The following is a 71,200-nucleotide window of genomic DNA, read 5'->3' on the forward strand; positions in this document are numbered from 1 at the left end:
AAATCTGTTTTTTTAAACATACCATTAAGTGCGCTTTTCTTTATTTGGTGCAGCAGTAAGAAGTTTATTTATATTCATTAGCACTGATGGCACACACAGTATGGTAGACCATATAAAAATGAATTCACTTTAGAGAGCCTTCAGTTTAACTCTCACGATGTCATAACAAAAAAAAGCCATAATGACCCTCGGACTGGACGTTTAGGCCCAGTGGTCTGAGTCTGTAATTCTTAACTAACACTTACCATAACATGTCAACACGCCATTCTCTAAGTCCGGGGAGTATAGGGCTACAAGATATGTAGTTATGTGGGAATAGAATCATAATTCCTCATGTTTATCTGTCAGTTATGATGTGAATTACACTTACCATAACATGTCAACATGCCATTCTCTAAGTCCGGGGAGTGTAGGGCTACAAGATATGTAGTTATGTGGGTATGAATCATAATTCCTCATGTTTATCTGTCAGTTATGATGTGAATTACACTGAAAACATGCTGGCATCCCTGCACATTGTGCACTTGCATCTGCTTCACTGTAAAAAAAAAAAAAAAAAAACTTTCCACAAAGCAATGCATTACTTAAGGAGGCACCACTTGGAGACTTTTACAGTGGAGCCGTGAAAATGACAAACGGTACACACATGGGCGCATTAGTGAGGGCAATAGTGGAGTCAAGTACCCAAGACTCCAACATGGGAAGGGCCCTCAAAAAGCCTTATATTAAAACTTTGTTTTTTAAAAGTTGACATCATTACATTATAATCTGTTACTGATAATTGCATACATACGGTGACTACACATTACCCCCATAACTTGGGCTGTTGCATGTGTTTACTTATTGGTCATTTAACTGTACAGGCATGGATGACAATGGATGAAGTAGAAGAAGAAGGGGGGGAACTGCGGCTGCATATATACAGAGCACAAAGTATATCCCAGTGAGTACATGAAAGTTAACTAGGTAATCTTGCTGTTCTGTAAAAGTTAGTTTAATCTGATTGTTCAACATTTATTTTATTATTAGCAGTGCAGCAGCGGCAGCACAGCGTTAAATATTAAATGTAATAATAAATGTATTTTGATCTGATAATACTGTACATAGTCCATTCATAGGGGTTGGTGTGAAATCAGCTGAAGCCCAGAAAATAGGCTTTATAAGTGATCACAGTATTCAAATTAACAATAATCATAATACAAAATATGCAATATAGATTTAAAACACTGCATGCCGCATGCTTCTGGGGAAGCTCAAAATGTCCATGTTAAACTGAACCTCTATATATTAACGCGTGAGGGCTGATAAGGGAGGCGAACGCGTTGCCTGCGACGCTAAACTCAGGGCAGGGAAGACCCACGAGCTGGACTGCCCTTTCCTTCGCACGTCACTTCCTTCCTCCTCTCGCGCTTCCATCTTGCTCCCCGCATGTGTCTGCTGTTAGTTTACAGGTCAGTGAGGAGCTTTAAATACCTTCTTCCCTGCACTGTTTCCCCCCGAACCGACGGTAAAAGGTAAACGAAAGCCCTTTCTGACTAGATGGCGGAGGGTCTGCCGGGGTTTTTTGAAGCTAATCCCGCTGGCCGCTGTGTGTGGCCGCGGGTGACAGGCCGTCCGCTCCACTGTCTGCCAGTTAGCTTAGATGCTATCTCCAGTTAGCCCGCAAGTTCGAGCACACAAAAGCTAATAACCACACCTTGTTTCGGCGCAGTGGCTGGTTCAGTTAGTCAGCCAACATTAGCCTAAGCCAGCCCCCACCCCCGACGTTAGCTGCGGTGCGTTTGCTCTGCTAAGTTTGGCCTGCCGCTGCTCTTTGTTGTCCAGCTGCCTTCGCCTGTTGTCCACAACACAAGACGTATGCGTGAAACCGTTAGCTTTGAGCTAATTCAACTTGCTGTGGCGCTGACAGCTACTTGCTTGCTCCTCCTGAAATCCTCTTACAACTTTTCAATATGCTCTAGTGGCACACCCACACTGAAGCCTTTGCTTTTCTGCGCGTGTTTACATGTGTGCATCGTTCGACTTGGATTTACCCAAATTTGGTTGCACCGTGCATGTCAGTAGGACATGTTGCATGTCTGTAGGATATGTTGCATGTCAGTATGTCAGTAGGACATGTTGCATGTCTGTAGGATATGTTGCATGTCAGTATGTCAGTAGGACATGTTGCATGTCTGTAGGATATGTTGCATGTCAGTAGGATATGTTGCATGTCAGTAGGACATGTTGCATGTCTGTAGGATATTTTGCATGTCTGTAGGATATTTTGCATGTCTGTAGGACATGTTGCATGTCTGTAGGATATTTTGCATGTCTGTAGGATATTTTGCATGTCAGTAGGACATGTTGCATGTCTGTAGGATATTTTGCATGTCAGTAGGACATGTTGCATGTCATTAGGATATGTTGCATGTCAGTAGGATATGCTGCATGTCATGTTGCATGTCATTAAGATATGTTGCACGTCATGTTGCATGTCAGTAGGATATGTTGCATGTCAGTAGGATATGTTGCATGTCATGTCAGTAGGATATGTTGCATCTCATTAGGATATGTTGCATGTCAGTAGGATATGTTGCATGTCAATTCCCCACGGTGACATTAAGCCCTTGTGTGGTGAGAGCCGAGTTACACAATGACAACGTGGTCTAAATGTCCATATTTGTGAGCTGGTAGTTATATCTTAACGATGAAGTCACGTAGTTCCCAGGATTCAAAGTTTTTCTTCAACTTCCTGTATTAATCCGGCGTAAAAATAGTTATGACCTGAGACTTAAGTCTTTAGCCTGGCAAGTTAATACATAACTCAATAATATGGTCTTGTTACTTATATGTCAGACCATGTTCAAACTACATCAAATAGAGAGGAAAATGTATCCAATTGAGCCATTAGAACTTCCAAGGAAGGCAGACATAAACACAAATAGTGCATTTGATACAAGTACACGGGGGAAAAAAACTGTAAATCCTAAATTCCTTCATGGATCCAAACAGAAATACAAATTTCATGAATTACTCTTAACTATGCAATATAACGGTTAAAAAAAACGGTGATTAAATGGTTATTGGTAAAGTGTGCAAATCTTATATTTTCCACGGCTTCATGGCTTGACTGAGCCAAAAGTTCATAGATTGTGTGGAAATCTCAGAAACTGTGTCTGTGTGACATTAAGGTTTTTCCAAGAATCTTTTTGCATCACAAAAAACAAAACGGTACATAAATCCATACGTGTCAGGGCGCGTGTTGCTGTCCTGCAATACTAGAGTGGTTGCTGAGGGATGTCACATGTCTGTGACACTGTGTGTGCTTGTTCCCTTCATTCATGTTGTCAGAAGGGTGGGAACACGCTCTTCAGTCACGTTCACCTTCTGTCTGTCTTTTTCTATAATCCTTCACATACTTTACATGTCTTCTTGCTGTTTTGTCTTTTTGGAACCGCACAGTTGGTGCTCATTGAGATCAGAGCCCTCATGAATGAATGGGTGCAGGTCACAGAGGTGCAAAGGTCGTGTGGAAACCTTGGGATTTTCAGTATGAATATCATCTTTGCTTGTGATGCTAACATAATCATATATAAAGTTTTTATTTTTTATTTTTTCAGATGAAAGAAGCAATTATGAATCAAGAAAAACTTGCTAAACTACAGGCACAAGTCCGCATCGGCGGAAAGGTAATAAAAAAACAACACCATTATTAGAGGTGACGAGAAAATCTTCAATGGTCCACAAAGCTCTCATTCTCTATTATTTCTTTATACTTTAAGACCCTAACATGGGAGCCGAAATGAGTTTATACCGATTGAACTTAAATAAAAAGCTGGAGAAATTAAATGTTCTAACTGACAACAGATATTTTACCACTGTGTGAATCAGACTTTAAGATGCTGCGCAGGACTATGAGAACGTCTAAAAGTATTAATCTTCTGGCATAAGAGTTTGAGCTCATGCAGTGCAGCTATGTACAACTTAAGCCTTGAAGAAGTTTCTAGCTTGTTTCTATGACGACCAGAAATTTCATCTATAGTTTTGCTTCATAGCATTGCAACACATTTTGTCCACAGCGTACTGTGGGCCAAAGAGCAAACTGTAATAAATAGATTACAAACAGAACAAACAGCTGACTTCTGGCCAAAAAAGTATCTTATCCAGAACACGTGTTTTATTAGAAACAAAATATGGTGCATTAATAGATCATTAAGATCTAGGGATTTAAACAAACTTGTTTTTATGAATGTCTCTATAGGGTAGCGCTCGCAGAAAGAAGAAGGTTGTGCACAGAACAGCAACCGCAGATGACAAGAAGCTCCAGTTCTCCCTAAAGAAACTTGGTGTCAACAACATCTCCGGTATTGAAGAGGTAGTCATAAACCTTCTTCTCAAGTCTTGTCCCACTCTGACTGTGAATGTGTTTCACTGACGTGTTTATGTTTTTGATCTGTTAACAGGTTAACATGTTCACAAATCAAGGGACAGTCATCCATTTCAACAATCCCAAAGTGCAGGCGTCCCTCGCGGCCAACACCTTCACCATCACCGGCCACGCTGAGACCAAGCAGCTGACCGAGATGCTGCCGGGCATCCTGAACCAGCTGGGAGCAGACAGCCTGACGAGCCTCAGGAGACTTGCAGAGGCCCTGCCCAAACAGGGTCAGTCACCGATAATACTAAATCATTTAATATGTTGAATTTTGTGTAGCATCCATCCAGTGTTGAAAAGGCTCAGAGAATCCCTGATATGGACACGCTGGCCTCCGCCGGTCCTACTCTAAATTTATGTTTTTCTGTTAGGTCAGACTTGATCAGAGATTTGAGTCTTGCCCTCGGGACTTGAGCCTGATTGTTTCTGGCAGCGAGACCCATGTAACACACTGAACTTTTCTGCTCCCACAGCTGCAGATGGAAAAGCGCCAATTGCAACAGTAGAGGAAGAAGACGATGATGTTCCAGGTAAGTGTGAACATGTCTCACTTTGTGTTACGTTCAGATGTCCATGCACTGAAGTCTGTCCCGCCATTCCAAATTAAATTACTTCCATGTTTCTCCAGTAAAATCAGGTTTTCTTACTCTGATTTGGTAATAATCTTTCACACGTTATTGCAGCATATTTTTTTTCTCTTAGTCTAAAAACTGTGGCAGGATACATACTAAGGGTATTCATCAGTTACCGGAGACAATAGTGCAATGCAGTGTTTTGTGTTTGAAAGTTGTGCTCATTGTTTATAATATCTTAAGATTCAGTTTGTTTTTCTACCAAACACATGAGGTTTCAATTAAAATAATCTTAGCTTTTCCCAGGACTTCTCTCTCTTTGACCACAGATCTCACTAATGTAACAAACGATTACACATGTATTCAGCAATAGGAGCATTCGAAGCCTGATGTGCGAAGGGGTTAAAAGCCATTGTGCTGTTTTTGAGTTAGGTTTCCTTTTTGTTCTCCCACTGAAGGTGCGTGTTTATTCAGACCAGTTGAATTGTTTCCATTTTAACCCTCGACCCTTTGAGACCAAACTTGGAGAAGAAGATTTCTTACATTTCATGGAGTAATTTAAGCCAACGTTTTTGATGCGTTTCACCATAATTGTTACAGCTGCTTTTGGCAGGTTTGAGGGCCTCACATGCTGAGCACATTGCAGTCTACATAGTAGTGGGAAAGATATGCAAAGCAGTGGGAATACATTGCACCCAGTGTCACGTTTCAGATAAACGCACTTTTCCTGAATTGGTCTCCGGCACCTCTGAGAGTCATTTGTGCAGATGGAATATGCCTTCAGTCAATTTACAGCCATATCTTCTGTTGTTTCAGATCTGGTGGAGAATTTTGATGAAGCATCCAAGGATGAGGCTAACTAGAGGAAATGGGACTCCCCGGAGTGTCAAAACTTGACGGGACCATGTGGGCACAAGATGTTTTAATGTCTATTTTGAGAGGTGGAAAGTGAATAAAGTACCTAAGAAGATGTTTAATCTGTCAACGTTTGGCTGTGAGCATTCTGTAATACGTGCACCTGAACAAATAACTTAGATGCTGTTTAAGTAAATCATTTTTTGAGTGATTATCTGGAATCATACTCTGAAGTATTAAAAACTGGGGTAGCAGTATTTAAGTGTGAGGTATTTTAGTGCTCATTCCACCTACTCATTGCCACCAGACTCTCCACATGCTTGTTGTGCTCTGTGGTCCAGTTAGAGTGAGAGATTGTGTATAAAATGTGGTGTTTCAGGCTCCTGCTGTACATCTGTTTCCTCCATGTTACTGAACCTTAATTTCTTTGTGGCCTCACTAAAACCACCGTATGTGGAATAAACCTTTGCTACTGTCAATAAATAGCAACAGTTGCAGTTCTTTCCCCCCTCGAGTACAACTTTCACAGCCAAAGCGCTGGAGTTGCGTCGCTGTAGATTGGTCGGCACACTGCAAGTGTGCAGGTTCATCTTTGGTACATTTGTTTACCTCAATTCACGGTTTTGTCAAAGGAGCATTTAAAGAAAAAGTAGTGGAATAGAATAGAAAAAATGGCAACTATTTTTCCTTCTCACTGCTTCTGTCACAACTGCATCATCAGATGTAATATAATGATTAGACCCAACCTGTTTATATTTTTATATCTACCTACATTCACTGTCCCATGAGAATGAATCCTGACCTTAGTGGCACTCTCCTGTCCCTCTGGTTCCACCGTAATGTTGCCATTTGATGGATTGCCACATCATTTTGTACACACATTCATGTACCTCTCAGGATGACCTGTAATAATGAACTGGGCTCATGCATTTTATGGGCACACCAAAACTGCAAAACCTAAAACCCCCTCAGCAGTCTATCAAACAGATGTATGTTGTGTTTTGTGTTAACTAGCCAGCGTAAGCATACTAACATGTTGAATTAAGATAAGGAACACGGGGAATGTACCTGGCTACCATCAGCATTGAGTTTATCTTAGAACAGTGCTATACTTTAAGCTTAGTCAATGGTAAGTCACTAAATCTTTTGAGGGTGATTTCTGTTTAATTTCAGCAGCTTTTCCTTTCAGGCTTCATTCATAAGGCCACTCTTCAACAATGACCAACTGACCAGAGCTGCTGCTTCAATTTCTAGAGACTTTAGGAAAAAAATATGATAAATAATATATTATTTCAAATAATATTTGAAATGAACTGCTAGAATTACATGTTTCAGAAATACATATTATTGTGAAAAGCGGGGAAAAAACATTTCCCAATGATTCTAAAGATTAATGTAAGCTCTCAAGTAGACACTTTATTCCACTGTTGTTTAAGGATAGTGATTAGATCCCTGCTATCTACATTATTCCACAGCTAGTAAATAAGTGTTTTCACCGTGAGTTTGTCGTATGTTGATTTAAAAGGGCATTTTAATTAAATAACTGCTTCAATTCAGTGATCCAAACTTTGACCATTTTTCCATAAATATCTGCAACAGAGCGATGGCTGATTCTGAGGTGAGTACAAGTCATGGTATAAAACAAAAGCACCGTCATAAGGTGGCAAACAGCACCACAACAACCACGCGACCATGAGGTGTGAGAGTTATACAGACAAAGACATTTACATCATTATGATGATCTTATCACAGCACAACACAATGTTTCAATTATTGAAATAAATAAACCAAGTACAAATGACACAAAGACATTCAGAGTTAATTTAACAGCGCGGCAGCAGCATAAAAGCACAGTCTGCCCTGTGCGTTATAGTAAACGGCGTTGCAGTCCACTCCATTCTTCAGGAAGGACAAGTGAGTCTGAAATATTCACCATATGAAAAGCAGACAGAATCAACATGGGCCAAATCAACAGTAAAATTATGTTACTATTGAAAACTGTTCATTATTATGGTTAGTAAGTTAATGTAATATCCATTATCATGAGGTCAAAACAGTGCCACCATGCTTAGTTGGAGAGCAAAAAATAACTGCACTGCTAATTAAGCAGCAAATTACAGAAGTGCAGTGCATGCTGGGTTGTGAACTTTACATTTTTGTTTTCTGACATGTCAGTGTACCCTGATAAAAATGTGCTACTCCACATTCTTTGTGAAAAATGTAAGTAAAACAGTACACAGAGAAAAAATTTAAATTCACACAGCACAAACCGTTATGCGCACCATGCCCGAAAAAAATAATGCTGTTGAAACATCTTTTAATGGAACAAAGTATTCCTGTTGGCTACATGATTGTCCGGAGACAAGTAATGTCCCTTGAGTGTTGTTTTCCTCGAGTTTCACAGTTCATTCTCTGATTCCCATCAGTAACTTCAGTAAGTGCGCCTCCATCACCTGTTGAACTAAACAGAAACATACAGTCATTTATTGTGTGTTATTTCTAAGTGAAGAATACCTTTTGCTTTCTGAGGTGGCTGTCCTTCACTCCCAGAGGAGGAAGAAAAGGGAATGTTGTCTTGTGTTTATGTTAGCTGCAACTTTTACTCTTTTTGAAGTCGTAGCATTGTCAATAACCTACTTCTCTGCTAAGATCTAAGAAAAGTACGACGAGAGAAACCCTGAAACTCCATTTACTTCCTTTAAAAGATCACACTGTTGTTTGTTGAGCAGAAGAGGAGAATTTTTGAGTCCACATGAAACAAGCATGAGTTTCTCAGCCAGTGTTACTTCATGTATTTCATGCTAAGACCATTGTTTAATTTCTTTATTTTTTTTTAACATACCATTCCGGTGTCCCATAGCCACGGCCATGTCCATTGCATTGAATCCAGAATCTGACTCTATGGTAGGATCAGCACCGCTTTCTGGAACACATAAAAATATATCATCAACATAATTATTGTTCTTGGTCATGTTTGACACAAAACGTCCTAAACAAAACGCTGTTATATATATTCCATGAGAAATATTAGTACGGACAGATATTTCTGTCGAGAGGTGTTTCTTCCAGGAAAAAGATTTGTCCTCACCTAACAAGATTTCAACACAGCGCACATGGTTCCCGTGGACAGCGTACAGCAGAGGGGCTCCTCCATTCTGAAACCCACAGAGGCAACGTCACAACAAGCCACACAGACTGAACACAGGCCTTCATTTGACACCCATATTAAATGTCCACATACATAATGTTTCATTGTCATATTATTCTTAACCAGGTCCAGTGATGATTAAATAAAAGGATTCGTACCCAGTCATATTCGTTGACATCAACACCACAGTCGATGAGCATCTTCACAATATCAGTGTATCCCTTACTGCAGGCCAAGGACAATGCGCTTTCCCTCCCTTTGGCCAAGAGGTTGGGGTCAGCAGCCTACAGTGAAGAATGACAACCAGCTTAAAATACAGAAGGCACACTAAGATGTAATAAAATCATGCAATCTGAATAACACAAGAAGTTTATTTTTCCATACATTCTGGAGCAGAAACTCAACAACAGCGATTTGTCCATGTGCAGCTGCCCACATCAGGGGCGTAAAGCCTTCCTCGTCTTGGAGATTGATCACAGTCTCTATTGATAAGACGCATGGATTACACAAAAACTTGGTCACTACATACCTCACCATCTACTAATCTATTATCTATAACCACTTATCCTTTGCATGTTGGGGGGGGGGTATGTTAAGTTTTACATACTTAAACAACAATTTAAGTATGTAAAATTAAATAGAGATTGTTGTCTAGCTGAAGATTAATCTACATGTAGTACTAGAACCATAGAAAAGCAATGATTCTAAGATCAACATGGCATCAAAAGTTATTGTTCATATAACTACATTATTACTTTTATTATTAATATTATCATATTACTCTCAAAATACATTCCAGTTCCCGCTTCTTAAATGTCAGGATTGTCATTTGGTTTTGGGATTGTTGGTCTGACAAAACAAGATATGTAAATACCCATCACAAAATGTTCATCATTTCCCAACATTTTATAGACAAATTGGTTTATTTATTGTTGAGGAGATAATTGATAAGGTGTCATGAGCATTGTTTTAGATTACTTCACCACTGTATGACCATGACAAGTTAAACTTGAGGGGACTCCCTACCTTGTTCAATCCTGCTGGCCAGAAACACCATTTCTCCTTGGGCTGCCAGCTGATGAATGGACAAAGCTAAGAGGAAATACGCACAAGTATTTATTAACACCGACGTCAACTAGATTCACGTCAGAAAAAACAAAAAGGAAAATTTGATACAACAATGATACTCACAATGCACCAGAAGAGGTGTGGATGAAACCTCGTTGCCGCGGTGCTTGTTGGTGAGTGTGGTGGACTGTTTGATGGGGGAGAAATGTTTGGTGGTGGACGGTGTGTAAACGTGGCGCACTTGTATCCCTGGGGAGGGCGAGGTCTGGATATTGCACTCAGCTGAAAGGCAGGGAAACATTGTGTGGGAAGTGGGCTCTCAGTGGCTTCAGCCACCTACATCCGACATTCTCACGTGATGACCCAGTTTGTAGACAGATTAACAGACATCTACCTCTTCCTTACCCTTGAATAAAACAGAGGCCACCTCCAGATCAGAGTTCACCTGGTCCTGGATGTTCTTGCTGTCTTCCTCGTTCAGCGACTTGACAAATCTGGAGCAAACGTTCATGTCAAAGCGATTGGGCAAGATGAACTTAATGCCCATGGCCACATTTTGGGTGCCAGCGTCATCCGGGACTGCACCCTCGGTCTTGATGGCACTTAAGTCTGGCATGACGCAGATCCCCTCCATTTCCTCAGACACCAGGGAACACTCTCCCGTCCCATCCGAGGCGGACACGGTGGCGTTGTCCATCCTCTGATCACTCGCCGAGCTGTCAAACTGAGATTAAACTGAGGCCACAGCGCGCCTGAAATGTAGAGAGTTTATTTGAAAAAAATATATAAATAAACCAGCCAATCGGCCACTTGTCTCATTTCACACTAACATCTCCTTACATTACTGAACTCTGGCTGAACACAAGAAGACATACTGGTAAAATACCCAACGCTCGCCTGTTAGCTATCAGTTAGCATGCTAGCTATCGCTATCGTAACCTTCCGTAAGTGACAGTTACTAACCGAAGAAGAAATTTCACCAGAAAACCCATAACGCGTAAACGTCTTCAAAAGCCATTTTTTTCTGAAATGAAAACATATCTCACTCGGCAAGACATTGCTTTTCTCTCATATCTTCATGCACTTGTGCCTTTCCCTTCGGTTGTTGACGTTTGTCTAAATTTGCGCATGCGCACGTGGTCACGTCTACAAAGGAGTGCATCCTCTATTAACCTCCCCATTGTTTTTAGTTTTAAGTTCCGGAGCCTGGCTGTATTTAAAAAATATATATATATATGTATATATATATATATATATATATATATATATATATATATATATATATATATATATATATATATATACACAGATTCTCTTTTTTATTTATTTACAAATAATTAATCTTAAAATTTATTGTAATGCCGCCGTAGGTATGAACACCATTCATCTATCTTTGTAGTTTTAAAACACACTTTATACACCACTGACTATCAAACATACTGTAAGGTTTTTCTACAGTATCAAGAACTAAATATTTCCATTTATAGTGGTAGAGTGAATGTGATGAGACTTTACAGGACAAACAGTGTTGAAGTCCCTTTAGTATTTATCTAATTCCCCTTTATTAAATAAAATGTTAAAAAAAATGTTTTACTTTTGGCTGTCTGTATGATTATATTAGAAATATAATTTTAATAAGCCTGTGAACTCTTTTCTGTGTGATGCTCCAGTTATGTTTACAATACGTTGATACCTTTTTCCTCACATCATGTGGTGTATAAAACAAGTGTGGTTGAGTAACTTTCATGACTTATCAATTATTTCATAAAATTGGGCAATTTTGTGAAGAGAAAAACAAAGAAAGCAAAGACAATAATTCACACCATTTGTTAGTGTGAGGGTTGTGTCGCAATAATCAACCCTTTCAAATTCAATTCAAAGAGTGAGGGTAAATATACCCCGGTAAAACTGACCACAGCAATTCATAACCTGTTATTCTTGGACTGTGTATGGAGTATATGTTTGATGATGGCTGTGCTGAGATTAAGAAACTTCTGTTTTCTTGGCAGCAGGCTTTTGTGCATCCTGTAGGACTTGCGTCTTTGTTCCCTGCTGTTTGGCTCTTCATCACACTGCCAGACACTATGGAAAAGACACAGGGATTTTTGTCCCTGTGCCTCTTTTTAGGCAGGTTGTAGTTTTGTTTTTGTTTTCTGAGTCTCTAATAAAGAGGTGAAAGGTCATTGCCCTTCCATCACGCTGTTCTGATGACACCAGTGGGTTTTGGGATTAAAAAGCTTCCGTGTCAGTCGCCTTGAGTTGCAAACATCACATGCAACTCCGATCTTGGCTGTCTTCTTTTGACAGTATTAAGTCTGTACTGTACTGTACTGTGACAGTATGTAACCCTGACCCTAGTCCACAGTGTGCTGCTCTCGCCTTCTACAGGACGCCCGGTTCACATGCACTGAGAACAAAATTAGAAAATACACCCGATTCCTTATATCTTACCTTTTATCACATTGGCATATAATTTAAAGAATACTAAAACAAACAAATATGAGAGTAAAAATTAACCATGGGGTATGTTGTATGGAAAACCTCCACAAGATGGCAGGACTGTGAATTCACTCACTTTGTACTTACTCCTATACTTGTGCCAACAGATGGCACCACACTCTCATAGGTGCCAAATTGCAGTTCTGGCAGGATTTGCGGATTTTTTTCCGTCACCCAAATGACCCATAAACCTCTCATCTCCCCAATCAAGCAAGACAACACTGTCCGGGTGCAAACTGTTGAATTAACCCAGATTGCTGACTGTGTTAAATTCCAGTAGTATTGTAGCCTGTCAGCGCTGACATAATTTAAGACTTTTAATCTGTTGTTCATTATCAGTCAGTGGCATAAGACTGGCGGCAGGAAGGGTGGGAAAGTCGTCCTCCCGCTTCCTGTTAATGTCACATGTCTGTGTCTTCTGTGTCTGATTATAGTTACAATCCAACTGAGAGATGGAAGATTTTCATCCAGCAAGGGAACATTGGGAAAGTCCTAAACTTAACACTGCTATAAAACAACACTGCCCCCGCCCCCCCTCCCCCTGAATGCGCAAGTCAGTTAAACTTGACTGTTTACACACTATTGTGAAAAACAACAACTATGGTAACACTGCAGTAAACTGTAAGTGTATATAGGCTAAGTTGAGAAGAGTCATGAAGGAGCGTTCCAAAGTTTGATAAATTAAGCATCAGGACTATCTCCAGTGTTACAAAAGAAATGGGAAGGAAATGTAGGATTCAGCATTTACTAAAAGTCAATGTTTTGTTCTCAGGCTATTTTCTGTGGCAAGACCTCAAACAGGGGGAAAAAAGACAGTGGCATAAAAGTACCTAATACACACAGTACAGCACAGTGAGGGATGTATTAGCTATGTTTATACTGTCTCTGTATAGTATCTCTCTAAATACAGTGATGGAAGTAGTTACAGTGTGCAAAATACTCTATTACAAATTGAAGTAGTACATGCAATCTGTTTTACTCGAGCAGGCTACCAAAGTCGTATCAGCACAATGTACTTGAAGCATCACAACATAAGGCAGATCATTATTATACACATATGTCTACTGTTGATGCTTGACACTGTTTAATTCATAATCCACTATGATTAGTCGTTGAACAGATCTCAACTGAAGCTGCAAAGTAAAAGTAGTGGAGTAGAAATGAAAGGACTGAAATTGAAGTATTAGGTAACAGGCTACACATTTATTCACACACACGCGAGCGCGCGCGCGCGCGCGGAAATAAAGTCAAACGACCTCTGACATGATCGAAAGTGACATCACTCCCTCTGATTGGACGAAACAGACAATCAGACAACTGGCCAGTTTATTGCCGACCATGGCCTGCGTGGCAAATTCATAACATAACCGTAACATGTGCCTTCATGAACTCGCACGGATGAGATCACACACGCTGTGACGAGGCGGGCCGGCGTGTGCATGTGTGCGAGGGGGGCTGGACGAGAGGCGGGGGGGGGGGCACGACTCCGGCGACACCTGCGAACACTCTCCCGGCGGCCGACTCCCTCCCTGGCCCGGCGCGGAGAGCGCGGAAGCGGAGACGCGGTGGCAGTGCGGAAGAAAGGGCCGCCGCAAGTGTCGGGTGGCACGAGTAGAAGAAGACGACGCGAGGGGAGGTCGTGACAATCGGCTCTCTCTCTCTCTAGAGTGAGGGAGTGAGGGAGTGAGTTCCCGGGCGCATCGCATCGAGTGCGGAGAGGCGAGCCGAGAGGAGGAGGGAGCGGCGACGCCAGGTAATGGCCGGTGGCTGGAAAAACGACCCGCGGCTGGAAGTTTCTGCAGAGCCGGCGGGAGAGCGACGCGGTTCATTTAAGCCCGCTGCGCGTCCGCCGCCGCATCGGTCGAGTCATGGGCGCTGGACAAAAAAAAAAAAAAAAAAAAAAAAAAATGCTGATGCGTTCACAGGTAAACCGTAAAAAAAAAAGCGTTGCACGCGCCCGTGAGACGGACTCCGGCGATCGGTTCAGAACTTCGGTCGTTTGTTTCCTTCTTTGAATATGATGCGTTCACTGGTCGGATTTGAGTTGTCTTTCTCCAAGGAGGGCAGCAGGGGTCGGTTGGGGGGGGGGGGGTGTTTGAGTGCTGATAACGTGAATAACACAATATCCAAAGCCTGTTTTCACCCATGTGCGTGACGTTATATCCCAGTCCATCCAGTGGCACAGCAGCGAATTTTTTTTAAATTATTATTATTATTATTATTATTAATAAAAAAAAAAAAAAGTATAGAAAAAGGAGTTTCTTTACCCTGCGCTGCCTGACAATAGCTGATACCACACTGACGGGTCTTCCCTGTGCTACTGTAACGATATGGGGTCACAGTGGCACTGTGATGCTGCTCATTGTGACATCTGTGTTAGTTTTCATCGTTGCATTGAGCACATTCTTATGAGAAGTGTCGCTGAACATGAATCTATCTCCATGCACCTCATATGAGCGCGTGTAGCAAGTAATGTGTTATTAGCTGAAAACTGAAGGGGGGAAAAACAAGAAAACGAAAAATGCTGCTTATCATACACCCCCAACCCCAATAACTAATTGCGGCATGTCATGTGAGAGGAATTAGATTATTCAATCATGCATCACCTGGAGGAAATAAAGAGCTAAGGACAACAGGATCAACTTGCTCAAGTCTGAAAATATTTGCTTCACATGTATGGAGGTCAAAATGAGTTTCGCAAATGCTTTTTGACAGCACACGTTCTCCTGTTATGTGTAATCTCTTTTCTCACGCTCTGTCCTGGAGTGCGTGGCCACCAGCCAGGTCAGGTTTATTATTCACATTGAACATGTCAGGCTGAGGACAACGGCCGACGAAGTCGTGGCAGACTTGAAAAACTCGATGCTTAAACTCCAGATGTAAAGACACGTCTCTACACGCTCCGTGCCCATCATGTTACAGTATGTTTCATTTTTGCTCGTGGACAATTCAATAGTTGTCTCTGAGCTCGGGAAGCTCCGGCCTAGATGGAGCCTGTGTATTTCTTTCAGTGTGTGATTTCAGATCATTTCTTTGAACCTTACATAAACAAAAAGCATGCCCGAATATTCATGTTTTGTTGATCTAATGGGTCGCAACCTGCAAACATAGGACAATGTTTATTCAATATGACATGTTCCTCCTCTAGTTCCACGAAAAGGGAAAAAAGCAGAGCAGGACGCCCAGGCCTGTGGCACTGCACTCCTCTATTGATAAGATTTCCTTTGGACACAGTATTACTGTACACAAACGCAATAGTGATATTATTGTTAGATAAACCCCAAGGATGTCAGACAGTGTATTACAGTATAATGTGACTGGAGCTGCTGTTGAGACACTGGATCCTGTTGTTGATCTGCTCTATCACTTCTTCATAAAATAACATCATATAACCTTGGGTTTGACCCAGATTCAGAGGATAGAGCCTCTAACCATTACATCTGTAATTTCATATTTTTGTTGAGCAAATTTCAAAATATGAAGAGTTGTTTTCATTTAGTAGTTAGTTGTTTTACTTTTTAAATTTACTTACCTTTGCGTTATTTGTGCTCGAATATTAGGTCATATAGTCAATAAGGGGATTAAATCTGAAATGATTATTTGTCTGATTTATTTTTTAAGAAGAAACATGCAGCTAAACTGGATGAGTTGTAAAGACCAATGCGTTAGGATAAAGTTAATGCTCTTCGGCAGAGTTTGAGTCCCCAACAAGCTGCTTTCACCAGACCACATTCTGGCAGAGACGATGCTAGACAGGCACAGGCGGAAGGCTCAAGATATTGAAAACCCTTGAAGGACATAAGAACAGACAGACATGACAAGTCTTCCCAACCAGCCATTTTTGAGTGTGGGATTACTTCTGAGGTTAACAGGTGGAAGGAATAACTGTCTTTGTCAGCCATGCATGGCACTACCAAAGGTGAAGATTTGTTTGAGAAAGCTGTTTTGGCTAAAAACAGCTGTGAGTAGCATCATCATTACCATCTGACATCAGTTCCTTTGCTAAAGAGAAGCAGTTCCATTGCAGAAGTGCATGTCATGTAAGTGTAGTAGTAATTTGGCGAAAGATGACATAAAACTTAAATGTCCATTGATCGGGAAAATGTTCCCAGCGCTGGTGTAGACAAAGTGATGCAGAGCTGTGTAGCTTTTGAAGTCATGCACTATTCACAGCTGAGAGTCATAAAGGATCAGGTGTGTGCAGAAGATACAGTTACTCTTTCCTCCCTTGCTGTAATCTGCCTGAAGACTGTTGACTGTTGTACCTGCTGTACAGCTGTTGTACTTTCATCCACACTGGTTGCTGATCCTAGGGACCTAAAAGCTGTCGGCAGAGCATCGTAGGAGTGTATACATCTTTCGTTCAGCATAAAATCTTGACTTCAGTCGTTGTGGTTACCTTCGTCAAACAATTATAATTTTTCCCTTGCGCAGCTTAGACCACTGGCTCCATCATATGTTTCTCCTCCTGTTTCTGGCTATGTAATGGAAACACATATTAGACATTGGACAAAAAATGAATGGTTTTAGGGTAAAACATTTGACGCTTTACTATTTCCAAATGTAAGGTGGACATGGATCAGACTGTATGAATGGAGACAACTGTTGACATTTTGGTTTTATCTTATATATTATATTATATTATATTATATTATATTATAGTAACATGATTATTTCCTCCCTAGGCATCCGGTGGATGGGGAGAAAATGGAGGTTAACAGAAGAGAGGTGCCTCTATATGTAAGTGCCCACATCTTTTTGCATGTCTGTGATTCCCTCGTCTACTTGACGGGTCTGTTTTGGTATTTTTGGGAGTGGTTGGGCAAATGCGTGAACCTTGAATGCTCCCTTGGATCAGTCTCCCACATTTAGACCCAATTCTGTTTTTTGTTCTCTCCAGAATTAGAGCACTCTAGTCTTTCCCTCCAGCCAACCCCCCAACACCCCCCTATCTCACTCTCTCTCCCTCTCTCTCTCTCAATCCTGTTTTTATCCCTCTGTGCAGTGGTTGACTGGCAAGCCTTCTGTTGCAGGTGAAACCCAAGCCAGGAGGGTTTCAGTCCCTTGGGATGCCAGGCCTTTCACAGCCTGTTCACCAACTAACAAGGCCCCCTGAAAGCATTGCTTCCACAGTGAACAAGGGAGCCAAACTAGGAGAAAATGCCCATTTATTTCAGATTTATTGTCATTTTTTTTGACATTGTAGAACTCCACTTACTTCCGTTTCTTCCATTTGGCCTCCCCTTCAGTCCTCCATATCCCACAAGTTTCTCCCTCTTTCTCACCCCTATTCTCCTGTCTGCGTGGAAGCGTGGGTGGGCCAGTTACTGAAGCGTTGCCAGATTTCTGGTGTGTCGGCTTGTTTTGCTGTGTCACCAGTTTCAGACAGGGGGGCGGGAGGCTGGCTCCCAAACCTTTGCTTGTACTCGCTCGTAGAGGCTGATTGAGGAGCACGCTGAAACCCTGGCATGTGAGTCATTGTGGGCTCTACAGCCCCATACACATGCACCTCTCCATTAAGAGGAAGTGGCGTCTCCACCCTCTAAGGTCACAGCTCAACAGGAGGAACTCTCACTGCCGAATGAGATCCAGATTTCAATGCCGGCCTTTGTGTAGGCAAGCCCCGGCACACTGCTGTGATATAAAGGCTGTTATTGTAACATGCCTTGTAAAGTTTTATGGTACACCTCCACATGTTAAAAATAGTGTCAGACCCACAGGAGATATTGTTAGGCCTGATCAATGGATAAATGGTTGCATTCAATTGCAGGCAGAAAGTGTTGGGGTTCCTGTATTTAATGAGGGTTTTTAATTATTGCACTTCAGTGCAGGACTTCATGACAAAGTGATTTTGTTGTCCAGGTGTGCACACGGCTGGTCAAACGTTTTAGAACACCTTTCCTGCTGTTATTCTATTTTACACGATTCAATGTCTCACTAAAGCATATTTCTTAGAAAGATTTCCCAAAAAACAAGGAATCATGGGATCATCCTGTTGAATTCAATTTAATAACCTTTTTTTTTTTTTGTTGACTCAGCAGCCACACACCCTGCTGTGGCGTTCTTTTTACGACGGGAAATGGAAATCAAATATTGCTCAGCAAGTCCGTCCCACAAATGTGCAGTTTGCAGTTCGCTTCGCCTTCACGCTCTGTTCAGTTCAAGCCACACCAGCCCCATGAGCTGTAAGGCCTTAAGAGCCTGTGCTGCTCTTCCATCAGGTGAAGCCAGCACCCTGAAAGCAATATGTACAGTATGTACATTTTGAAGATGTCTCAGGTGGACATTTTGGATTCAGAGAGCATTGCCCCCCCCCCCCCCCCCCCCCCCCCACACACACACACACACACTACTACTTCTATGCCTACATTTTCATTTAGTGTCATCATCAAACACTAAATCCCAAGAGAAGTGACATTCCCAAATCTGCACGTTGTACGAATTAACACATTAGCGTAACTAGCATGCTACATGTGGAAACGGTAAACAGACTGCACATGCTGAACGTCGTCACGAATTGTCAGCGTGAGCGTGTTAGCACAGTGTTGCACAACGCCACTGGGCCTTCGTGAAGTCCCGCAGAGCCGCTGGCATGGCCCTGTCTGGTTTCTGTGCAAGCAGCGGTTATCTCAGTATAGCGCAATGGATTAGCTCCATCCCTTTTTCGACCATGTAAATTCAGCGTCCAGTGCGGTTTGAGGGCGATAGTTATCGAACTCTCTTTAAGTTAGCTATGTATTCTTTTCTGGTTTATGATTTGTAGTGCTGTACTGATTGTGTTTACCATGCTTTTCACATGTTGAACCAACAGACAACCTTGCGTTGTCAGACATTTTATTGATAATCCAGTCATTAAAAAAAAACCCCACAAAAAACCTCCTTGAGGCTCCGTGCTCTTATTTAATTGACTATCTCAAGTATAGCAAACCTAAAATATCACTGTTAATCTTCGTGATTATTTATTTCAGCAAACATTTTGCATGAAATCAAACTACTTCTTGTCTTCATTAGATAACATTAACTCTATACTCCGCAGCCCCTTTCATTGATGTGAAATGTTGGTGACACCACCCTAGTTTTACCGACTGCCTTTCCTGACATGTACACTGGGTATTAGTATCTCATTTGCACAGCAGATTAAATGGGAGGTATGTGTTTGCGCTGAGTATGAGAACAGGCCTACAGTACAGTGCTAGTTGTCACCCTCAAGACTCCAATGGGATTCTGGTCCACTGACTTTCTTTTAAGTCACATATGAATGTGTCTATGTGTCACTGTGGTATGGCGTCACTTCGAATTGCTCGTTTGAAAAATGCTTTGCTTGATGTATTAACTGGTTTGGACGTGTATAAGACGAACTGAGCACGTGGGTGTTGGGAGAATGGTCCAAGCGTGTGCTTTTCTCAGTGCCATCTGAGGGGTTTTTGATCAAAGGCAAACCATTATGTTATAATGATTTATAGTGATTCCAACAGGAGTCTGTTTTGTTTTACGAGCATTGCAGGCCTTTTATTTATGAGACAATGAAAAATCTCACTTGTGTCAAAACTACACTGAAATAAAAGTGTTAACAAAAATACTCTGTCCCTGCTGACGTCAAGCCTGTCTTCCTACTAAGACAACTGACTGTTATTGGAGCTGTTTTTGTTGTTGCACTGGCAGTGATCTTGCTCCCCTGACGTCACCTACGTGTTGCACTCAAGAGATCATGGCAGAGAGCTGGAGAGCTGATCACTGCTGGTTTCCTGGAGACCACAGGCAGCAGATCCGATGTTGTTTTTGCCTGCTGATCGGACAACAACACATGGAGATTACAAAATCCTGTCACTGGTGCATCTTTGGATTGTGTTTTGATAAAAAACAGTATTACATAAAAATAACAATTATTAAATATGACTATACTAAACAGCACAGTTTGCTTTTACATTTGTATCAAGCTTATCCATATTTGAAAAACCTCCTCATGTTTATGTTCCATCACATTACGTTTGACCTTAAAACTGCCCATATGGGAGGCATGAGGTAAAACCACAAGGTGTTGAATATTTCATTGTCACTGGATAAGGCTGTGTGATGATAACGCCAATGAGAAAAGGCCATAGATCACATCAGTCTGACATCTTATCACCAGCCAACCTCCCTCCTTCCTTTTCCCTGAGGCAAAGGAGATACAATTAGGATCAAGCACGTTCACTCTGATCAAATTGTCTCTGGTGTAAAGCAATATTATCTGAGGCTGTTGCAGATTGTTGGGGCAATTAAATGAGAACTACAACATCCTTGGGGGACTGAAAACAAAATCAAAGGATATTAGAAAGAAGTGTTCACATATGTTCCTGTGTCCTTCATAGACATTTAGATCTAGTAGCTGGAAGACAATATGAATAAAATGCCATAGACAGATAATGAATAAATGCTTCTTGATGTTAAGGATTTATTAGAATATGACTTGTCTGGTGACAGATAAAGGATAATGGACCCTATCTGTGGACAAATGTATGCAAAAAGTGGCAGAAGGAAGTCCCTACAGTGCTTAGGATGAATTCGTTTGTTAATTTTGAAAGCATTAATAAATCCTGTCAAATGAAAAAAATTATATATATTAACAATTAATAATAATACTGTAGTATATAATAATGATTGTTCTCCTTTTCTAAATGAAGATTCATACCCTGTGTCTAGCTAGTCTTGCAAGAAAAATCAGTCTCGCAGCACAAACCACACACGGACATCTTATCTTTCTGTTATGTGGAAAAACAATTGGCGATAACATTAGCAGTGCTAAGTGTGCACAAAGTGGTCCTGCAGCTCACCACTTAGTGTGCAATACAAGCTGAGAAGCTGCAGCTTGAGTCAGACCTCTATTATCAGCCTCAAACATATGAGATCAGTTGCATTGCACCACTCTGGCCGGGACACAACAGGCAACTCTGGGAAGCGCCAGAGAGTTTAGGGACAGAGTGAGTGCAAAGGGAGACGGATGTCAGTTGGAAAATTCTGTCAGAATTGTAGACTTTAAATTAACCACTTCATTGATTGGTTAGCCAGGAGCATTTCGACTTTCCTTATGAGGTTGTTTTGAGAAGTCATTGACCTGTAATTACATTTTGAAAATAACATCATGTACTCTCCCACCATACCCCTTAGTATGTCCAGAAGAGTTAACCTAATGTAGTAGCATGCAGGACATCTCTCATTTTATTTTAAACCATGCCAGAAAACAAATACCAGAAGAAAAGTCAAAGGACATTCCGGTCAACCTCTTTCTGTACTTAGAACTCGACTTTCCAGTTCATACTTGGTCAAATCTAAAAGAATGAACCCATTCTCTTAAATCCAGCTTAAAAAGAAATATGACCTTTCCTGCCAAATTCTAGCAAAAATAAGACCGTAGTCACTATATGGTGAACGGCACAACTAAACATCAAAATGAAAGCATCGCCATTGTAAGTATTATTATGCTTTTAGCCCAAAGCACTGCTGTGCCTAAGTACAGCCTCACTGAGCAGCTAGCGTGGATATAGACTCTATGTCTTGTTTAAATGTAATAATGTCGATTATATTTAATCCATACACACCCTAAACTGTAATTGTCAACTGTGTATGTTTCGGTCCCTTGTATTTAGCGAGATCCTGCAAAACTGTTACAGGAATTAAGACTCTGGACCACAGCAATGCACAGAGAAGCCACAAACTGCAGTACCGGCTGGCCTAAGAAGAAATGGTTGTTGTCCTTTAAATGTTAAGATGATGCAGGCACTAAAAATACATTTAAACATGATTGATGTTTTAGCCCAGAGTGCTAACAATAAGAGTTGAATTAAGGATGGCCCATAAATCACAAGATAAAGCTGAGCACAAGAAAACAGAAGATAAGATTGCAAAAGCGTGGGACTACAAGTATGTGATCCTTCTTGAAAGATACACTCTGAGCTAACCCTCCTGCAAAGTTCAGTCTCTGGAGGACATGGACTTAATCGTTTGGGTTCTATTGTTGGGTCATCTATATTAATATGCAGGTCGAAAACCTTTACTTTGATTTTTTTAAGTACAAATATGATACCCAGACATTTTCTATGCTGCAGAAACCTGCAAGATGCACTGAATAATGTGAGTAGTAGAGGTAGCCCCGAGAGAAAATCTTGATCTTTGTCTGTTGTACACACAACATATGCTCCTGTGTAATCTAATCTTTCTGCTTCTCTTCTCGCCCAGTAAGACATCTAAATCCAAATAAATCCAAATACTTATATATAAATGGAACACAAATGTTAACCCATAGTCTAAAAGCTACAATCATGAACAGTAAATGTCAATAGAACTTACACAGAGCCCAACAGAAAACAACCTTCAGAAATGTCATTAAACTGCAAAGTTTAGTCGTATGAAGCAAACCATATACTATAATCAAATCCTTGTTATTCACAGTTGATTTACATGAGGTCAATAAAAAAACAATGATGTGACAGAAATAATGAATTTCATTATGAAGGTGGATCATGAAGTACACGCACAGTATGGTGTAGCTCTCCCCCATTGTGAGAAAATGTCTGGTGTCTTTCTTCTTCTTTTTTCCCCTGCTGCCCCATTTTCCTCCTTCCATCCACTGCAAAAACTTTGTGAATTTGACTGATTTGTCACGCCCTGTTTCTTATTTTCCACTTAGAATTGGAACCATTCGAATGTGATAATTGAGTGAATTGATGATATACTGTAGATAACTTCACCAATGAAAGACGCCTCATTTGCTTTGGTTGTGTTGTAAAGGCAACTGCACCTGGGTTCTCTTTTTCTCATCTCAGGGACAAGTGGAGGCCAATGTAAAGTTGCAAGCCATCGCTCCTGAAGACACAGAGTTTTATGTTGTTCTACAAGGTTCAAGACTAACACATACGACAGCAGCAAAACGAGGAGATGATGGGATGAACCTTTGCTTCACAGTTCCCGGTGGGTCCTTCAGTCAACTTCACACAGTTAATAACAGGTTTCATTCTTCATTGCCTCACTTGACTCTTGAGATCTGTCATGATTTTCTCTATATTCCATAGGCCATGACCTTGCCGAAGTTGTCTCTGTCACATCCTACATTTACGCAGAGAACCGAGTCAAGCCATGTGAGGGCGAGGCGTCTCTTGAATACCTCAGGGACGTTGCCCAGGAAGCAGCAGAGTATCTGAGTGCACACAGGGACCATCTTGGCACCCAGAGCTACCTTGAGGTCCTGGAGAGGTTTCCCGTGTGGGTGCAGGCGGCTGACGAGGAGTACTCTGCTGGAGTGTTGGACCAGGATGAGGGTGATGAAGATGATTTGCAAGTCAGAGAAAGTAGGAGTGAAGATGCTGGTCTCCTGCAGCTGGATGAGAAGATCACACAGGCTATGGCCAACATGGATTACCCTCCGCAGTGGAAAAACACTGACAGTCAGCAAAGGGAAGGTAATGAGACAGGAAGTGAGAGTTTAAGTCACGAGCTGCAGTCATGTAGGTTTTTACTTGTCAGAGGTAAATTTGTAGACTCTTTAGTAAGACCTGCCCTTTCATTGATGCTTTCTGACACTTTCATGTTGCGCTCAATAAATGATTATGACTTCAAAAACCAAACCAGTCTAAATCAAACAAAGCACACTCAGGAAGTCTGTGGATTCATTTTAGTCTCCCATCTACTGCTGCTTTGTGGATCATCCTCAGGGGTCAAATGTCAGGGATTCCACTCTGCAATGAATGCTAATGTGTACTTCGCCGCTTGTCCAATGTTAGCTGGGATCGGCCCCAGCCCCCCCGCAACCCCCAAAGGTTAAGCGGTATAGCAGATGGATGATGGAAGTAACTGATGAAGATTAAAGATCTCTATAAATATCTCCTGGGCAAATTAGAGCCAAATCCAATTGATCATTAGAGGGAAGTTAAGGAATGATAAGTTATGAGAAGGGATTTTTTCTTTTTTGTTATTGTGATGAACCCACCATTTACCGTGGAAACAGTCCTTCAGGTTAATATCATTGCCATGGGGCTCTGGTGTTCAGCAGGTTTCAGACCCAACATGAGATTTGACTGTACAGCCCAGCTCTTATATCACATGATGCGCCAGACCAGCCAGCCAGCCACGCAGAGGCCGGTGTTCTCCAAAGACAGAGCAATTACTGCCATTATTCCTCCTCCGTCAGATTAGAGTTGTCTTGCAGACCTCTGTGTCTATTAAAATCCACTCCCACAATCCTCTCCTGCACCGGACTCCCGCTCCTATACACCTTAGCTGTGTCAGAGTTGTGTCTCGCCTCAGAAGTTTTGTTGTTATTTATCATATATGATAATTCAAAAATGGACAAGAGACACTAGCAGTGTTCCGAGGTCATACATTGGTGTATTTTCAATGAGATTCAAAGTTGAAAAGTTCAACAGTAGTTGTGCTGTATTTGGTACGGATACTAATTGCCTCCTTATAATTCCAGACTGTTTTCTATTCAGCATGAGCTGAAAAGCAATATGTTTTCAGAAGCTGCTTTTAGACATGCACCTAAATGCAAATGCAAATTTGCTACGGACATTTTTCGGGATATGTTCGAATGAGCTGCCATGTGAGAATAAAGCAGGAAAATCCCCGGAAGATTCATGGCAAGTGAGTGGACGCTCCATTCAGCCGCCGCCCTTCGCCTGAATGTTCCGTAATTTTTCCTGCCGTTGTAAATGCGTCTGACCCGGACAATCTCTTGTCTACTCTTTTTTATGTGTACGGTAGGGTCTGGACCCCATTTTCCGGACCTTTTCCCAGAGTTTAATGTCTGGAAACAGCTACAGCCCCATGTTTAACACCATATAGTTTTAGTGACTGTCTTTTCATCATACATTATTGTCCATGCAGGCTTGCGCAGTAAATACAAATGCCCATGGTGTAAATGCAAAGTAGCTGTTTGCCCCCTAGTCCCTCGGTGCACTGTTTACTGGTGAATTTAACAATGCCATTCGTGTGTGCTGAACTTTGCATGAAGAGCATGTTCAGGATTCACCCTCCTCACTCAGTTGAAACTGGGTCACAATAAGCACCGCCATTTTGGAGGTGACGGGCTGTTTCAGCTCAACTCAGGGCTCCAGAGGCAAATTGAAGAGAAAATAACAGTTGAATTCTTGTGCACATTGTTTGAAGGATAGTGCCATGGCAACCTTCACCCACTCACCCACACTTACAGGGAAGGTCCAAAGATGTAGTACCACAGTCTTTCACACACTGCCTTAAGAACAACAAGTGTGTATGTGGAGGTTTTTGGCCAGGCAGTTTTGATCTGTCAGCATAGACATACCAATCTGTTGCAGAAAGTGTATGTGAATGCATCCTTCGCAGGGAGTCAGGATTGGTTATTTACCCGTACACTTATTTTTTCTCCAGTGAACATGAGGCATGAGGCAGCAGATGTTTCAGAGCAGGTGTTGGCTCACTGAAAACAAGTCCAGTTTCTCCAGATAGTGCTGTTATAGATAAGCTGTGGACCTTACATAGCCAAGAGCCCTTCATTCCTTCATCTGCACAATGTGCTTATACCACACATACCATACATTCTGTACTTAACAGAGGATCTGTATCTGCATGCCTTGAAGGCTGATACAGAGGTTCGATGTAAATAAGTGCAGCTTGTTGTTCTGAAGACCTATAGATCACTATGTTCATTCACCTGTACATGACATGGAACTGCTCTATGTTGACTTATCTTAAGATGCTTTGCATAACATTTTATTTAAATGCTGATTAGATTTTATTTAACTTTTTTAGCACTTATTGTATTTTAGACATCTGCTCATATCTCTCGTTTCCTTATGTCTCACTCCAGTTGCTGAGATTCAGCCCAAAGAAACCCTGCTTCACCTTGCGGTGCGTTTGGGTTTGGTCCATCTCTCCCGCTTCTTAATCCACCAACCGAGAGGTCAAAGAGCATTGACCTTACCCAATCAGGAGGGAGACACCCCCCTCCAGCTGGCTCAGAAGGATGGACAACATGCTTTGTTCATGGTGTTGGCAGCGTAAGGCTAGGACGTTAAAATATCTGTTGTCCAATGCTTATTAATGAGAATACTACTGTAATACACAGATGTTTACATAAAGTACAGTGTTTTCTTTCAGTTTCTCAGACAGACACTTTTAATGGCTTCCAGGAGCCCTTTTAATGGGAACTCCCTGAACTCTTTAAGCTGTCTGGAACCTTTTTATTTTATTTTATCGCTAGGGTAGATCATGCTGTTCCCTTCTTATTATATTGATGAGCTGCTAGAAACAACACATAATCTAAAATCACATTAGCCATGACACAGACATTATGTGCAGTGGCGGGGACGCCTTCCACGTAGTTAGAAGACCACACATGCAAATATCAAACATGAAGTTTCATTTTATGAGCCGATCAGAGCCATTTGTTGCACTCCATATGTGAAATAACACATATACTTCACCAATCCTCTCAACCAGCAAAGGAAAACATTAAACTCACAGTTGAAACTATCTTTGCTGTATAGACAACCACTCATATCTGCTCAAGCAGTGAACAGAAACACTAGTGTTTCGATGTCATTCGATGGTAACAGGAATTGCATATGGAGTAGTTAGATAAGAGTGGACATGCAGACAAAATTCTTATTGAAACACCTAAAATGTGTTCAGTGTATGCCCAGTCATGCTCAACATTTCCACCTGCAGTGAAAAAGTTGCACAGACAAAGCTTGAGAGCTTGGCAGTAGAGAAAAAAACATATGCAACTGCTATAACAATGAGAGCTTCGTTAAAGGCCTACTCGTAGGGGTGACTCCTTTCTTTTCTCATTAAATTCACTTAATCTCAATCTATATTGTTCTTAAGGGTGCGTTTGCTTCTTCCTCCCTCCTCATCAGTTCTCCAGGTCCTGTGGCCGATCCTGCCCCAGGTGTGTTCAGCGTGTGGTCCGACAGCTCCCGCATGCTGAGGTTTTGTCCTGGGACAAACTCTCTGACCCTGACTGTTCGACAGGCTCCCGGCAGCTGCCCTCAAGAGGACATCGTGGTCCTCCGAGACAGACTGGAAGACCGCAGCATCCTAAGACTGGTGAGAGCAGACCACGGGGAACACCTTCATTTAAAATCTTTATCGTAGTCACTCTTTAGTGTAATCTACTGCTGCATATAGGACAGAAATGACTAATAAATATTCCCATGGATCATGTGTGCATCATGAACTTTGCTGTCGATAAGGCAGTTTGAGCAGGTTTTGTTTGGACTTGTGTAAACAGTAAGCGCTTGACTCTCACACCATTTAACATGCAATTTGACATTTTGATAAGAGTTAAGTAAGTAACGGTAAACAAAACACTGCGGCTATTGCAGCTAGTAAATCAAAGTGGAAGATGGGGTAAAGACAGACAGGTCAGGTAACAGCAGTATTCGCATGTACATCATTTTTAACGGCCATATGATTGAATAATGTCATAATCTTATGTATTTAGCTATTTTCCGCAAGTTTCTATGTATGTCTTTCAGTGTGACTGTGTTGTAATCATGCGTGCATTTGTTTCAGATCAATATGCTCAGAGCTGATACTGAGATAGACAAGAGAAGCAAAGATGAAGTCCTTTCTAATGTTGAAGGTACGGTGACTTATTCAATTACTCAGTGCGATATCAAGCATGGAATTCCTGTTTATAGTCGCCATTTATTACCTTCAGACTTATTTGCAGTAATCTGATAATGTGTTTTACACATCACATGATACTTTTTATTAGAGGAAAAAGGTCACTTTGAGTTCAATTGTACAGAAATAATTAAAAGCAGTTGTAGAGGGACTGATTTTAGGAGATCGATTATTACAAGTGGCAAGTTGACACATCGAAACAAGAGAGATGAGCTTAATCCAGACTCTGTGTACTCCCTCATGTGTCCCACCTACCTGTGAACAGCTGTGTAACATGAGCTTTGAAAAAAAATGTCATGCAGCCAGACACACACACACACACACACACACACACACACACACATACACACACACACACAATGACATGCTTGTAAGTGAATAAAGTCTGCTTCACTGTGTAGTAGTATTACCCTTTTAATGCCTTTATGGAATTAAATAAATATTGTTTTGTCAGCCAAAACAAGCAATTCAAAGACATTTCCTTTATATGTGGGAATATGACATGGCCCTTCTGTTTTTTACTTTAATCTGACCTTTCAGAGACTAAACAATTATCTGATTCATCTTAAGTAATAATTAACAGATTACCAAATAATGCAAATAAATTTCACTTGCAGCTCTAGTGTAGCCATCACACTGGTCTCTGCTTGCACCGACAGCTCACATGTTTGCTGTCTGTCTGTGTATGGTGGTATGTAAGTGCAGAAAGACGAAGTGTGGAACCACCACAGGTTCACTTGAGCAAACATTTAGTCGGTCAGATATTCATCACTTTCAACCTGAAGGGACTAAGAAAACACCTCCAGCAGATGCCATAAAAGGCCCACTCTCCTCCACACGTGCGTTTGCTCTTCTTCTGAGATTACAGGGGGGGTCGATTGTTTTTTCTTCCCTGGGGTGACATGCTCAGGCTGGCATGCAACCACACACAAAGAAAAAAGGATCCTTTCAGATTTCCAAAGCTTCCAGTGCCTCGCTCACACACACGCTTGCTCTCACTTAACCTGTGGCCACTCTTTTTGGTAACCATAGAGACGGCAGTAACGACTCATAAAGAGAAGCAGGAAGTGTACCTCAGTATTGACCTTAACCCTGTCCGGACTTCAGCAGCCGTCCATTAATCCTCTCGAAATAACAACCACACAGTCGGGAGCATGTGCTCTTCCTCTGGACCTGCTGGTTTGGACAAGTACAACATCTCATTGGCCAGTTTTCCATTATTGGATGGTGGAGTCCCATCCTGAGGACCTGATGTTGTGCTGTCCACACGACTCTCCTGGGGAGGGGAGGGAGGAGATAGTGTGCCATGCATCAACTTCTAGTTAAATATTCTTATTTCTCACAGGCATTAGCAAGGAGATCCGAGTGGAGGAGCATGTGCTGGTGGACAACGTGAGTATACTTACAAATATACGTGCTAGTTTGAGGTAGCGAGAGCACTGTGTGCTGCAAAGGTTCATAGATTTGCTGCTCAAGTTTGTTACGGGTTCTTGTGTGCAACTTGTCAAGCCATGTTTTCTTTTCTTTTTTCTGTTCTGTTGAAAGGTTTTTGAAGAGCAGCTTGTTCTGTCTTTGGATGACGACGATGATGTAAAAGAGTACCCATCCTCATTATCTGGTAATTCTTCTCTTCTCTTCTCTTCTCTTCCGCAATGATTTATGATAGACAAAGGATTTACGACAAAAACAAATGCAACTTGTTCAGCCCTAAATACTGTTTCCATTTGAATATTATGGCAATGATACTCTGGCATCTGGCTTAAATGATGAATGGATTTTTTTTTTCAAACACACAACAACATATTTGTGGCTGTACTGAACAGCAGGGTGTGGGAACAATGCATACTAAGCTGGTTGAGAAGCCCTGACTGAATCCTCTCTCTTGTGGTGCTGGCACATTATGCAGAGCTCTGAATCACATCATAGGAAATCAATACACCTACTGCTAAACAGACACAGACAGATGCACTTTCATCTGGGATTTAGGAGCAGATTTGTTTGATTAAATGGGCATATTATGTCTTTAGGCGGTGCAGGTTGGTTCTTTTCCTGCTCGGCCCCCACAATGACTCAGTCTCGGAGCCCAGGAATCTGCCCTGTCACTGGGACAAAGACAGGAATGGGGTCACTCTTGTCTAACTCAAACTCTGTCTGAGCTGGGAGATGCCCCACTCGAGCCTGTCCCCCTGCCAACCCCCCACCCGCACGACTCCCCTGGGTCGGACATGGGAGCTGTGTACTTGAAGTGAGACGGGGGAGGGGGCTGATGTTAACAAGCTCAAACGTCCCAGGCATACAAAAGCTGACATTTTAGGCCAACCACATACATTAACCTTGAATTCTCTTTAAACACGTGCGTGCTCACAAGATTGTATAAGCTTAGACAGAGCAAATGCTCCCTGGCTAGTAAAAGCTGTGAGGAGGATGCCCAAATGTGTTTCAGGTGTTGCTGCGGTTACTGTGAATGCCAGTTTCCTGTGTGTTGTTGTGGAGGAATAAAGAGTTTGCTGTAAAATCTAAAGAGACTCTGCTGCTGCCGAATGGAGCCTGTAAAATGTGGGCATAAACCGGAGTATGTGTGTGAGTGCGCATATATGATGGTCTGTATTTGTGCAGAATTGACGAGTGACAATGCCAGGCAGTGAGCCCAGATTTCTGCTGTGTTGCTCAAGTCATCAAACTCACTGTTGAGCTGAATGCTTCTGTTGTGATGACAGGGCCTCGAGGCTACTATGGGACAAAGCTGTCATCCAGAGTTAATGCTGTGTTGTATTTTTTTCGGCAAATCTGTCCAAGCTATGGGAAAGGTTTCTCTTGTAACACTGACATAACTCAGTCGAGTCAGTTATTGTCAGTGCTGGCCAGTTTGACAATTACGCCTACTTGCTGTGACTAATGCTTTCAGAACAGATAAGATATGTTTGTGTCTGTGCATAAAGCTGCGTACACACTGGCAGTTTGATTTGAGCCAATAAGGCAGAAAACAAGATAAATGCAATGAATGGATATAAGAAGTTGGCCTTGCGCTGCCTATCTGAGCTCCATGTTAATGTGTTCACTGTGTGAGAGCAGCAGAGGAGGAAATGCCTCTGTGATGCCCAGGATTTCCCTTACATTAGTGCAGGCTCGGCTGATCCAGACATCAAAGTCTGGGTGGAAAGTGCACAGAGTTCTATAACATGGCATCTAATCAAGAGGTAATTTTCCACATTGTTGTAGCAGAAATACCATCCACCACTTTTGTTGATATAGTAATGTCAACAGTGGTACAAAGTGCATCAACACATATGCTGTTCATGGTATCTTTACTCTAGTTTACTTAAGCACTGTACTAGTACATTTTGAGGGTGCTTTACTTTATGCTACTTTTACTTCTATTTTATTACTACTAAAGATAATTACTAGCACGGTTTAAAATTTATACAAAACACTTGTAATCATCTTTCCCGTGCATCCTTATGGATTACACACCCAACAGTATAGTATAAGCAGAGCTGCAACTAATATTTATTTCTGCATTTAATCAAGTGTTTTGTTTAAAAAAAAACCACAAGTTACAATTTCCCACAGACCAAGGTGGCATGAGTTTCTCTTTTTCCAAAGTTCCACAATTCAAAGATATTCAGTTTACTATCATGTGAATACAATGAAAAGCACTAACGTTAGAGGAATTAAATTAGCAAATCCTTGGCTTTTTTTTCTTCTTTTTAAATTGACTAAAATGATTGTTTGATTATCAGAATAGTTTTCGACTAATTGACTAAACAGTTAATCATTGCAGCACTAATATAAAGGAGAAATCAGCTGCAGTACAACATTAAAATGCTGTTTACATGTTAATGCATTTGTAATAATTATTCAGCTATATTAACGCATGTAACGAATTAATATGTCTTCTCCAGCCATGCTAGCAGCTCTCTAAGGCTTTTACTTATAGACATTATTCATGCGATTTGCATGCTAAATGAATAGTATCATTAGTTTTGTCATAATAGAATTGTACTTTTGAACAAAGTAGAATTTTGACTGAAGATGGTGCTGTGTCGTTCCTAGAGCTGGACTGCTAATGTGGATAAAAAAAGAAGACGGGATTTTTCACTGATAATGTTAAACACAGGAGTAAAATGGTGTTAAGATTTGGTCTTTATTTATGAATATCACAAAGAGTGAGTGCAGATAAACATCGTCACGCAAACGTGACACATGAAAGAGAGCGTGACTCAATGCAAGACTCTAATCCACCTTTTTTTCCTCCGAAAACAGACACCCTGTTGGTTAGGATGATATGAGAGGGTTCTATGAAAACAAAACCTTTAAAGGTCAAACAGGGAGTAGGTATGCGTGCCTGATCATATTTCCTTTTCTTCACTCTAAGCCTCGACATTTAAGCAATGAAAGATCAATGAACGATGGTTTAAAAAATAGTTCCCATATCACCAAAATAAACAACAACAGAAGATTGGTCCTGAAGTAAATATGATTTAAAAATCTGATAGTATGACATGTTTCTATTTTCTCGTGTCTTTTCCTTTTGTTGTCTGCTTCAAAATAATGAAATTTCTCGGTTGGTTAAAATATTTGGTTATTTTAATGTGAGAGCTGATATCTTGAGACGTTCAGGTATCTGGCTGATGGTGGGACACATTATGTAGGAGTGGCCTTTCGCCACGTTGCGTCAGTGAGGTGAGCTCTTCTTACGTGGCAAAAGGAAGGGGAGACTATGTGATTCTGTGCGCATTCTTTTGTCCTGAAGCTATGCTGAGGTTGTGCTATATGTTCATCACAGTCTGTGGGCATGCTGTGAAGACGGGTAGAGCCGAGAGCCAGTTCACCCAGCATGATACAGACCCTCTGCTCTCCACAATCAACAGCAGCGATAAGAAAACCACTCAGCGGTCGCAGGTTGTGCATCGTACACTCTATTTAAACGCAGAATTGGATATTTCGATACAGTTTTTGAACTCAATGCATCTTTCTTTCGCCACAGGCGGATGATGTTGACCTCAAGTGCAATATCGGCGGTGTGACAAGGGACAGCACCGGGACGGACAGCGGCTTATGGGATTCGTCGGAGTCACAAGACCTCCCGCTCGCCACTGACACTCCTCCAGCCTATTCAGAAAACCTCTGCCCCTACTCTGTATGCCACTCTCCGCCTCTCTCACCCGCTGACCAGGCCCCTGCCAGGCTGAGCTGTCCCACCTCCTCTGAGCAGACCAATGAGAGAGACAGTCCACCCATGGATGCCTGCGACCTCAGGTAATGGAAACTCAGAGAGTTGTCCTTCAGAAGGCTTGTTGAGTTGCGGGTGTCTCTGTGTGCAACTCATCATTTATTACTCCAGTCCCAGTTTAGTGGCTCTGGAGGTGGACAGTGAGGAGGAGAGCGCCGCGACAAATGTTGCGAAGAGTGAAGACCAAAAGGACGCCGTTTGTCCCGCGTCTGACCTTTCTTGCACTCGTACCAAGTCTGCCTCCGCGGCGTGTGAGCCCGCCACAAAAGTAAACCACTATCTCAGTTGTCAAATGCTCTTGACGGATATTTCCACTTCTCTTTTGTATAATGAGAGGCATTGTTTGAAGTCTTGTGTTTTTGCTCTGAATGATTGTTTTTTTTCCTTGGTTAGGAACTGGAGGACCAGGGGATTCGACTGCGTTCCTATTCCTACTCCTCCCCAAAAATCAGGTTGCGGCCTGCTCGTTTTGCCCGGGACAATCCCGCTTCAGATACCAGCCCTGGTCAGTAACACTTGGACTGATAACCACCACAACTGGCTATAGTCTTACACATGCCTAACAATATTTCCACTTCACTTTTTTGATGATCACTAATGTGGCACCCTCCCGAGAGAGACTGATCTTATTTTAATTAATAGTTAATGTTTAACTAGCTTCCAACTGTAGACACCCTCTCTATTAATATCAATTACAATTTAATATTAACTCCCTGTAAATGTATGTGCTTGTAGGTATAGTTCAGCGGGTTTTTTTGGGCAACAAGCCAATTTGCTTTGTTGCAGAGTGCTAGATGAGAAGATAAATACCGCTCTCACGTCCATCCTCCTAAATAGGAAGCTCCAGTGAGAAGACAGTCAGCTTAGCAAGCCTGGCTCTGATGTAGTTGAAGCCTCCCAAATCCCGGAACTCTATCCACGGGTTAAATGTCCGTCTGAGGTTCACTCTTGTTTTGTCTCTTGGCTTTAATCGCAACTAACGATTATTTTCATTATTGATTAATTTGTCGATTATTTTCACGATAATCGAGCAGTTTTTTGGTCCATAAAATGTCATAGCATGGTGAAAAATGTCGATCATGTTTCCCTTTACCACAATACGATGTTTTGTTTTATCTGCACGCCAAAGATATTGAGTTTACTGTCATAGAGGAGCAAAGAAACCAGAAGATATTCACATTTAAGAAGCTGAAAGATAGACTTTTGCCTTTTTTTTTCTCATAAAAAACGCTTAATCGATTATTACAATAGTTGGCGATTACTAATCAATGAATAGATTGAAACGAGATAATTTTTTTCTTGTGAGGTTGTTTTTGTCAATTTGGCTTTTCCACATTCTGCCATTTCCATCACTGGGGATATACCGGGAGAACGCTATTCTCTTCTTTTTTTTGGTCCCGGTGGCAAGACATGACATGGCGAGAGCGAGGCTTATAGGTTTTTGATCGACATCACACTGTGCATTCAGATTTAATACCGTGTAACATGACCAGTTTAAGCCAAAGATGTGTGTATTTGTAGAAGTGACAATAGTCAGATTTATTACGCGAGTCAACGGCTCTCAGTCTGTGCGTGGTGATAGTTTGCTCCCTCTGTAGTTGATGTGTGAGCCGCCCTCTGTCCACTGTTCCCTGTAGATGCCGTGCTCCACAGTGTCAGCCACAGCCGATCTCTCCTTCAGGCCCTCTCTCTGTCTAAATCTCTGTCTCTGCTCCACCCTGGTAGTAAGTACTGGAACCCTGTAGCCGCCACACCGCGCCAAGGCCCTGCAAGGCCGGCACGTCGCCGTCACTGTCAGCGCTCATATGCGTGCGTCTGGGAAGTCAAGGTTATTATCGTAAACTGATTCGACTGCTGAAATTGAAAAGCCGACCGAGAGTTGTCGCCACCAACCCCTGACAGCTTCAGATCATTGTTCTGGTTTCCTGGGCGGCAACTTTGACGGTTTGGGTTCCCTCTCGCAGTTGTTTTTACACTTAAAACGCTCAGATGAATCCACTGTACAAAGCAGCAAACAGCCGACACACAACATTTGCCACTAGCTGGGGAACGTGGTACAACATTTAGCCGCCAAAGAGGCAAGTGTTTCGTCCTGGAGTTAGTGGAGACCAAACAGAGCTAAAGTGAGGGTGCAGATTGGACTTTAGTGGCCAATAACTCTCGCCATTTCAACTTAAAATGGTGACTATTAAATAACTCTAACTTTTGCACAGAGTACTAAGCTGTTTTAAGACATTAACCCTAAAATGTCCGGAAGATTGAGTCAGGACAATGTCCGTAGACATGGACATTTGCGTTTCTCGCATAAAGCCCCCTGGGAAAATGTCCGGACTCCATCGATGTCTCAAAGTAGCTTTATAGAGCTTAAACAGTTGTACAGCATGTGTGAACCAAAACTGATTCTGACATTTTGATTTGGTCCCGTGTGTAGAGGGAACATGACGTTCTATCACGACTGCCAGCTACTTACGAAATGTTTGAGCATTTATCCGACATTATTTGAAAACACGAATGAAGCACCCCACCTTAACATGAAATGAAAATCTCATATCAACTGCCTCCTTTCCCCTGACCATCTTAACTTCTAAAATCTGCCAGTATTTTCATGCTAAAGTATGAAACAATGGGGAAAAGAGTTCAACTTGGTTGGGATCAGAGTGGTGAATTGAAACCAAAATCGGAGAATTAAATTGAAATCACAAAGCTGTAGTAACCTTGGCGTGCGTTGCATGTGGGTTCCGAGCAGATGTGTGTGTCTGTGTGTGGCTTGCCTAATAACCGAACACCCTTGTTGTGATCAGACTGGCGGCAGGGGCTCAAGAAGAAATCAGGTTTGTTGCGATGAAAAGAAACGATAACTGATTGTTCTGCAGCCGGATGAGACATGTGAGGGGTCTCGGAAGGGTCAGCACTGTGTGTCTGCTTTCTGCTGCAGCTTTTATGTGTCTTGTTCTGTTCTGGTTATGTATGCGGGCATCATCATTTGCGGTTGTATTTATATGCTTCCATATAAACTTGTTCACATAGTGAACCGCTCCTCTGGCATGTAAATGAAACCCGGCTGGCCGTTGTCATGTTTTCATTCTGGAAAAAAAAAAAAAAATGTAGAGAAAGAATGAAGCTTCTTAATGAGTCTTACTGAGTGTCGTGTTTTTTTTCTCTGCTTATTGTTCACAGAGCAAAGAGCCTGCAGTATTTCAGAGCAGTCACATGAGAAAAGGTATTTATGCTTTGAATTTAATTAGCTTGAGTCTTATGACATTATATTGCAGTGTTTCCCCTAGGTTTACTGGTTTGGGGTCAGGTTTCACAAATCACGTTAAGTTTCATCCACAATCTTTTATACAGAAATGAGGAACAAGGTGTATAAGGAAAGTGAGCATAAATTACTTCTGCTTGGCATTATATGTTAAATACCCCCCAAAAAGCCCCTCCCGTTGGAGGGGCGGTGCGCCCCCCCCCCAATTCAATGGTAGGGGAAACACTGTATTGCCTTGTCTTTTTGAGTTTCAGTGTTTCTCTGTGAATCGCTCGCTCATTAGGGCTTTCACTCTCAATAAACATGACACTACCTTTCACCAGATATGTAATCCTCAGTGTGGAGGGTAGCATATGTGCGTAACCATGACGACTAGGTTGACAGGTGACAGCGGGGACACTTAGGGCTCTTTGGTCCTTCTGAAGCAGAGATGGTTTCACGTGTGTGAGTGCGTGTTTCCGATCCTTTTCTTCTTCTCTAGTGACAACAGAGGGAGTGAGGTGCAAATATCAGCGTGACCCTGTGCTACTGTTTTACATCTGTGGCTCACAGTGTCATCTTGCCTCTATGTGGCTCATTTACAGATATGATACATCAGCATGCATGATGATTTTACTGTATACATAGGGGAAATTATGCTTAACAAATTAAAAATCACTGCAGACTTAAGTATAAGATAATCACAAAAAGTTACAGTGTGCCTCTGTCTGCTCTAAGAGGAGTGGCACTGATTTAGAAAAAAAAAGGACATCCTTTCCACTTCCTGTTCCAGCCTAATTTCCCTGTTGATCCATTAGGAATGATGCCAATGGATGTTTCCTCTGCCACTTGAATAAATGTATAAATACCTGATAAATACCCTTATTGAACTGCCACGCTTCAGTAGCTCCCCCTAGTGGAATATACCAAACTCATGGGTAAAAGAAAGTGTACAAGTCTGAAACACCTTATTTCTTATCGATCGATTTGATTGAACTGATTTTGTGCTTTGTTCAAGCAGAACTGCAACTATTGGTCTATTTGTCAATCAAATGAAAATTAATTTGCAACTATTTGGATAACCAATGTATTGTTAAGTTATATATCAAGCAAAATACTTTTGCTGGTTACATGTTCTCAAATGTGAGAAGTTCCTCCTTTTCTTGGACTAACATTATATACAAATTTAATATTTCTGGGGTCCGGCACATAAGACGCTTAATAACATAGCTTTACGTTTTAGGGTATTTTGATGTTTAAAAAAAGAAAACATCAATCAATTAATCACGAAATGACTGTCCAGGTGAATCCACAGTGAAATGAATCATTAGTTAGAGGATCTTTATGTTTGATTGTAGCATTTAAAAGTATATGTGCGCTGTTCTTTACAGGGAGATTAGGTTCCGTAATCGTGCCCAGTCTGCTGATGATGAGGGAAGCATGGAGCTGGCAGAGTCGCTCCAACACCTCACGCTGTCTGAGTTCCTCAAAGAGTATGTGATGGGGCCTGAAGCTTCCTTAACCGTCCAATATAAACTAACTTTAAAAACCCCACAACTCTACTTGCAGTATTAAACGTTCACCACCTAACAACAATAAACCGCAACCTCTCCTCTCCTCTCAGCATAGAACGTGCAAACTTATTTTCTTTTAACATTGCACAGCAGCCCGCCATTGTCGTTATGCATGTCTCTAACAATCTACTAATTTGAATTTACTTTAACAGCGCAGGGGCCGCAGAGAATGAGCACACGCGTAGGCTAACAAAAGGATTTCTTTTGTGTTATCTGGACTTCATTTTAACTTCTTTCCCTAACAAACAAAAGTGCAATACCAGATTAAATGGTATAATATGATGAATTGTTTCTTTTATGGCAGGTGGTTGCTTGAACCAGTGATATGCTCGTGCACTTTAACCATATAAGAATATACTGCCGCACGCTACAGTACACAGGCTTGTACAGCCTTTGTTGCCTTGTGGACTCAGCAAGAAGAGAACCAAGACTTTAACGACTAACACGGCACTGACATTTTTAATGGTTTTAATTAAAAGAACACAAATTCACATTGCCCTGACGATATCTTCCACAGGATTGAAGAGGAGGAGCTGGATAAGTACAGTATCCCAACCAAAGTTGAGTCAGAGAAGTACAAAGTCATCCGCACCTTCAGTTTTCTCAAGAGCAGGATGTCTAGTACACGCAACAAAACCAAGGTAAACACAGACCACAAACAGACCGCGCCTCTGTGTTACACCCATCAAAACTTGAAATTACATTAAAACTATGAATAACACTCATTTTCATATGAGCATTGCATTCGCACGTTCCCTACAATAGATTTGTAAAAAAAAATTGCTAATGTTTTAATACAAATGTGATAAAAGGGGACTGTTTTGTTGGAGGCGCTAGTCTCACGCATGGAATATGTGACTATCTTTTTGCTGTTGGGAAGCTGAACCAGGAAATGTTTCTGGTAATAACCCAAGGTCAGAGTGACCAAACATGGTGTCCAGCCTCTTCCCTTTTAATGATTAATCCCCTGTTGTTGAGTCAGCACAGAGACTGGAAGCCCTCTCTGACCCGCATCTGTTGTTTATGCCGTGCTTCATTTCCTTGTCATTGAACCTTATTACGGTTTGGAAAAAAAAGGCGGGGATTCCTTCCAGGCTCATTTATCCACCTTCACGAGTTTTTCTCTGCAAAAAGAAATTTGACCGCGTGTCTAGAGGCAGGAATAAGGGCCTCATATAGCCTGAGTTCTTAGTTTGTAATTTGTAACCAGGTGTTTTGTCCATCTATGTGGCCTCTTCGTTTACACGCATGTCTCTGACATGGTTGCTTAAGGGGAAGGGGAAGGAGAGAGAAGCCAAGGATAGGCAGCTGAATGGACATCGCTTCGCAACAGGGCCCTGTTTGGGCCCCACCATGTGTATCGTATGTGACAAACCAGCATCTGGAAAGGACCTGCTGCATTGCTCCAGTGAGTAATATTTTAACTCAAAGAGGTTTGGACTCATATTTTTTGCATAAAACAACAAAAAAAACAAAATACAAAAAATGTCCTCACCCTAGGTTGCACTGCCATCATCCACAAGGGCTGTAAGGAGTCTTTGCCCCCGTGTTTGAAGGTGAGTGTTGGGGAGGAAGGGTTTTGGCTGCTCATCTCTTATGGAAATGTGTCCTTGTATCATTTGTTTATACCCTCTGACCAGCCTCTCTCATTTGTATTACTCAGAAACTTCAGGAAAAATATTCCGTGACAATGGTGAAGAACAGGACGGCATCCCTCCCACAGAGTGAGTTTACAAGACCAGGGTCAACGGCCACGATCCGTTCTGTCGTTGAGCTCTCGCTATCGCGTTGTGCATGAAACTTCCTGTTTGTAACATTTCTTTGTGGTTGCCCTGGGGATGTCAGTGTCATGTATGCTAATTTGGGGTTAGTCTCACCTAGGAGAATTCTCTTTTCCCTTCAGATTTCACAGTGAGAGACAGCCCTCCTCAGTGTGTGATCCCCGTCTCTACCTCTCTACCTGTCATGGCCGCGAAGGAGAAGAACACCGGGACCCAGCCATGCTCTCTGTCTGGAAGTTTCCCCACCAGTGACAGGTCGTTCGACTCTCAGACTTCGTAAATTACATGGTATGATTTGGTGATATTGGTTGAAAATATTGTAATGATTTTCTATGTACTTTTGTATGGGTACAGTCGGCACAGTGAGAGTTCAGAGACAGAATCTGATGCTGTGAAGGTTCCCAGCCACTCAGAAGAACTGCTGCCGACGCCAACGTCCTCCACCTCCACGGACTCATCCTTTGGAGAGGGTATGAGATTACTAAAGCTCATTGTTTCTCAGCTTTCCCCTGTAAAACACCCAATACAGAAAAACTCATTGGTGTTTTCTTGCAGCCGTGTCATCTTATTTTACATGGTTTTAATGTCGCCATACACTCCAACACTATCATATTACAATGTCTCTTTGTGACCAGTATAGCTCAAAAAGGAGAAGCAAAGGAAACAAAAGGGATGAAATTGAAATGGGTCACAGTCCCCTGACAAAGAAATAACTGCAGTGAAAATGTATCCCTAAAAAGATTCACCCAGATTGTATCATACTTATACTCAATACTCATCATTTTTTATCGAGAAAAGTTAGTCTCGGTACCAGGAACAAATGCATCTTTTGTGGGTGTGTATCACAGTTTGTGATTACTTCAGGGGGTCCCCAAATGCATTTTCCCAAAGCATATATCAAGTTAATTTTTGGAAATGTAAAACAACTTTACAAAAAACACAATGATACAAATAATATCATATAAACTGTAAACACAACATGAATGCATTTTGATTGTTATGATATTCTCATGAGAAGATTGTCCTGTTCTGAAGTTAATGTGTAATGTTAAAATATAATTAACATTATTTGGTGAATGGTTATCATGTTGGGACTGAGGCAATTGATGAGAATGAAAGTCTTAATTTGACAAAAACAGTGCTGTCTGTGAATTGAATTTGCAAAAATTAAAGCCACGAGACACTGGAATATTCAATGTAAAATATGAACTTACATACAGTCAGTTAAAAAGCTGATGAGATTTTTTGGGGGAAAACACATTTCCTACTATAAAATAGCATGTGTATGCGGAGGGAAATAAAATGGGTCCATGTCTCCCTCCAGCACTGTAGAGAGACATTAATAATAGAGATACAAATAGAGTAGTTTCAGATATTTAAATGCACAGGAAGCTTTTCAAGAGCAAATTACATCAACAAATTAATAGATACATGAGAATGCAGTTGGAAATACATATAAATATATGTATATATACATGCATTTGTTAGAAATATGTTTAAAAACAACAGAAAACATTGGGGGGTTTTTTGTGGATCGTGAAACTCTACAGATAATTAGGCCCAGCGATGAAGCAGAGAATTTAGACTAGTGAATTAATGAAACACTGATTAATGAAAATGATTAGATTGTTTTTTAAATTGTGCTGTCCCCTTTCCGTACCCACAGACTGTGTCGACACGTGTGTCCAAGGTGACATCTCGGCGGATGCTGCGGATTACGAGGCGGAGTCGTGGAGTCTGACAGTAGAGCACAAGTTCTGCAAGAGGCACGACAAGCGAGCCGTCAAGAGGCAGGATGTTATCTATGGTAAACAAAGTTGTGAAAGACGACCACTGGAATGCTTCCTTTTCGGCCAGTGTCCGTACTTCATATACAAGATTGATGGAACAGCATATATAATCGCTTTAAGATTGAGATGAAAAGTGAACTATGCCCGTTTTCAAGTGACACCCATTGACTGTCTGTGTGTTGTGGTGTTCCGATGCAGAGCTGATGCAGACTGAGCTTCACCACCTGCAGACGTTGCACATCATGGCGGAGGTTTTCCGGCGAGGTATGAGGGAGGAAGTGCAGCTAGACACAGAAGCGGTGAAGCGGGTCTTCCCCTGTCTGGACCAGCTGCTCGTCTTCCATCACGGCTTCTTCGCTGCCATGAAGGAGCTGCGACACAGCTCGGCCCAGCCCCAGGGACACAGGAACTACCACATCCAGCGGATAGGTCACGTCCTGCTCCAACAGGTCGGTCTTCTGAAACTGCCGTTCGATTTGGTGGAAGTAATGAAAGCCAGAGCAAATGTGAATCACGACATGTGTGTCTATTATTCTGCAGTTTGCAGATGAAAATGGCGAGAAGATGAAGCAGGTATATGGAGAATTCTGCAGTCGTCACAACGAAGCAGTCAGCTTTTTCAAAGAGCTCCAGCAGCATAACAAGAGATTTCAGAACTTCATTAAGGTACTTCATTTTTTTCTTGTAAATGTGTCTGATTTTCAACCGATTCTGAGTTGTAGCATAATTCTTGGCGATATTTTTTCAAGCAACAAGGTTATAATTCTTTGGTGCGACGAAGGGAGATCCCAGAGTGCATCTTGCTGGTAACCCAAAGGATAACAAAGTACCCAGTGCTGCTGGAGAGGATCCTACATTACACTCAAGGTAAGTAATCTGCTGCCATCTGCTGGAGCAACTGGCCTCATTCTGGTCAAATAAACAGTATTTTCAGTTGTAAACTAAAAGGTGACATAATCCTTCAGTCTTTCATGTATCTGTCTGCACTCGTCCCCTCAGAAGACACAGAGGAATGTGCCGACCTTTCAAAAGCCCTGTCTCAGATCCGGGATGTGATAGCCGCCGTGGACTTGAGGGTGAGCGAATACGACCGCCATCAGAGACTACAGGAAGTGTGGAACCGCATGGAGAACCGCAGCTCGGCCAAGCTGAAGAACGGACACACCTTCCGGAAGCAGGACATCATGTGGCCGGGGCAAACGCTCAAACACCAGGGCCTGCTCCTGTGGAAGACTGCCACTGGTCGACTCAAAGGTGACACGGACATACAGCATACACAATATTTATGTGTGTGTGTGTATGTATGTATATAAAACCCGTTTTTTTACATGAATTTATGTGACATCTTCTCCTCTGTCCTGGATTATGATGTTATCTACTCTGTAGACACACCTCGGCCTCCAAAAGTTAGGACGGCGTCTCTAACAAGAAGACGTGTCAGGCATTGGTTTTTTTTGTATTTATAAATCCCTGAATGGTAACACGCCATTCCAGTCGACACGTGACTGGCTAGTACCGTGCAGATACTAATTTTGTATCATATAAAACCCCGTTTTCTGCTCTTGCCTGTTTGCTTTCTAGTTAATTATTGTGGATTTATTTGTTGTACTCACAAAGGTTGAATGAGTGAATTAACGAGTGACAAGGTTTTCGGACTAATACTCTCTCTTCCACAGATGTCCTGGCGCTCCTTCTCACTGACGCACTCATCTTCCTGCAGGAAAAGGACCAGAAGTACACATTTGCCGCTGTGGTACGCACACATTATTTGCATCAGGGTTGATCTCGAAAAGAGACAAATACCCAGCTGTAGCAGTGAACAGAATCTTATACCCCATTACCTGTTCACATAACGTGAATCATTTCACATCAAGCCTCTGTCACCTGATGTAAAATAATATGTTTTCCTTCTTTGATGTGCACCAGGACCAGAAACCTCCAGTCATTGCACTGCAGAAGTTAATAGTTCGAGAAGTTGCAAATGAGGAGAGAGGGATGTTTTTGATCAGCGCATCATCTGCTGGGCCAGAAATGTACGAGGTCCACACGTCATCCAAAGAGGAGCGAAACACCTGGATGAGGCTCATCAGAGAGGCTGTAGAGAGGTTTGTGCAGAGAAACTGAAGATTTACTGAAGATTTCACCATTTGCCAGTACAGTCTTTCAAACATTCTTTGACTGTCGCCTCTGCTCAGCTGTCCAGAGGAAGAAGAAGGATGCACAAGTGAATCTGAAGAGGAGAAGCGAGCTGCCGAGGCCCGAGTCCTAAAGATCCATAAGTTACAAGGTGCTTGACATTCTTTATTTATTTATTATCTTCACAGTCTTCAATATTTTACAGCACACAGTCCTTGAGCAATGTGAACTTGTGTATCAGAGAGTCTGATGAGCCAGGACCAGCAGATCTGCTCCAGCCTGGAGGAGAAGCTGCAGATTTACACCGAGCTCTCTGCTCTGAGGGGGAGGACGGACGCCTCGGCAGTCGAAGCGCGGCTGCTTGTCCAGCCGCACTCAGAGGAGGCGCCCCAGGCCGCCGAGCTGCTGGCTGCAGCTCTGCAAGAGGGTGAGATGCCTGGCGCACACTGTGCATTACATGGACAAACACACAAATACAGTACAGAATATTATAAAGAAATTAACTCTTTTGGGGGGGGGGGGTTATTTTATATATTTCTCATGTAATTGTCTTAAGATAAAGGTTAGTTTCTCCATACATTTTAATATCATTGACAATCGTAGTCTATTGTCTTTGGTTGGAAGGCATCCTGTCACTAAATATGTATATATATATATATATGACGTATAATGTAACAAAAGAGAAATCAAATTCTACAAGATATTTTCACGATCTCCTATGTAAACTTTTCAGTGTTTAAATAGATTTCAAATTTCAAATTTTCAAAATTCTGAGATGAGGCCAGTCACACACCTGAGCTGCTTTCAGACATGCATTAAGTCAAGACATTTTCCTGAAATTATCGAGACAGGCTGTATGTGAGAACGCAAATGTGCTCTGGACATTTTCCAGAACTTTTATTGCTAGTAACGTTTCAGGAAAAAGTGAGCCGGTGTGAGATTACAGCAGGACAGATTTACAGTGAGGGAGTTGGCATGTTGATGACTGTAAATAAAAAACTCTGCGGAATTATCATCATGTCTCCTGCATGCTCTACCTAGATGCCACAGATTGTTCAGGAAATGTTCCTGTTGGTGTGAATGTGTCCGCACATGCGTTTTCAGTGACCACCTGTGGTCTGTTTTCACTTACCCACTCTGTATGTAAATCAACACGTACTTCATTTCCGTTTGCAAAAATCCAAATGCGATGTTGTTTTGAACAGAATAATAAAATGGGCACAAAAACGAATTAAAGTGCAAAATGAGGCATGAATCACTGAATCAGTCGGGAGGGGGAGATGTTCGCGTCTCGCTGCGGGACAAACACTCTCACTTTCCCCAACAGTGAAGCAAAGAACACACCGAGACTTCTCCTTTAGACTTATTCATCAAATCGAGACAGTGCAACAGGCACCGCACATTATCTTCTGCCGTCAACTCTCTGTCCCTCGCCGGGTCGAGCCATGCTCACATCACACACGCTCCACGCTCTTTCTCTCTCTCTCTCTCTCTCGCTGACTCGCACACACACACCGCTCCATTCAGGAGCATTTACATTGATTGCTTTTTCCACCATGCGGATCACCACCACAGTGCTCCTATACACAAGACTTAAATGATGCGGGTGGCTTCTCCAGTAGCCGTGACGTACGATCCGCTTCTACCGGTGTTAATATGCCTCGTTCACGTGAACACACAACTTCCTTCAACATCTCCCGACCGTTCTATTTTCACTGCAGTTCTGTGCATCGCGTTTCGGGAAATATTCCGCTACTTTAAAAAGTAACGGCTGCAGTAATTAAAAAAGTTAACCACATGCGTGATCCGTCCAATTCTGTTTACCTCCGCTCACGCAGAGGGGGTCAGTTGAGTAGGCGGTCCCTAATGTGTCCAAAAGTCACATACCCGTTCTCACTGCTATTACATTGTAGACACATGCGACTTAAACCACCTCCCAATGTGGTTTCTGACATCCAATTTCAATGCGTCCTCAATGCGTCCTGAGAGGGTTTTCACCTGTACTTAGGTGTCCACTTGTGATCAGATCATTCAGGACGGCTGTTTTGCTCCTGTTTTCCAGCGGAAAACCTCAAAGCCACGTTGTCAACCAAGGCCCGTTCTCCATCCAGCCACAGCCCGGACTCTGACACACACTCTGTGTTCGCTGTCAGCCCTGCTCCACTTGTTGAGCTCCCCACTGATTCTTCTGAGCTCTCACCTGAAAACCCTGATGCCAGTGAGGGGAGTTGGTCTGAGGCCATTGTTCTTCAATCCCGAGAGTCAGATGACATTGACTTCAAGGTACATCAGTGATCCCTGGTGCAGGAACTATATTTAACTTAAAGCAACGCCTGCTGGTATCGTGATAATCGTGATAATAATGGAAATAGAAAATTAAATAGGTTGTTTGAGTTAAATATTGATGCAAGAATATGATGTTTTTCCCATTACTGTAGTGATGATGGTGGAGATACTATACGGCGCTGTTCCTGAGGTATTATAGGTCATTATGGCCTCTAACAGCCTGCATGTGAACGTCACCGCGTTCAATTTCTCCCCAGATGTGTGGCTCAAGATTGCCAGCATTTGTTTTAATAATTCAGTACAGTCTATTAGAATTACATTGCAGTCTTAATGTGATGAATCATTGATAAGCTCATAATAAAGGAAGAAGTCCACTTAGTTCCCAAAGGTATTGTGCCATTAAAAATGGATGTACAGACTTATTCCAATTACCGTGCCACCGTTTGCAGCCCTTTGTGAGGTAAATGACTCGGATAATAGAGAAATCATTTTCTTATCAACTGCTGTGTGATAATTCAACCCTAACAACAGTATGGTAGGAAACCAAGTGGCCTCAAGGGGGCGCAAGTGTTTCATGGGTGCAACTATTGACTCTCCATTAGCTTGCCTGGAGAGGTAAATATTTTGAGTTCCCTGTGTAACTCGTTTTATCAGCTTAAAAATGAAGAAGTCGCATGGCAGCAGCGCGTGAGATGTATGCGAAATCTTAAAAATCAGACATGAAAAACGCAAGACATATTAATCTGCATGTTGTGTGTGACTGTACATTAACAGGTGGCTCAAAGTGTCCAAAGCCTGACCCAGTTACTTTACAGTCTGCAGGTGAGTGCATTACTTAGTGTACAGTTATACAACCAACAGCCCTCCACTATATTTTCATCCAGTCAGCAAAATAACAAACAAACAAACAACCAACCCCCCCATTATCTTTTCACTAGATAAGGGGGGGTATGTTGGAGTCATACTTGGTTGAAATGAAGGCTTCAGAATAGCTGCACACTCCAGCATCAGTAAACAGATCCAACATTCCTCTCAGCCGTTTGAGAGGATCCGACTGATCTCTTTTCTGCTGCTGGTGTTTTGTTTCACTATACACACACACTCCTCTTTGGTATAAAGTGTAAATGTGTCTGCGTGCGTGCGTGTGTGTGTATTTGCATGAGGACGTGTGTGCACACTGGACTGATCACAGTGCCATTTTCATATCCAAAGTTCTGTGTCCTTCGTTACATCTGAACCTGAAAACCACACTTCTACCAGTATGGGGGATCATTTCACCATGTAAAGAGATGCTGTTCTCATATCATGAAAAAAAGGCAGGGCAAACCCTGCAGGGCCTGGTTGTAATTTACATCGCATTTTGCCATTCAAATGACCTTCTCTGACTGCCTGTCGTGGAGATGCACGTGTGGTTAAAGTGGTGATTAAGCCTTTGCATTTCAATGAACCCAGTCGCTGTGCCCTTCCATCTCTGTGCCAGGCTGCGGTGACCATCCAAGACAGCTGCTACGAGGTCCAGAGGCTCCTCCTCCGAGAGACCGGGCGCCCGTCTCCGCGCGCTCAGCGACCGCACCTTCCAAGCACCCGGGGCAACACCTTACAAGAGCAGGAGAAGCAGCGCAACCTGGAGAAGCGGAAGGAGGAGGTGGTGGCGGCACAGCGGCTCCAGGACAGACTGCGCCAGGAGAAGGAGCGCTGGGAGAGGGAGTGCCAGGCCAGGGAGAGTCAGCAGGGGGAGCAGGAGAGCAGGCTGGAGGAGCGGGAGAGGCAGTGCCACCTGGAGGTGGAGAGGCTGCGGCATGAGAGGGAAGAGCTGGACTCGCAGCTGGGGGATTACCAGCAGAGCTTGGAGCGGCTCAGGGAGGGCCAGAGGAGTGTTGAGAGGGAGCGTGAGCACCTGGAGAACCAGCAGAAGCTACTCCAGACCTGGAAGCACAGCCGGCAGAGGAGCCTGCCCACTGTGATTCCTCACATGGTCATACCTCTAGATGGTCAGCAGGTAGGGGGATGAGCACAACTGACACATCAGCAACTGTTTGTTCTCTGTATGGATTTTCAACAAATTTATAATGTTTAATCAGTGTCCTTTGACAAGAGCTCAGTAATTCTTCTGACCAAAGATCTTGACCCTGCCAAGAGTGTGATGTAGATATGCAGTGTTTATGGAGTATTTCTCAGCGAAAGTCATTAATGAGAAGCTTTTCTCCGACAGCTATCACCCTGAGTTACACTCGTTTGCACAGAGCAGCTCAATTCTCTCTTGATATACGACCCACGATAATGAGAGCAATTTCAGCATCATTTGTCTTAGAGCTCCAGCAGCTCCACTCACCAATAAACATCCTAATGATTGATGATAATTAAACCACTGCAAATAAAAGCCCAGACAAAATAATTAAAACCTGAGGCGCGCAGCCCAAGAAACCAATCAACCAGGTCCAAAAGGACCTAAACTATTAACACTTTGTTTTGAAAAGCACTCCAGTGAAATGCCCCCCACAGCTGGAAGGCATGGAAGATAAAGCGTGCACTGTTCGCTGTGCCCTTTAAATCCCAATGTGCTTCAAATGGAAAAAGCAGAGCTGTGGTGAACAAATACAGCACATTTAGCCTCTGTATTGTGCGTCTTTGTGGCGCTCAGTTCAGCAGGTGTGCGTGTTCGAAAGACGCACACAGAGACAAGTGAGCAGACTCGTGTTACAGTGTTCCCTCTCACCCTCATTAATCTATGCACCACCCTGGGCTCCTACAGGCCAGACACGACGATGAGGTTCTCCTGGTTTCCTGGCAGACATATTCACGTCCATTCATCTGTTTTAGTCGGTGTGGCGGCTGCATTAACAGCAGCCAAAGCGTGCACAGGCAGTGCACACGCACGCAGGCACGCACGCACACACACACACACACACACACATACACACACACACACACACATACACACACACGCATACACACGCACACACTCATACACACACACATACACACACACACACATACACAAACACACACACACACACGCACACACACATACACACACGCACACACACATACACACACACACACATACACACACACACACACACACACACATACACACATACACACACACATACACACACACATACACACACACACACACCGCTAAGGTCCTTGCTAATTAGGTGTGCTGCCTCGGCTCAGCAGTGGTGTGAGGGGAGAGGTATAGTGTTAGTCGAGGACAGTCTGTCACGCCTTTCGCCAGACATTAAAGGGTCAGTTCACAAAAATGACAAAATATTTTCCCTCATTTACACCCATCCAATGGAAGTTTTATTTGTGTTGCTCAAAGTAATTACTTTAAAAAAAAAAAAAACTAAAAAAAACCCAGCAGTTTGTCAGGATAATCGCAGGACACACTGTATCTAATTTTTATGGAAACTGCTTTCTACAGTTAGAGATGGTCCCTATTAGAATAATCACATGACATAGATTACACAGAATAAGTCATTTTTTCAGTGCTGTGAGAACGACAATTAAAATCCCTTTCCCCTCCATTGTATTGTGGTTGGAGGAAGGAATGTAAGACTTTGATATCTCAAAACCTGCGCAAATAATACCAAAATGTTCAGTATTACTGAATACAACTCTGGGTAAGTGGGAAAATGGGTCCGTCATTGTCCAGTCTTTCTCTAGAAGCACTAATCTTGGGAAGAATATGAATTCCCTTTCATACATTGCATGATTTTCATCTTTCAACTCTGTTGCTGAATGTGACCATGACATTTGTCCGCTCCCTCAGGACTCGTCGCCAAGTCCATCGAGAGACCTCGGTGGTAACGGCTCCATGTTTGTGAATGAGGCTGCGTTCAGCAGCACCCTCGTCAACAACCGCCACGTCCACCACAAAAAAAATGACCCCAGCACGCATAACTGTCTCAACACCCTGCTGGCCAGATCCAACAGCAGACAGCCCCCCGTAGCTAAAACCCCCCATAATCCACACTCAGACTCCCAGGGATGGGTGATGGGGACAGGGTACCTCTACAGCCCTGCAGGAAGGCTGGAACTGCAGCACACGCCCACTGGTAAGAATTACTAACACATTTTTCGAAAACAATGTTTTTGAAAAATGGGGATATTACAATTTCCTGAAATCCAAGGTGAGATTTTCAAATAGGGTGTTTTGTCCATCCAGCAGTCCGTAACCAAATATGTTCAGTTTGCTGGCTGACTGTGTGCCAACCTATTCAGCTTGTGACTTGGTAGTAACCATGCATCACAGGTATCAGATTCTAGATTTCTCCTATTGCTTCATTTGAATACATTTTTGAGCTCTACATTATTGAACCGATCCAGAGAGTCAAAAGTAGCAGAACTTTTTTTTTTTGCTTACCTATTCTATAAAGCATCTCATGAACCATTTGGACTTAACCTGACTAGTTGAATGCTAGTTTAAGAGTCCTCATACCCAGATTGGGACATACTGAAATGGGAATAAGGACAAGCAGTAAATGATTACTTAAAAGGCTGGAACGACCTATAAACAATGTTTGTTGTTACTCCTTAAAAAATTGAGAAACCAAAGCCTCAGAGGAAATAATTGGATTTATCGAGCACCTAACTAAATTCATTTCCATGAGTTAAAGCATTTTTACTATTATCTTTGCTTTCAGATACCATTTGTGATAGGAATTTAAACCGGCACGGATATATCCACCAATGAATGCATCAAGTGGCTCAGTTGCTAATTTTTCTTTGGTGATTATATGTAATATCCTGTATCTTGGTGCAGCATTACACAGCAAAAGTGCCTATTGCGTTGGACAGTGGTGCGGCTCTTTTCATACCGGCTCTGCTGCTCAACATAATTGAGAAATCTGCTACCTGTGAGAATGTAAACAAACCCTGGGCCCTCACTGGTTTCATCAATGTGTGTGAGAGCATAGTATACACACACACACACACACACACACACACACACACGCTGCTCTCAAGGCTGTGTCCCTGGTGAGGCCTTGTCTGTCCTTCCTCTCAGTTAATCAGTGCCTCCTGACAAAGGAACCACCCCGTCCTCCCCACCAGCTGATACCACCTGCACCAGCAGATAGCCGGGGGCCCTTGCCTGCCAAAGGCAAGGAAAATCAATGGCTTCTCTATCCATCGACTGGCAGACAACAGCATGTGAATCACGGTTCACAGGCGACGGCTGACTGATTGGGGCATTGATCTTAAAAAATCTTTACAAAACTCATTACAGCATGACTTGTCATCGCATCAGGCGAAACGGGGAGGTGAAAGGAGGCGAATGAGCGATGTAGACAAGTATTCATCTGCATTTTACCACGTGAGCCGTCAGCCGAGCTCTCACGTATGCCCGTTCACATTCCTGATCCATTCATGCACACGCTCTTTCTGTGATGTTCACGGCAGGCGGGGAAGATTACCGGTTACATTCGACTTGTCCCTCAGCCCTTGTGAGAATGGGGTCAGTGTTGACTGCGGCTGATGTGGCTTTTCTGGTTTTGTTTAGCAGCTATAACAGCCAGCACAGTCTCTTCCTCATTGATCAGCTTATTAACCTTTCCTCATTATTGAGCACACACAAGCCCCAGTGAGTGAGTCACTTGTTAACAAGCCCGGGGCACATATTTGGCAGCAGCCTGCAACGCAAGGTGCGTCCCAGCTGACATTTACCCACAGTCCACTCCTCAGTGGATCCCACGAGGACCTGCAAGTGAAGGAATCTTAGGAACTGAATATAAATTCGCAGCGTTCACCCAATTTCCAGTTAGATTCAGATTTTAATATTTCCTTGGCAATGACTTTAAAAGCTCCTTTTGTAAGCACACAGGGGATCACGGTGGACAGCACATGCAACTGGTATCTGGAGGAATCCGGAATCTCTTTTTTGTCCTGTTTAAAGAAAAGGAACCGCTTTCAAATGCTAATTCTCCATTGTGCCACTGGTCATACGGATCAAAGTATGATCTCACTTTGCGGCGTTGCCTGAGAATGCAAAAACTTTCCTTTCTCAGGCACACGCACATACATACACACCCTTTTTTCATTTCCATAATTTGTCCCTGCTCAATGTTATCTTGGGGAACCAGTTGGATGGAATGTTCTGAAATGGCGTTTCATCTGATGAGTCGTGTCAGATTTCTGTTGCTCACCTTCTCATGCAAAGGATGAGTGCATGATGAGTTGGCTGAGGAAAGAAGAGGGGGATGATGCTATATGTACAGCAGACAAGTTATTGAATAATTACTGTACAATGTGCTGCATGATGCACAAGTTTGCTTTGTGACTAGAAAGCATTTAGCTGCACAGTAACGGCTAAATTATTATTATTATTATTTTTCTCTAAATACTGAGATCACTAACAGAATAGTGTTGATTGTGTCACTTGAGTCATTGTCAGCTGGGTTTGAAGACTGCAAGTTTAAAATGATGGGAGTGTGTGGAGTGAGTGAAGAAGTGATCTTTAACATTTGCAAGATTGGGCTTTTTTTTTTTTGATTTTCACCAATTTCCCAGGGAATAGGCTACTTGAAAACCATTTCCGGCTTCTACTTAGTACCGCTTAACCGTTTCCGGTCCGTTTGGCTCTATAAGCTGATCCGTTTGGCTCTATAAGCTGATCCGTAACGAAGTGTCTGCTGCAGACCTTCGTGTGAGAGGTGACGGAGAAAGGATCCTGGCGTATGTTTACCAGCCATCGTCCTCTCAGGTCGGGATGGGTCAGACACCCACAGCCATTCAATTTCGATGACGCCGAACAAAGTGGGACACAGCAGTGCTCTGAGTATTTCTTCGTCCGTTTTTGATAATGTCCCATTTTGGACATTTTTACTGCGCACACTGGTGACAAAAGTCTGAACGGAGTGCAGTGAGTAAACAGTAACGGTAAACAGACCGGAAAACAGACGAGCAGCATTATTTTGAAACGGTAGTAGCAGTGCATGTAACCCATACTTCATGCATCTTGTTGGAAAAAATCAGGCCTTTTTAGGGGACTGATATCTACGAGTATGTTGGGCCTTGGCGGAGGTACAGTAGATGCTCTCCTGCATGCTAATCTAGTTTAATACTTGATGTCATATTGATATTGCTAAGATCTTATTGTCTCAGTGATCTACCAGAGGCCCGGCCTCTATGCTGGCTAACAGAGCTGCTCTAACAGACTCTTATATAATTAATCAAACAGCGGCACTTTCCTACAGGGACACAATGAGGCAATTTATAGTTCACGCCATCTGTTACCATGACAGCACACCTGCCCCATTGCAAGACGGTACCCGCCACACACGCACAAATTGCAAGCACACTCAAGGACACAGTATCAACATACTGACCACGGAAACACATTGTCGTCTTTCAGATTGCGGGTAATTAAATAACAATGTTATTGCTCTCATAATGAGAACAGCGTGCCGGAGGCTGTAGCTAGAATATTTAGCTCAATTACACTTCACACACATTTTGGTTGATCGTCCTTTCCTTGTTTCCCCGCCTCTGGTTTCCTCTTCCCTTCATGTCGGCCATGGAGCGTGCGGAGGCAGGTGTCATCGAATCCCGACCATGGCGATTGATCAGGCTGACAAAGATAATGATAAACGTGACACCTCTAAGTACAGGGGGAATGATTGATACCTCCAAGAGCTTTCTGTTTTGAATTTCACTCTCACGCTCCAGTGCAGGGGGCTGCAGCTGTGGCTGATCTATATGCTGCTAGCGATTAGATGAGTGGGCAGAACAATTAGACTGAGCTCATTAAACAGTGGCTACATGTCCCGTCCCGGTGATTCTTTTTCAGTGGTTACGAAATGATGAAGTCTGTCTAGTTTGAATCTGGCCGATGGATTATCAGTGTCAGGTGCTGTATGTCTTCTATGCAGAGTGTTATAATCGTAATAACGTGTTTCTGTGTGCCCTCTCAGATCATAACAGCTACATCGGGGAGACCTGGTTGCCAACAGCAAGTGGAGCTGATCTGTATCCGGAGCTCCCGCATCCCAGTGACCCTCAGCTGGACCTCAGTGAACTGGTTTCCTTGGAGACTGACAGTGGTGGTGAGGAAGGCAGGGAGGAAACCATCGTGTACCTCTGAATATTGATAAATATTTCAGACTCTTAAAAGCCAGCCCAGCACTTGGAGGAACATAAAGACATTCACGGAGGCAGCAACACCCGGACTGGATCAGGGCGCCGTCAGAAAGCATTTCCCTGTAAAAATGTTTTTCATATTTCTTGTATCTTTGAAAGATTGTTGTGTGGCCTTATTCTGGGAAGTGGAGAGCTACTGAAACACACAGAGAGAAACGGAGATAAAGAGACTGAGGTTGTTTCAGACTCAATCTCACGTGTGTCATGCACCTTAGCTCGAGGCACCAGTGGGTGTTCAGTGTCTCTTTATTTTCTTTTTTCTTTTTTCTGGTTTGTGTGTGTGTGTGTGGTCTATATCGTCTGCCTTGGCCCCTGCAGCCATATCTTCCCCTCTTTACCCCCCTCCTCGGATGCTGTTCCTCCCTCATTGCCTTTCTTCCTCAGGTCCCACATATCTCATCTCTGGAGTTCCATATTTATTAAATTTAACACGGAGGGCAGAGAAAGTGTGAAGCCAATATCAGCAAAACATCAGGCTGCATCTCTCTGGTGGGGGATCGTCTTGCCATGGAATAAACTGCCCCTGTTTCATTTATCAGACGGGCATGTTTATGTACAAGCCAAGCATAAAGTGAAGCACCAGTCATGAAAATTGAAAGATGAGTCCGGACAGCGTGAGTCTCACATATTTCCGACTCACTGCCTTGTAGCCATCATTTATTTCTTTTTATCCTTGTTAGGAGAAAACAAGCACAGATGTGGAAGACGTTGCAGCTGCACTGATATCTGTCAGTTTTATCAGAGTGTAGGATTCTCACCACGAAAGCCTGAGAAAAGTCTCTTTTGCACACATCTGCAAACTGTAAAAGCGAGTAAGCATGTGGGGCCAAACTGATTTAACAACTTAATAAATGTAGGTTTCATTTATGACCCTAGGGGTTAATAATGACTCCACCACTGTGGTCTTGAATCCTTAAATCCTTATCACTTTAGTGATTCCATTTTACTTTACTTTTGCTTTAGCTCCATCACTAGTTTGACATTTATTTTTCGGAATAAAATGTGTCGGATACCAGAAGGCTTGTCGTTAAATTTAGTCAGACGTGCTTTTGTTCTTCTTCAGCTCCTTGTTCAGGTCAAACTCTCCCTTTGTCTACTACTTTGGTCTTTACCTGCAAAAGCGACGGCACCCCCGCTAGAGTTAGGGCGGCACTTTGTGTGCAATGCCAGCGTGGCTCTGCTATTTCTGTCATCACATCTTTACAAGGTGCTAAGGGTGCAAGATGTTATCCCGAAAATATCTTTGCAAGCACCCAGTACAATATGAAGTTGCTCTTTAACTGAAACACTTAAATACAACACCTGAATCTTCGTGTATTCCTCCATCAGCTACGGGCTTTACTGCTGATTCTTTGAGGGCTGCAGGGGGGCTGGAGCCAATTTAATCTGACATTGGGGGAGAGTGGCGGGTTACTCCCTGGACAGATCTGCAGCGTTTCACAGAGACAAACCACCACCTCCCGCCCGGTTAACATAACCTTCCTTGTCTTTGGACTGTGGGAGGAGAACCTGAAGGAAACCCAGGCAGGAAAGAAGAGAACATGCAAACTCCACACCCGGCAGGTACTGATGCAGAATGTGCCGCTTATAATTACTTATTATCTTTCATGGGCATTTTAGTGTAAAGAGGCCCCTGTGCCAATGCTTTTACCGGCTACTCTAAAAGATGAATTGGTTGAATTACTGTTGTAGTCTTCAAATGGGACAATAAGCAGTAGTTTAATGCGGTTTTGGTAACGTGTACATGTTTGTGCTTTTATTTATTTATTACATTATACAAGAGTTTAACTGTTCTACGGTGCGTCGTGGAGGGTTGTATTGTAAATATAAAGTGTACCTGTGTGAACTGATGCAATGTGGTTTCTTGTTGTGTACTCGTGTGTTATATATTCCCGACACAGCTTTATTGATAAAATGACTTTCATCGAACTTGAAATGGTGCCCTGTTTTTCTCTAGGCTAGCACACAGGGCTTTGCGATTGAGGGTGTTAACTGGCTGAAACACAAACGCAGTGGTCTGTTTGGGTACAAATGTCGCTTCTTTCATGTCCTTGGCCTGAATGAGAAGCAGTGTCAATAGATGTATGAACGGGCTGCGCGTTCAGGTCCCAGTGGTGACGGGTGGTAGACGAGGTGTATGAGTGCTGCTGATTTCCGCTCTGGCTGCACCACTGAAGTGCAATCGAAAAGCATGGGATGAAAAAGGATATGTTGTGCGGGAACACGCAGCACTACAGTACACGGTGGCCCACTGTATTCTGAGCACATAGGGATTATTTATGTATTGTTGGAGGGCTGGTTTCTTCTATGTGCTTAAAAAAAAAAGCCTTACTCTCAAATGAAAACAGACTCCGCAATCAGAGCTGTCAGGCGTTCCTTGACAGCACCTTCAGTATGTACTTCATATGCTCACCTGTGTGTTTTGAATTGCTTTTCCTTTTAGACAGAAAAAGCTCTAGATCACCTTATTATGTCGCCACGGTGCTGTATACAAACACCCACTCTATTCCCTGACATGGAGATCTGAAGTATCTATTCTTTAATTACCATTTATACCAATTATCATCTATTGAGTTCTATAAGCTCATAAAGGGGGGGGGGGGGGGGGGGGGGGGGAATGGAGGTGGGTAAGCTACTCCTTTTAATCTTAACCAGTGTCAACATGTATTTCATACCTTTCACTCATTTAAATCATCCAATCAAGTTTTAATCTTAACCATCTACAAACCACCAAAATATGACAACTTGTTTTTATGAAGTTAAATAACTGCTGTCTATTATTTGCATTGTTTTTGTCTGTATATTTTTACGGGATATTAATATTCATATTGATTCAAACGCATTACTGCTAAAGAACTGACAGCATGAAAAGATTAAAATCTCATCTACAAGACAGCGATTACTTAGTGACATATCTGCTTGAACAAAAGTATGGAGTTCCCCAAGTATCAATTGTTTCTCATTCTCTGCTTGCTTCCTTGCTCTCTTGAGTGATGATTAAAATGTTTTTCTTAAAAAGACGGTCAAATTTAAATCAGTTTTATTTAGCAGTTAAATAATTCCCATAACAAAATGTGCACCCTCCACTATCATCTTCAAGGCTAAATATGATTATATTCTATATTTTTGTCGTATGTGAAAAAAAACCCATACAGAAAGCCCCAAATCAACAATGAATTGATCCTGGTAGCAAATTTTTTTTGGTTTTTCCAAAGTCTAATAGCTTATCCCTCCGTGCAATAAGCTGCTGTTGTTGTCCGAAAACCTTTTCAAAACCCATCAATGAGGCGCAGTGCTGTATTGATGTTCCTCCATTACCGGGATGTTTTATTTTGAGTCAATCCCACATGCACCATCTTTCATGCCATAATTTCAGTGGCACAAAATCCACTGGCATAATCCTTGCACTTGTCGCCCGTCTGAGTAATGTTTGGCAAAACTCTGAAATTAGTCTTTGAAAACGAATCTCCTGTACATCGTTGTGAGATCTACTGTATGTCATAAAAGGGGAAAATAATGGACTTGCGGCCATGGGATTGCATAGGATTTGTTTACAGTAATGAAAACATCGAATTTAGTCATGCTTACCCTTTATAAATATAGAGAGGGTGTAAAAACAAACAGTTTCATGAATTTATGGTAGGCTGGTCCACTGTAACTGCTTTTCCGTGCCCAGATAGCCATCTGACACCGCCCGCCCTTTCAGATCTTATTGGAGTAGTAACTAATGAGAGTTCTCACTGAGGGTAACTGGGAATTCAAACCCGCTCTATATTTCATTTAAATTAGAATGTGAAATATGCAAACAGACATTACATTTTAAGTTTTCTCAAATGCCATTCATAACTTCTTGGTTGTTTGTTTCGTGTATATATATATATTTTTCATAACACCAAGTACTTCTGATATGCTGAATACTCTGACCTGCTTCAGTGTCATGAACCCTCCGAGCCTCTCAGGTTATCTGGGACTGCTTTGCCTTCACATTTTTAAAACGACATATTCAAGCAGAGGCTGCAGTTAGTTTTTTAATGCACCACAAAATCGGGAATGAACTCCTGCAGTATGAGATCTGAGGTCTGCACCAAGTATAAACCCATCTAAATCAATGTTTTTTCTGTTTACCACTATCAGTTGGGGCTATTTTTGCAGCATGACCACACTATAATACACTACACCGCACTACATTACACCCTAAAACCTCACTTCTTTTTCGCTAATAGTCATATCATTTCATATGATTAAGTCTTCCTTTTGATTTTGAGCAACAGTAAATCATTTCGATACGTTGTCCTTGCTATGCTCTGTTTTGCCGTGCCTTCCACACCCTGATCTTTCACACGGAAGAGCACATGGAGATGTGCTCAGACCCCTGCTTGACCCTCTTTGTACATCTGGCGGCCGTTCGAGGTTTCGTCACACTTGTCACCTTGGCTGTTGAAGCGGAGATTGCGCTCCTCGCCATCAGCTCTTTCGGAGCCCCCGGTGGAACACATCTTGTCACGTCCACGCACGTCCATCATAGGCAATTAAGGATAAAGTGTCTTGCCCGAGGACACTCGACACCTCCTGAGCCACAGTCGGAAATCTGTAGAAGGTAGCAAACAATGTTTTTTGCGTTTGTGTGTGTTGATTGTAAAAATTAATGATGGTAAAAAGGCGTGGGGAGAGAAGGGCATGTGTGTATTTTACCTTAACACAAGCTTTTTGTGTGCCCGTCATGCACCGGGTACTATTCGTGTGTTTTTCTGTTGGACAGGTGTTATTGCAGTCGCTCCTACCAGGATGTAAATGCCAGACAGCCATCTGGATATCTCCAGCTCAGCTCAGAGTCTCTGATATCTTTCCCTGATGACAATTACAAAGGCTTTTCATTTCCTGATAAGCTAGAAGGGTTTCACACCTCAGAACTCTTTTCAGTCTGTGAACAGTGGAGCCCAAAGTGTTTAAACATCCTCAGACACGACGGATTTGAACCTCAATAGTGTTAAATATTTAACAGCCTTTTAGTGCTTCAGTCCTTCGGGTTCAGTCTGTGTGGATTCAATAATCATAAGTTGCTCCTGTCTCATTACACAGTAAAGAGACCCCAGTACTGTATGTCTCCCCTAGTTGTTTTTTTTTTTTTTAATGATCCCTGTGGAAGGTAACCAATACCACCAAAGGAAAGAACGATAAATGGGAAACTTATTATCGCTGAGTCATCTGCCTGGGTGAAACGCGCTTTACTGTGGCCCATTCCCTGGGGGAAGTCTAATGATTTCTGTAGGCGCACAGAATAAACCTGCCCAGCCCAAATATAAATAATAGCCATTAAAGCTTATGTACCAGTAAGGAATGCTTCTCATGAGGAACCCGAACAATATACAGCACACATACAGGTTATTAGATTTCCATTGGGGAGAAATATAGTGACAGGCCAGGCTCAATAAATAGACTCCTAGAGCGGGGCCTCTGCAGTAGGATGTCTGGAACAACTTACTGTGTACTTGTTGGACTTTCAGAGCAAGCTCAACAATCCCAGTGGCATGTCTGTACGGCCCGTTGCACTCTTCTCAAAAGAATGCGGCCTTCATTTTTGAGTCGACACTTTAAAGTGCCACATGCTTTGATCTCTGCTTTTGAGCCTGTTTTTTTTTAATTGCTCTCACTCGTCGTGTCCCTTTCTCAAGTCACGGCCATCCCCGGCAGCGGTGCCAAGACCAAGTGCGATGCTGTTTGGCCCCAAATAAATGCTAATTACAGCACTTAGACATTAGGCAGCTTCAATGTCACAGCCACCAGCCCCCCCCAAAAAAATTCCGCACATCAAAGCAAAGGCGTGCAGGTGAGCGGGCGTTTCATGACGCCGCGGAGGGCGAGAGAACGAAAAGTTGTGCTATTTCTGTTCGTCTTTCCATACGCTTCAAAATGTTAACTCGGTAATTCCTTTGCACACAAGTTAAATACATGTCTGCATTCCCAGTGGGCTCTAAAACGATATCATAAGAAGGGTCCTGTATTAAAATAACAAAAGTTTGGCCGCTTGTTCCTTTTGTCTGAGTATCCGGGGGCACATTAATTCAAATAAGTCCAGAAACTGAAATTGATAGTTATGCTATCCATAAGGACAGTCAGAGCTGATTGTGTGGAAGCAAAGAAAAGTAAAGAGTAAATGTGTATGACAAAAAATAGCTTTGACACAAGCCGTCCATGTTTGTTTGCTTTTCAGACAATTCCATACAGTGTTGAGCCAAATTGGATATATCGGAGCTTTGGGAAAAACACATCTATCAGCTGGACAGAATTATGACTTGGATGTTGGTTTTATTGGCTGGAAAATGGCAAATAAGTTCCTTCCGCGTGACGCGAATGCAGCATTAATGGGCTTGCCAACGTTGTTATTATGAGACTGCTTTGCAAATTTCTAGTTGCCTACATATGTTGGAAACAAAAACAAAAGAATGTAGACTCCCGTATGAAAGTGACATTCAAAGCTTTCAGCAAATCTACAAGTTTGTTTTCTTTTCAACATCCAGGCCCCCTCGAAACTCCACATAACCAACTTCTTACATACTGTGTATATTCAACCTAAATGGTATGGTATTAATTATCAAAATGAAATACACAGATACTGATTTATCTGCCACATGTGATGTAATGTATTATAACAGCCACATGAACACATTTATACGTATGTGTACACCCATCTACTGTGAATGGTAATGGTATTATTATGTATGTATTTATTCAGCAGAAATAGTGGTAAGTAATTTATCTACCACATCTGAGGTACATCTGCAGCTGCACGCGTCACTGCTCATGAAGTTGAAAGAAGGTTATATGACACATGGTTTGACTGGCAAAATGCCAACATGTATTCTCCCTCATGTAAGTCAAAGTCACATGCAAAACATTCCTCCTTTTTAATGTAGGTTAACAAACACTGTATATATTAATATCAAGTCAGGTTATGTCAGGGATGGTTGGAACTGATAATCCATGGACTTCCAAATCTTCCAAACACCCCTTTCTGCACAAATCAATACAAAAATGATCCATGTCAACACTGAATGTCTGCACCTGATCCCTGCCTACTATTAATCTGATGAAATATACTTACATAATGCTTTCAAACTATTGTTAGGCTGTGTGATTTGCCGTGTAATTCTTCTTTTTTTTTTGTAATTGGGAGAATAAGAAGATTTATTCTCAAATGAAGAGATTAAGAAGAGATAAGTCTGATGATGCTCTAGCGAACGAATGCACACAGCATCTTTCACAACACCTGTTGGAGGCGTGTCTGAACAGTGTATCATTTTTCCTGGCTTGTTGTTTCTGCAGACGTGTGTTCACCGCCTGCACTCCTGTCAGCACTGCTCCATTCTTCCTGCCGTCGGGGGCCATCAGTTGTTCCTGTGATGTGTTTGGCACAACACCACTGCAGGAGCGTGTGTGTGTGTGTGTGTGTGTGCGTGTGTGTGCTGGACTGTGCGTGCCGGAGAAAAGAAAACTTCATCGTGCGTGTGTGTGGTTGGGTCACAGAGCATCGGGCTGTCTTTTCTATCAGTGACTTAGGGTGGCTGTTAAATGCCTCCCTTAATTGCTGTCTTGGCGGTTTTGCATTGGGGCTGGGGGGCATCCCAGGCATACCGATACATGCCGAAGACCTGTACCTGTCAGCACTCGAGGAGAGTGACGTGAGCGTGATGGTGTTTTCGTGAGAGCGCGGGGATGAGCAGTTCCCTCTGATCCTGCGCCGGGACAGCGCGGTGGTCCTCAACAATAGGCCCACTCATTAGTCCAACCCGCCCACCCGCTCCCCAATCGTTCCCTCATTTTTCCTCCTTTGTCCGCCTAAATTATAGAGCACTGTGTCCACCGTGCGTGTGAGCAGGAGGCAGCGTGAGCGCCGGGTGATGGAGAATGGACAGATCCGATGCAGTTTGCGAGCGACATAAGTGCATGTAACTAATCGTCTACTTTATTTTTAACGGGAATTTGTGAAGAAAAACTGGGGTTGGGGTATAACAGGGTGTCTAATCAATGCATTCTATAGAGTTGTGTGTTTTAGCAAAGAAATACAGCAAAAAAAATCTCAGTCTTTTGGACCCTACCGTATACACAAAAACAATCCTCCTGTTTGGATATTCAAGTAATAACCGGGTGGTATAAGAGATGAACTTTCCTCACATATGATAATGTTTTGCCCAAATCTGATAACACTTTGCAACATTGCTTGAAACATTGGCGTTCAAATTTTTATAGATACTCATTTATCTAAAAACTTAAAAAAAAAAAAAAAAGGTTAAATGGAAAATGAGAGCAGTAGAAATTCACATTACAGTCTCTTACTGTACAGGTAAACTGTGAGCACACACAATTATCATAATGCTGTATCGCTGGCTAACTGCTGCATAACTATTGAGACAGAACCTTCAGCCACCAGGCTCCTCTCCTCTGGAACCAGCTCCCGCTTTGTCTCAGGGAGGCAGACACCCTCTCCACATTTAAGGTTAGACTCAAAACCTTCCTCTTTGATAAAGCTTATAGTCAGAGCTGCTCAGGTGTTTACCGAACCATCTCTTATTCAAGCTGCTACAGGCCTAGACTGCTGGGACAACTCCCATCAGGCACTGTGCATCTCTCTTTCTCTCTGCCCTAATGTATTTACATTACATGTCACTAACTCTGTGTTTTTTTTATAGATTTAGGGGTCTCGAGCATGAGCGCGTCAAAATAACTGAATAAAGCCCCTTACCACATTCCCCCTTGCTTTGCATTTGGTAGGCACATGTGTCACATCAAGACCTCCAAAAAAATGAAAGGTCCCCATAACCTCCGACCAACAGGATGTTGACCATTTTGATTTTAGAGTGCAAAATTTGGACATCTTCGCACCTCATACTTAAACAAACTCCTCCGACAGACTTCACACCGGCAACTTCAAATTTGCAGTGTGTGTCATCTCAGGACTCAAAGCTTGAGTTTTCGTCGGAGCCCCTTGCCGTGACGACCTGGAGAAGACCTGGAGAAGACGTGGAGAAGACGTGGAGACGACATGGAGAAGACGTGGAGAAGACGTGGTGATTTTCGAGCCTTCGCCATGAAACAGGAAGTTTCTCCCGATCGAAGGAACATGCTGTTGCTCCGCGATATGGGACGTTCCTCTGCCTTGCGTGTCAAACGTGCACATGTGTACGAGGGCCCTGATCAGAGCTGCTTGCAGCTTTAAACTTCTATTGGAATGTTTTAGTTTTCACTGCCTCAATGTACATGAACAGTCCCCAAAATATGCACACCATGACCAATTCACATTCTAGTTATTATTATTATTATGATTATTATTAACTTCATGTCATCTTTAAGTGTCATTATTATTATTATTGCCATAAGAATCAGTCTGACAGAGCTTAAAGCAAGGGTCATACAACTGTTCTCTCTCTTCTTATTCCCTCTATTCTCGTCCCCTCTTTCTACCCTATTTCTCCCCTCCCACCCAAATCAGCCGCTGCAGACGTTCAGCCCACAAATAAGTCTGGTCCTGCTGGAGATTTTTTCCTGTTAAAAGGGAGTTTTTTTCTCTCTCCAAGTGCTTGCTCATTGTGGGAAATGTTGGGTTTCTCTGTAATATTGTAAGTATTGTGTCAACCTCGCTGTGTAAAGTGTGTTGTTGTTTGATGCTACACACAAAAAAAATTGAATTGAATTCAATGCGAATGGATGGTAAAAGCAGGAAAGCATGCACCACTTGCGAGTGCTCACAACATCAAGACTGTTCCGCAGTTAACAGGGTTGGTCATGTGTAAGGGGGGAAATACTGCGACTCGACGATGCAACACGATCTATTGAATTTGCATTGAATTACGTTAAATGAATTGTGATGAGCAGAGATCATGTCTGTTTGGGGGGGTTTTCACCCTCCTGATGATGAACACCCAGTCATTAAAGCAGGTGACACTGAGGTCAGTCCACACCTCCATCCACCTGAGCACAAAGGGGAGACCACAATGAAAGCTTTCAGAGGTCATCTGCTGCTAGCCATGGCCGCAGCAGCCTTGTGATCAGCCCAGCAGGCTGGAATTAGTGATGCTCTGCTCCTCAGCTATCTAGGCAGTCGCAGATCAAACAGGTTAGAACCTCCAATGGTTGAAGTGGCTCATCATGTAGTATCTTTGAGGCGCCAAAATTGACTTTGACGCTGCTCAGAATTTCCGATACCTATGAGAGGTCTTTTTTGCTTTGTTTGTCCTGTGTGTCCTGGGATCACATGCAAAACTCAAGAGGATTGCGCCTCCTTTTTTTCATCAAGCCTTACGTGAACCTTGCATTTAAGATGCAACACTACATGCTCGGATCAATGTGACCCCCTTCGGCTGTGCTGTGCAGTACATCGGCTCCACGCAAAAGGCTAACAGCAGGGCATCAGGACAAGCATCTACCCAGGGATTCATTTAAACTGCGTCCCCTAATTTTAAAGCTGTGCCCTTTGTTTCATGATGCGTCGGAGGAGAGACATCGCTACTTTTCATTTTGATTTTAAACAACATTACCCTGCCACGGAAGGTTAGGAGGCCAGTGCTTAATAGATAGGTTGCATATTGTTTGCATACTGCAGTGGAATGATGTAATGCTCTGCGGTAAATGAAAAAAACCAAATAGGTTGTTGTTTTCAACAAAGTGGATGTCGGAAATGCAATTCACGTGTCTAGCTTCCTGTAAGTGAGTCAATACAATGCACACTGGGTTCATCCCTTGGTGTGTTTCTAGGCAGACCGAATCACCCAAGAGTATCTCGTTTTCCGTGCCGTGTACAGGGGGGCGCGAGCACCGATTAATCGCCTGCAACCGGCCGCCGGACGTTCTGATGCATTTCCGATAAATTCCTGAGCCAGGTGTTCTATTCCTCAAACTCAGTGTCATTTTTTTCCTGATTGCGCCTGCGCGATGTGGCAAACATAGTCAATTTGGCTTTGAGTATAAGAAATAAGTAGTATATTAAATTTGATAAAAGGCAGTGTGTTGGAGCGCATCTCTACAGGTGCGGGGGGGGGGGGGTCTTTTCGTTGCTGCAGGGTTATTGTTCATATCATAAATTATAATGGTTTTTGGACATGTAGTGCGCGTATATGAGTCCATATACGCGGGCCCCTTTTATTTTCGGAGGTTTCGGAACACAGATGACACACGTTTCTGTCTTGTCAGCGTTCTTCTTCTTCTATGGCGAGCGCAAACTTCTCTGACCCGGAAGAGCTTTCTCGCAGGAGCCGACGGGCATTTCACGCGCACAGTGTGAGCAGTCAAGTCGTGGCTGACGATCGGAGCGTGCAGTGTGAGCACATACATCCTGAGCTCTGGCTTCACGTCGCAGACAATTTACTCGGACATGGTGAGTTGGAGTTTGACAACGGCATTTCTAAAATCAGTGTATATCCAGCTTTGGGGGATTACCACAGTCACCGGGATACTTTCTCTTGGGGCCATGAATGTCACTACAACATTTCATGGCAATCCATCCAGTCCTTGTTCATTATTGTAATTATTTTAATGGTGGACTGACAGATTATTGGCGAAGCTAAGAATGACTTAATAGAAGTTGACATACTTGGTGCACTCTGATCTTTGTATGTTCATAACTTTACAGTGTATCCTGACTATTACAGCTTTTCAATGACTACAGTGCCAGAATACAGTCACTGAAACATGTGTTTCTACTTTGTAGTGGCCAGTATATTTTTTGGTTGTGCTTGCCATCATTTACAGACTCTGGTCCTGTGCGATGAGCCTCATTCGGCCTGATATTAACGCTCCACGTTTTCTGCCTTTTGATGTCTTTGATGTGATTTCTCCTTCAGAGGAAATTGCTGCCCTGAGCTGAGTAATATCCATAACTCTGACAGTTAGGGCATGAGTTAAAAGGATTTGACCTCATTAGAAGATTTTGGTGGATAGAGAGGAAGAGCGATCAGACTTTATGTGATCGTTTGGGGCTGGGGAGCGGAGCACTTCAATCACAGAACAATTGCTTTAAAATCACAGTCTCTTTCTGTATTAGCTTCCCCCGTCCCCTCAGCCGAGCTACTGAGGCTCCATGTTTGTTTTGTAGTCCACGCTGCTCTTTATGATCGATGTAGCATTGTAGTGCTGTGAGGCCATAAGCAAGTTATTTCTCTGATATTAAAAATGCATCCACACATCAGTTTGTCAGCACAGTTGTTCTAACGCTTTCTGGACTGCTGTTAGTTTTATATCTAGGATTAGACTAATTTTTAATAGGTTTAAACCAACATATTCTTGGGTTCTATTTTTTAACCCTTAGACGTAGCTCAACTTTTATTTGAGATTTTTGTAAAATTTGTAAAGTTAGAATCAAATATTAAGGTACATACAGTTTGCCTAATGTCGTAAACAGTCCTGATAAATGAACATAATTTGATAATTTCAATCCCTGATGGGTGACACAGGATCTCATGTTCACTCTAATTGGTGCCAGCAAATATCTGGCTACTTAAAGCAACAGAATGCAAATATTTTTACCTTCAAATAACAACCTTGAAGAAACAATGACGTGTCTCAGGGAGAAGAGGGCCTCTTTCATTGCCGCTGTGCTCCACGAATGTCTGTGACTTTGGTGAGCGGGAACAATCGGATAGTGGACCTTTTAGCTGATACGTCTCTCACGAGTATGTGAGAGTTAACAGTGTTCTCTCCAACCAGCTCTACTCATCCACGGGGTTCATGTCAACTCTCCCCTTCTTCACATCATGTACACTTGAGTGTCGCAAACAAATGCTCAATTCAAAACACCTTTTTTTAAGTTGAAAATGAATAAGCGTGGCTGTAGCGTCATGGACACGTGGTACACCCCTAACCGCCGGGGGCCCATATGTATTTTAATGACAGAAAAGTAAAGCAGTGAAGTGTAAATTCTGACACAATGCCCCAATTACCAAGCCCGTGGCAGTTTCCGGGGCCAATTATTTGCAGGAGGAGCAGCTGAAGAGAATCCCTTCTGTTTTTCTGCCAACAAGAAGCTGCGACAAAGGTAAAAGTGCTTGCAACAGACTCTCCTTGGATAATGAATCTGACTCTTTCGAATTATTCAATGAAAATGCTGTTCTCCACTGGAATCCGTTCCCTATGTTTATCTTGCAAAAGGACTCTAAATGAATTTTAATGGAAATGAGGTAGGACACCACAAATACATGTGTTTACCACTAGAAGGCCTGAAATGCTTTGACTCCCACATGATGGAAACCCACCCAGCATGACTCATGTATACGCTTAACTTCGTGACCTTCAGTGGGAGACAAGCGTTTAACAGTCACTGGATTCCCGTAAAGCACCATAACAGAAACTTTGATGTACGAAGTTGCAGCCTATTTAAGTTTTCTTATTTAAGGAATCCGCATTTAATGACAAATGAGCAACCCACTTGGTCAGGGGTGTCTCACCTCTGGCCTACTTTGTAAGTGGCCAGTTCACACACAAGAAGGACCATCACTCAGCACAACAATGAATACAAAATAGGTCTTTGCTGAAGATTGGAGAGGAATAAGGTAAAAAAAAAAAAAAAGTCGCCTGTTAGTTATAATATGTCTGAAATGTTCTCTCTCAACTCCCCCAACTGAGACAAGTCAGCTGTGCACCAGCATCACTATGCAGCACATGCTAATCCTGTGATTGTATGCTCGAGAGCAGAGACGAGCTGTGTTGTCTGGAGCACAAAAGAGCATCTGCATTTCATTATGGGAAAAGGAGCTGTGGAAATCAGTCGTGCCGCTGAGGGTATGCATGTGTGTATGTGTGTGTATATGCGTGTATACCCTGGCACACATTATATTTTCCTGCTGTTTGTGGTTGTTAGGAAAAAAAAAAGCAAACAGACAATTGTTCTCTCAACTGCCCTGTTCTCTCTCTCTCTTCTGTGTGTGTGTGTGTGTGTGTGTGTGTGTGTGTGTGTGTGTGTGTGTGTGCGTGCGTGCGTTCTGTCCTGCATTCCTGGGTCCCTGTTAATGGCTGCTTTTTTTCACTCGTGACACGAGGCCCAGTGGTGCGCTGAAACCAAATTTATTCATGAAGGACATAATAATCAGACAGTAGAAACGAGGTGGGATATGGGAGCTATTCCTGAATGGTGATGGGCTGCCGCGCGTCCTCGGTGCCTCCATGGATCGGCGGTGGGGATGCAGATGGGAACGCTCACTTTGAACATGGTGACTGACAGCTCCTGTCTCTGTCGGCGTTTAATTCACACACACCAGGCTGTCTTGCACCGATAACCCTCCGCGATATGTAGCCGCCGCAGCGGTGACAGAGGAGAGGGGAGAAGTGTTTAATTGTGACTCATCTGGCGGTCACTCATCAGTCGAGGCTCCACACCGCAGCCAAAGCAGGGCAGGCCGGCCGGGTGCCGGTGATAGATCATGGATAACGAGAGTGTGAGAAGTTCACGTGTCATACAAGCCATCAGGGCCTATTCCACCTCCCATGAGTCGGTGGATCACCTCCCCTTGGTGTCAGGGAAGAGGGAAAAGCCGCAGAAGGAAGACACTGCTATTTCATTTGTGAGAGAGAGTTGCCTGTGATCTATCAGCTGGTGGAAATGTCTTTCCCAGAGTGAAGGCAGATGGAGCTCAGGAAGAGCACAACAATGACTCACTACGACGGGGCATCATCTGGGAGTGTGGCCTCTCGCTCTCCAAAGATGTTAACACCGAGCTTTTTGAAATTTGGTCTGCCTAAGACATTTTTATCCCCCCCCCAAAAAAAAAAACACACACACACACACACACACACACACACAAACACACACACCTGAGTCTGAACAACCTCTGTTATGCTCACATACCCAGATGAGATGGAAGACTTGTTGTTATGAAGTTGGAGATGAGGGGGGGGGGTAAATGATAAATCGCGTCAGGGGCCCAGGCAGATATGAGAGCGGTGCCATCGATCATCTCTGCTGTGTCATAGCAGCGCATTTCATGAGGAAATCTGGGCAGACAAGGGGCGGAGACTGCGGCCTGTCACCATGGGCAGCTGTCAATCATTTTCAAATTTCCAATGTTTAGAAGATTGGTCTCCACAGTTAAAACCTAGTGTGATACAAAAACATGAATTGTCTTCACAAATGCCTTTGCTTGCAAAATGATAGCAGATGCACATTACATCACGTGTCATAATAAACAAGGCCCGTAAGCACTATTGTGTGACGAAGGTGACGGTGCAGCAGTGTGCTGATGGATTATCAGCCGCGGCAGGTTACCAGTGAAATAGGTTGCAGAACATAAACTGATAACTATGGTTTATTCCAATTCATATATTTCCATTCATCATCTCTGTTGGTTGTGATAACATTGCCCTCATTCAAGTACCTCCTGAGATCTGGGGATGTGACAGCATCCTCACACAGGGCAAGAGGTTTCATGAGTAAAAGCAGCCGCAAACCCCGTCAGTTTGAGTTTGAACTGAACCAGAGTGCACATGAAAAGCAGGTTTTGATCCCGTTCACATCCCTCACAGCTACAGCGAGTACAGTGAGTCAACGCTTGTTCTTCATGAAGTGGGTCTGTGAACTTTTGTGGATGTTTCCAAGGAACAGTTTAGTAACTTTTGTGTTGGCTTTCATTTAGTCCTTAAAAAAGATAATGTTATCTGGGGATTTCAGGAAAAAAAAAAATTCTCTGAAGCCTCATGCAATTTGTCCTTTGAGACATTCTTGTGAAATTACAATGTACTACGCTTCCCATGTTCAGCCATTGTAATGTGTGTTTATAATAGCTCTTGGACGACAGGGAAGCTCCACAGAACGAGAAATAATGGGAATAAGATATATCTGGCTTGGGATAGAAATGAAGTTTTCTTTTGATGGGATGTGTACAAATACAGCACATTGGGACACCTCTCCTTTAATTTGGTCCGTCTATACAGCTTGTGTGATGATGAAGCGTTGTAGTATAATAGCTCATATAATAGCTCACATTAAGCGTCATTTTGGAATTGTGGTGGCCTCTTTGAGTCTGTAAGCTGTTTCTGTCACTCCAAATTGGACACAATTATTTTAAGGAGGATGTCAGGTGGTCAGTATGGTTTGGCTTTGTTAGAATCCTCTTCAGCCGAGCAAAGGGCTATGAGCACTTCTGCTGAGCGAAATACAAAGAGCCTTAAGACCTATGGACAAGAGGACACGATGTAATTCAAGCTCCGCGGCCTCGGGGGACTCGGTGTGTTGAGGAGCTTTTATTAAAACGGAGAGAAGATGAAGAATAATAGCACATAATGTCGAGCAGGTTTTGACAGTCTTATGTGGTTCAGGTAATATGATCCCACACACCACACACCGTCTGTTGTGGAAGTGGAAAACGAGTTTTTCGGGGGGAATCATTATAACAAGAGCTGCTCTGTGTTTTTACCCTCATACATGACAGAGAGGACATACGAAAAGGGAGCGGTAATTGCATTTCTCCCCCCCCCCCCCTTCCCTCCGTCAGCTCATGTTACAGGAGAAATATGAGAGGGCTGCTTGTATGAAGGGTCGTCTGTGGCAGCTTTGACAGCCAATTTAGTCCTGCAGAAACAGACCTGTCCCCCCAGTTAAGGGGGGTTGGAGCTGTCACACATGCACTCATATGGAAAAGGCCTTTCTCTTCTCTTTTAACCCCCTCACCCAACCTTTTCCGTCTGCTCTTTTCTCCTCTTGATTGGAGGCAGGTCAGATTCCTGCAACAATAGCCCTGCAGTTTACTAAAATTAGGACTTTTTTTTTTTCTTCACTCTGTCCTTACCACAGCTTTATAGAATCTGCACAAATGGTTTTATTGATTGAAAATTCTGT

The 71,200-nt window shown here is 42.7% G+C and overlaps 3 protein-coding genes across 9 annotated transcripts; 2 read left to right on the forward strand and 1 right to left on the reverse strand.

Moving 5' to 3' along the window:
- Nucleotides 1–1,320: 1,320 nt before the first annotated feature.
- On the forward strand, nt 1,321–6,329 carry btf3 (basic transcription factor 3). 2 transcript variants are annotated; one of them, XM_035625914.2, is made up of 6 exons: nt 1,321–1,451; nt 3,603–3,671; nt 4,244–4,357; nt 4,446–4,647; nt 4,891–4,947; nt 5,806–6,329. In XM_035625914.2, exons 2-6 carry the CDS (start codon nt 3,603–3,605, stop codon nt 5,850–5,852), a joined length of 489 nt encoding a protein of 162 aa, XP_035481807.1. In that variant the 5' UTR covers nt 1,321–1,451; the 3' UTR covers nt 5,853–6,329. The 2 variants fall into 2 exon arrangements, with proteins under 2 accessions (XP_035481807.1, XP_035481806.1); XM_035625913.2 differs by having other exon boundaries at nt 1,376–1,514.
- Nucleotides 6,330–7,357: 1,028 nt separating this feature from the next.
- Nucleotides 7,358–11,217, reverse strand: ankra2 (ankyrin repeat, family A (RFXANK-like), 2). 2 transcript variants are annotated; one of them, XM_035625911.2, is made up of 9 exons: nt 11,107–11,217; nt 10,466–10,812; nt 10,184–10,342; nt 10,019–10,084; nt 9,377–9,474; nt 9,151–9,276; nt 8,933–8,999; nt 8,687–8,767; nt 7,358–8,305 (listed from the first exon to the last, which is right to left on the reverse strand). In XM_035625911.2, the coding sequence occupies exons 2-9, from the start codon at nt 10,755–10,757 to the stop codon at nt 8,250–8,252; spliced, it is 945 nt and encodes a 314-aa protein (XP_035481804.1). In that variant the 5' UTR covers nt 10,758–10,812; nt 11,107–11,217; the 3' UTR covers nt 7,358–8,249. The 2 variants fall into 2 exon arrangements, with proteins under 2 accessions (XP_035481804.1, XP_035481805.1); XM_035625912.2 differs by having other exon boundaries at nt 11,024–11,189.
- Nucleotides 11,218–13,896: 2,679 nt separating this feature from the next.
- On the forward strand, nt 13,897–56,322 carry arhgef28a (Rho guanine nucleotide exchange factor (GEF) 28a). Of its 5 annotated transcripts, none has more exons than XM_035625895.2 (36): nt 13,897–14,312; nt 17,245–17,299; nt 23,362–23,506; nt 23,608–23,994; nt 26,379–26,568; nt 27,430–27,619; nt 28,088–28,157; nt 29,547–29,593; nt 29,747–29,819; nt 32,988–33,103; nt 33,189–33,460; nt 33,546–33,702; nt 33,828–33,939; nt 35,072–35,158; nt 36,612–36,654; nt 38,064–38,165; nt 38,764–38,887; nt 39,519–39,654; nt 39,747–39,802; nt 39,910–39,970; nt 40,150–40,282; nt 40,382–40,497; nt 41,694–41,834; nt 42,016–42,266; nt 42,358–42,483; nt 42,567–42,684; nt 42,817–43,071; nt 43,494–43,570; nt 43,744–43,922; nt 44,013–44,104; nt 44,195–44,380; nt 46,016–46,236; nt 47,014–47,061; nt 47,720–48,238; nt 50,018–50,303; nt 54,159–56,322. In XM_035625895.2, exons 2-36 carry the CDS (start codon nt 17,267–17,269, stop codon nt 54,326–54,328), a joined length of 5,319 nt encoding a protein of 1,772 aa, XP_035481788.2. In that variant the 5' UTR covers nt 13,897–14,312; nt 17,245–17,266; the 3' UTR covers nt 54,329–56,322. The 5 variants fall into 5 exon arrangements, with proteins under 5 accessions (XP_035481788.2, XP_035481787.2, XP_035481791.2 ...); XM_035625894.2 differs by lacking the exon at nt 13,897–14,312 and adding an exon at nt 14,661–15,480; XM_035625898.2 differs by lacking the exons at nt 13,897–14,312; nt 38,064–38,165 and adding an exon at nt 14,661–15,480.
- Nucleotides 56,323–71,200: the final 14,878 nt, after the last annotated feature.

Source organism: Scophthalmus maximus, chromosome 2 (assembly GCF_022379125.1).
Source record: "Scophthalmus maximus strain ysfricsl-2021 chromosome 2, ASM2237912v1, whole genome shotgun sequence".
In the NCBI taxonomy this organism is placed as follows: domain Eukaryota; kingdom Metazoa; phylum Chordata; class Actinopteri; order Pleuronectiformes; family Scophthalmidae; genus Scophthalmus; species Scophthalmus maximus.

What these genes read in the sequence shown, in the direction of transcription:
- btf3 (XM_035625914.2), top strand. Translation starts at nt 3,603, where the DNA reads ATGAAAGAAGCAATTATGAATCAAGAAAAACTTGCTAAACTACAGGCA. An exon ending in AGAGGCCCTGCCCAAACAGG is followed by an intron (nt 4,648 to 4,890) that starts GTCAGTCACCGA and finishes CTGCTCCCACAG; the next exon opens with CTGCAGATGGAAAAGCGCCA. An exon ending in AGAAGACGATGATGTTCCAG is followed by an intron (nt 4,948 to 5,805) that starts GTAAGTGTGAAC and finishes CTGTTGTTTCAG; the next exon opens with ATCTGGTGGAGAATTTTGAT.
- ankra2 (XM_035625911.2), bottom strand. Translation starts at nt 10,757, where the DNA reads ATGGACAACGCCACCGTGTCCGCCTCGGATGGGACGGGAGAGTGTTCC. An exon ending in CACACCTCTTCTGGTGCATT is followed by an intron (nt 10,085 to 10,183) that starts GTGAGTATCATT and finishes ATTTCCTCTTAG; the next exon opens with CTTTGTCCATTCATCAGCTG. An exon ending in CTGTGTTGAAATCTTGTTAG is followed by an intron (nt 8,768 to 8,932) that starts GTGAGGACAAAT and finishes TATGTGTTCCAG; the next exon opens with AAAGCGGTGCTGATCCTACC.
- arhgef28a (XM_035625894.2), top strand. An exon ending in AGCATGTGCTGGTGGACAAC is followed by an intron (nt 29,594 to 29,746) that starts GTGAGTATACTT and finishes TTCTGTTGAAAG; the next exon opens with GTTTTTGAAGAGCAGCTTGT. An exon ending in AAAGATCCATAAGTTACAAG is followed by an intron (nt 44,105 to 44,194) that starts GTGCTTGACATT and finishes CTTGTGTATCAG; the next exon opens with AGAGTCTGATGAGCCAGGAC.